Source organism: Triticum urartu, chromosome 3, assembly GCF_003073215.2.
Source record: "Triticum urartu cultivar G1812 chromosome 3, Tu2.1, whole genome shotgun sequence".
Lineage (NCBI taxonomy): Eukaryota > Viridiplantae > Streptophyta > Magnoliopsida > Poales > Poaceae > Triticum > Triticum urartu.
Genome location: NC_053024.1, coordinates 643,676,976 through 643,740,577, shown reverse-complemented (window position 1 = coordinate 643,740,577; position 63,602 = coordinate 643,676,976). Strand labels below are relative to the sequence as shown.

The window sequence follows — 63,602 nt, the reverse complement described above, 5'->3', positions numbered from 1 at the left end:
ATTCGCCAACGTTGTAATTTTTGGCCCGTACTTCTCTGCTTTGGTATCTTCGAGCCTGCTGTTGATAGAATGCGGAACGGGCTTTTGCCACGTCTCGCTCTTCCTCCAAGGCGTCCAAACTGTCCTGTCGATCGAGCTCGGCTTCTCTTTCTTCGTACATGCGCACTCGAGGTGAGTCATGAATTATGTCGCAGGGCAAAACTGCCTCTGCGCCGTACACCATGAAGAATGGTGTGTATCCGGTGGTGCGATTCGGCGTGGTCCGCAGCCCCCAGAGTACGGAGTCGAGCTCCTCTACCCAGTGCGTATTAGATTCCTTGAGGGACCGCACTAATCTGGGTTTGATGCCGCTCATGATAAGACCATTTGCACGTTCGACCTGGCCGTTGGTTTGTGGGTGATAGACGGAAGCATAATCGAGCTTGATGCCCAAGTTTTTGCACCAAATTTTTACCTCATCGGCCGTAAAGTTCATGCAGTTATCAGTGATGATGCTGTGGGGGACGCCGTAACGGTGTACAACCCCGGATATAAAGTCTATCACCGGTCCGGATTCGGCCGTCTTAACAGGCTTGGCTTCTATCCATTTGGTGAACTTATCCACCATGACCAGTAATTATTTTTTCTTGTGGGTTCTGCCTTTAAGGGGTCCGACCATGTCAAGCCCCTAGACCGCGAAGGGCCAGGTGATGGGGATAGTTTGGAGGGCGGTGGGTGGCATATGGCTTTGGTTTGCAAAAAGCTGGCAACCGACGCATCATTGGACTAAGTCCTGGGCGTCTGCCTGGGCCGTCGGCCAATAAAAGCATGTACGGAAGGCCTTGCTTACAAGAGTCCGGCATGAATTTCAGCCAGGAGGTTCCGCCCTTCCTCTTGGGAGATGCACCTTTGAAGGACTTCGGTAGTGCTTTTCTTATAAAGCTCTCCCTCGTGGACTTTATAGGCTTTAGATCGCCACACTATGCAGCGTGCCTCATTTTGGTCCTCAGGGAGTTCCTGCCTGGTAAGGTAGGCGAGGAATGGTTCTGTCCACAGGGCGATGACGGTCATTATAACATGGGCTGAAGGTGTTATTTCATTGGCAGAGCCTCCAATTATGTCAGAGTGTTCGGTGTCGGGCAGTGCGGTTGGGTCTGGGCTGTTATTGCCAGGTTCCCCTTCCCATACTACGGACGGTTTGAACAGCCTTTCCAAGAAGATGTTGGGGGGACTACATCACGTTTTGCGCCGATGCGTGCCAGGACATCTGCCGCCTGATTATTTTCCCGGGCTATATGGTGAAATTCGAGGCCTTCGAACCGAGCTGACATTTTTAGGACGGCGTTGCGATAAGCTGCCATTTTTGGATCCTTGGCATCAAAGTCTCCATTTATTTGGGATATTGCGAGGTTTGAGTCCCCGCGCACCTCTAGGCGTTGAATGCCCATGGATACTGCCATCCGGAGACCATGTAAAAGGGCCTCATATTCGGCTGCGTTGTTGGAGTCTGTGTACATTATCTGGAGTACATATTGAACTGTGTCTCCTGTGGGGGATGTCAAAACGACGCCAGCCCCTAGACCGGCCAACATTTTGGAGCCGTCGAAGTGCATGACCCAGTTTGAATATGTGCCGTACTCTTTAGGGAGTTCGGCCTCCGTCCATTCTGCGACGAAGTCGGCCAAAACTTGCGACTTGATAGCTCACCGTGGCTTGTAAGTTATGTCGAACGGGAGGAGCTCAATGGCCCATTTTGCAATCCGGCCCGTCGCGTCGCGGTTGTTTATAATATCGTTAAGTGGCACTTCCGAGACTACTGTTATTGAACACTCTTGAAAGTAGTGTCGCAGCTTCCGGGATGCCATAAATACCGCGTACGCAATCTTTTGATAATGCGGGTACCGTGATTTGCATGGAGTAAGGACAGTGGACACATAATAGACCGGCTTTTGAAGGGGGAATTTGTGTCCGTCCGTTTCTCGTTCGACGACGAGCACTGCGCTTACGACCTGATGGGTTGCTGCAATGTATAATAGCATTGGTTCACCAATGTTTGGCGCGGCCAGGACTGGGTTTGTTGCCAAGATGGCTTTTATTTCGTCGAGTCCAGTCGTGGCTGCATCCGTCCACTCGAAGTGTTCGGTGCGCCGAAGGAGGCGGTAAAGGGGTAGGGCCTTTTCTCCTAAGCGGGAGATAAAGCGGCTTAGAGCCGCCACGCATCCGGTTAATTTTTGTATTTGTTTGAGGTCCTTCGGGATATCGAATTGTGATAGAGCTCGGATCTTGGCTGGATTTGCTTCAATTCCTCTACCGGATACAATGAAGCCCAAGAGCTTTCCGGCTGGAACGCCGAAAATGCATTTTTCTGGGTTGAGCTTGATGTCATATGTTCGGAGGTTATCGAATGTTAGCCTCAAGTCGTCTACTAGAGATTCGACATGTCTTATTTTGACGACCAAATCATCTATGTATGCCTCCACTGTTTTGCCGATCTGGTTGGCCAAACATGTCGGAATCATGTGCTGATATGTTGCGCCGGCGTTTTTGAGCCCGAAGGGCATTGTGTTGAAGCAGAATGGGCCGTATGGTGTGATGAATGCTGTTGCGGCTTGGTCTGATTCTGCCATCTTTATTTGATGGTAGCCGGAGTATGCGTCGAGGAAACACAATGAATTGTGTCCTGCGGTAGCGTCGATAATTTGATCGATGCGGGGGAGAGGGAAGGGATCCTTTGGGCAAGCCTTGTTAAGTTCTTTGAAATCAACGCACAGGCGCCAGGATTTGTCCTTCTTTAGTACCATCACTAGGTTTGCTAGCCAGTCCGGATGTTTTATATCTTTGATGAATCCGGCCTCCAATAGCTTGGCTAGTTCCTCTCCCATGGCATGTCTCTTAGGTTCGGAAAAACGTCGAAGAGCCTGTTTGACTGGCTTGAATCCTTTTAGGATATTTAAGCTGTGTTCGGCCAGCCTGCGTGGGATTCCTGGCTCAAATCCGAAACCTCACCCAATCTGAGACCCAGGGGCCAAGGAGTTTCCGAACTCGGAAGTTTGGATTCTTGGATGTTGTCCAATGAATCTAGCCCGTTACTTGACTTTAAGTTCAGGTCTTGAGTGATGTCCTCCCCTCCACGGGTATCCGACTTGGAGGGATTGGTAATCCAGACATATCTAGTCCTTAAGATAGATGAAGGGTCGCCGCACTGTCCCTCTACCATGGCAACGTGATGGGTGACCTGGGGGGAGTTAATCTCTCTCAGATCGGGTTTAGACCCAATCTGGTCGTAATCCGTAGCGACTCCTGGGACGGCGAAGCGATCCAAGAGCTCGTTTAGGGAAGAGAGCTCCATTGGATCTAGCTGCTCGGCGAATTCCGAGCTGACGTGAAGATTGCTTTCGATGACCCGAGAGGTCATCGTCGGCGCAGCAGCCGAACGGGTGGTCATAAGGAAACCACCTGGCCTGAGAGTCTGGCCGACAGCCAAAGCTCCCTTAGCAACGGTGCCGTCTTTAAAGACGGGATGAGGCATCCTTCCTGATGGTGACGGTATAGAGGAACTCTCAATGAAAGCACCAATGTCGGTGTCAAAACCGGCGGATCTCGGGTAGGGGGTCCCGAACTGTGCGTCTAGGCCGGATGGTAACATGAGGCAGGGGACACGATGTTTTATCCAGGTTCGGGCCCTCTCGATGGAGGTAAAACCCTACGTCCTGCTTGATTAATATTGATGATATGGGTAGTACAAGAGTAGATCTACCACGAGATCAGAGAGGCTAAACCCTAGAAGCTAGCCTATGGTATGATTGTTGTTCATCCTATGGACTAAAACCCTCCGGTTTATATAGACACCGGAGAGGGCTAGGGTTACACAGAGTCGGTTACAATGGTAGGAGATCTACATATCCGTATCGCCAAGCTTGCCTTCCACGCCAAGGAAAGTCTCTTCCGGACATGGGACGAAGTCTTCAATCTTGTATCTTCATAGTCCAGGAGTCCGACCGAAGATATAGTCCGGCTACCCGGACACCCCCTAATCCAGGACTCCCTCACCCACTATTTTAGAAGAGTGTCAACTTTGCATGCATGTGGATCATGAAGAGAAAATTTCATGTGATAGCTATATTGTTGAATTTGATTATGATCCTACATGTAATTATTATGAGAGAGGAAAATATGGTTGTAGAAATTTTCATGTTACTAAATTACCTCTCGTCATGTTGAGATTGCTATTGTTTCTTTTTTCTTCCATGCATATGCTAGTTTTTGCTTGTCTTGATAATTTGTTTGCTTATAAAGTGCCTATGCATAGGAAGTATGTTAGACTTAGATGTGTTTGTCATGTGTTTTGTGATGCTCTCTTTGTGCTTCAATTCTTGTCTTTCATGTGAGCACCATTGAAATTATCAATGCCTAGCTAGGGGCGTTAAACGATAGCGCTTGTTAGGAGGTAACCCAATTTTATTTTTGTTCCTTGCTTTTTGTTACTGTTTAGTGATAAATAAATCATCTATCCTATGTTATGATTGTGTTTTTATGCTTTAATTAGTGTTTGTGCCAAGTAAAGCCTTTAGGATCTTCTTGGATGATTGTTGTTTGATCTTGCTAGAAAAAAAACAAAAAGTATGCGGTCACGAGAATAATTTTCATTTTATACCAGAGAGCGATAAATACCAATTCCAACTGCAGTAGATTAATACAAATTACCCTGGTCGTCCTAATTTGGTAGAATTTTTGGAGTTACAGAAGTATTTGAAACCTACAGATTGCTACAGACTGTTCTGTTTTTGACAGATTCTGTTTTTCGTGTGTTGTTTGCTTATTTTGATGAATCTATGGCTAGTATCGGGGGGTATGAACCATAGAGAAGTTGGAATACAGTAGGTTTAACACCAATATAAATAAAGAATGAGTTCATTACAATACCTTAAGGTGGTGGTTTGTTTTCTTATACTAACGGAGCTCATGAGATTTTCTGTTGAGTTTTGTATTGTGAAGTTTTCAAGTTTTTGGGTAAAGATTTGATGGATTATGGAATAAGGAGTGGCAAGAGCCTATGATTGGGGATGCCCAAGGCACCCCAAGGTAAAATTCAAGGAAAACCAAAATCCTAAGCATGGGGATGCCCCGGAAGGCATCCCCTCTTTCGTCTTCCTCTATTGGTAACTTTACTTGAGGCTATATTTTTATTCACCACATGATATGTGTTTTGCTTGGAGCGTCTTGTATGATTTGAGTCTTTGCTCTTTAGTTTACCACAATCATCCTTGCTGTACACACCTTTTGGGAGAGACACACATGAATCGGAATTTATTAGAATACTCTATGTGCTTCACTTATATCTTTTGAGCTAGATAAATTTTTCTCTAGTGCTTCACTTATATTTTTTAGAGCACGGTGGTGGTTTATTGATCTCTCATGCTTCACTTGTATTATTTTGAGAGTATTTTAAAATAGCATGGTAATTTGCTTTGGCTATAAAATTAGTCTTAATATGATAGGAATTCAAGATGGGTATGATAAAAACCTTCATATAGAGTGCATTGAATACTATGATACTTGATATATGTTTTGAGATATAAAGGTGGTAATGTTAGAGTCATGCTAGTTGGGCAATTGTGAAATTGATAAATACTTGTGTTAAAGTAGGCAAGTCCCGTAGCATGCACGTATGGTAAATGTTGTGTGACAAATTTGAAGCATGGGGTGTTCTTTGAGTGCTTTCCTTATGAGTGGCGGTCGGGGACGAGCGATGGTCTTTTCCTACCAATCTATCCCTCTAGGGGCATGCGTAGTAGTACTTTGCTTCGAGGGCTAATAAACTTTTGCAATAAGTACATGAGTTCTTTATGACTAATGTGAGTACATGGATCATATGCACTCTTACCTTTCCGCAATTTGCTAGCCTCTACGGTACCGTGCATTGCCCTTTCTCACCTCGAGAGTTGGTGCAAACTTCGCTGGTGCATCCAAACCCCATGATATGATACGCTCTATCACACATAAGCCTCCTTATATCTTCCTCAAAACAGCCACCATACCTACCTATTATGGCATTTCCATAGCCATTCCGAGATATATTGCCATGCAACTTGCCACCGTTCCGTTTATTATGACATGCTCCATCATTGTCATATTGCTTTGCATGATCATGTAGTTGACATCGTATTTGTGGCAAAGCCACTTTCATAATTCTTTCATACATGTCGCTCTTGATTCATCGCATATCCCGGTACACCACCGGAGGCATTCACATAGAGTCATATTTTTGTTCTATTATCGAGTTGTAACATTGAGTTATGAGTAAATAAAAGTGTGATGATCATCATTATTAGAGCATTGTCCCATATGAGGTGAAATAAATAATAAAAAAGAGAGGCCAAAGAAGCCCAAACAAAAAAATGAGAGAAAAAGAGAGAAGGGACAATGTTACTATCCTTTTCCACACTTGTGCTTCAGAATAGCACCATGGTCTTCATGATAGAGAGTTTCTTATTTTTTTCACTTTCATATACTAGTGGGAATTTTTCATTATAGAACTTGGCTTGTATATTCCAATAATGGGCTTCCTCAAAATGCCCTAGGTCTTAATGAGCAAGCAAGTTGGATGCACACCCACTTAGTTTCTTTAGATGAGCTTTCATACACTTATAACTCTAGTACATCCGTTGCATGGCAATCCCTACTCCTCATATTGACATCAATTGATGGGCATCTCCATAGCCCGTTGATTAGCCGCGTCAATGTGAGACTTTCTCCTTTTTTGTCTTCTCACATAACCCCCATCATCATATACTATTCCACCTATAGTGTTATATCCATGGCTTGCGCTCATGTATTGCGTAAGGGTTGAAAAGGCTGAAGCGCGTTAAAAAGTATGAACCAATTGCTCGGCCTATCATCGGGGTTATGCATGAGGGGAGCATCTTGTGTGACGAAAATGAAGCATGGCCAAACTATATGATTTTGTAGGGATAACCTTTCTTTGGCTATGTTATTTTGATAAGACATAATTGCTTGGTTAGCATGCTTGAAGTATTACTATTTTTATGTCAATATTAAACTTTTATCTTGAATCTCTTGGATCTGAACATTCATGCCACAATAAAGAGAATTACATTGAAAAATTATGTTACGGAGCATTCCACATCAAAAATTCTATTTTTATCATTTACCTACTCGAGGGCGAGTAGGAATTAAGCTTTGGGATGCTTGATACGTCTCCAACGTATCTATAATTTTTGATTACTATTATATTATCTGTTTTGGATGTTTAATGGGCTTTAATATACCTTTTTATATTATTTTTGGGACTAACCTATTAACCGAAAGCCCAGTGCAAATTGTTGTTTTTTGCCTATTTCAGTGTTTCGCAGAAAAGGAATATCAACTGGAATCCAAACGGAATGGAACCTTCGCGAGGATCATTTTTGGAACAAACGCAATCCAGGAGACTTGGAGTGGACGTCAAGGAAGCAGCGAGGAAGCCATGAGGCAGGAGGGCACGCCCTAGGGGGGTGGGCGCACCCCCACCCTCGTGGGCCCCTCGCAGCTCCACCGACCTACTTCTTTTGCCTATATATACTCTTATACCCTGAAACCTTCGGGGCGAGCCACAAACACCTTTTCCACCGCCGCAACCTTCTGTACCCGTGAGATCCCATCTTGGGGCCTTTTCCAGTGATCTGCCGCAGGGGGATTCGATCACGGAGGGCTTCTACATCAGCACCATAGCCTCTCTGATGATGTGTGAGTAGTTTACCACAGACCTTCGGGTCCATAGTTAGTAGCTAGATGGCTTCTTCTATCTCCTTGGATCTCAATACAAAGTTCTCCTCGATCTTCTTGGAGATCTATTCGATGTAACTCTTTTTGCGGTGTGTTTGCCGAGATCTGATGACTTGTGGGTTTATGAACTTGATTATCTATAAATATTATTTGATTCTTCTCTGAATTATTATATGCATGATTTGATATCTTTGCAAGTCTCTTTGAATTATCGGTTTATAGCTTGGCCTACTAGATTGATCTTTCTTGCAATGGGAGAAGTGCTTAGCTTTGGGTTCAATCTTGCGGTGCTCGATCCCAGTGACAGCAAGGGAAACGACACGTATTGTATTGTTGCCATCGAGGATAAAAAGATGGGGTTTATATCATATTACTTGAGTTTATCCCTCTATATCATGTCATCTTGCCTAATGGTTACTCCATTCTTATGAACTTAATACTCTAGATGCATGATGGATAACGATCGATGTGTGGAGTAATAGTAGTAGATGCAGAATCGTTTCGGTCTACTTGTCACGGACGTGATGCCTATATTCATGATCATTGCCTTAGATATCATCATAACTATGCGCTTTTCTATCAATTGTTCGGCAGTAAATTGTTCACCCACCGTAATACATGCTATCTTGAGAGAAGCCACTAGTGAAACCTATGGCAGGTACTAGGAGACTTGCGTGTAGTCTCCTACTGGATTGATACCTTGGTTCTCAAAGACTGAGGGAAATACTTACGCTACTTTGCTACATCACCCTTTCCTCTTCAAGGGAAAACCAACGCATGCTCAAGAGGTAGCAAGCCCAGATTCCGCAAAATGGCTTGAGGCCATGAAATCTGAGATGGGATCCATGTATGAGAACAAAGTGTGGACTTTGGTTGACTTTGCCCGATGATCGGAAAGCCATAGAGAATAAATGGATCTTCAAGAAGAAGGCTGACGCTGATGGTAATGTTACTGTCTATAAAGCTCAACTTGTTGCAAAAGGTTTTCGACAAGTTCAGGGAGTTGACTGCGATAAGACCTTCTCACCCGTAGCGATGCTTAAGTCCACCCGGATCATGTTAGCAATTGCCGCATTTTATGATTATGAAATTTGGCAAATGGATGTCAAAACTGCATTCCTTAATGGATATCTTAAAGAAGAGTTGTATATGATGCAACCGGAAGGTTTTGTCGACCCAAAAGGTGCTAAAAAGTGTGCAAGCTCCAGCGATCCATTTATGGACTGGTGCAAGCCTCTCGGAGTTGGAACATACACTTTGATAGTATGATCAAAGCATATGGTTTTATACAGACTTTTGGAGAAGCCTGTATTTACAAGAAAGTGAATGGGAGCTCTGTAGCATTTCTGATATTATATGTAGATGACATATTCTTGATCGGAAATTATACTGAATTTCTGAATAACATAAGGGTACTTGAATAAGAATATTTCAATGAAAGACCTCGGTGAAGCTGCTTAATATCAATACACTTAATTGGACTTTCACAAAGCACATACCTTGATATAGTTTTGAAGAAGTTCAAAATAGATCAAGCAAAGAAAGGGTTCTTGCCTGTGTTACAACGTGTGAAGTTGAGTAAGACTCAATGCCTGACCACTACAGAAGATAGAGAGAAAATGAAAGTCATTCCCTATGCTTCAGTCATAGGTTCTATCATGTATGCAATGTTGTGTACCAGACCTAATGTGTGCCTTGCTATTAGTTTAGCAGGGAGGTACCAAAGTAATCCAGGACTGGATCACTGGATAGCAGCCAAGAACATCCTGAAATACCTGAAAATGACTAAGGATATGTTTCTCATTTATGGAGGTGACAAAGAGCTCGTCGTAAACGGTTACGTTGATGCAAGCTTTGACATTGATCCGGATGACTCTAAGTCACAAACCGGATACGTATTTTTATTAAATGGTGGAGCTGTCAGTTGGTGCAGGTCCAAGCAGAGCGTCATGGCGGGATCTACGTGTGAAGCGGAGTACATAGCTTCTTCGGAAGCAACAAATGAAGGAGTTTGGATGAAGGAGTTCATATCCGATCTAGGTGTCATACCTAGTGCATCAGGTCCAATGAAAATCTTTTGTGACAACACTGGTGCAATTGCCTTGGCAAAGGAATCCAGACTTCACAAGAGAACCAAGCACATCAAAAGACGCTTCAATTCCATCCGCGATCAAGTCAAGGAGGGAGACATAGAGATTTGCAAGATACATACGGATCTGAATGTTGCAGACCCGTTGACTAAGCCTCTCTCATGAGAAAAAAATGATCAGCACCAAGACTCCATGGGTGTTAGAAACATTACAATGTAATCTAGATTATTGGCTCTAGTGCAAGTGGGAGACTGAAGGAAATATGCCCTAGAGGCAATAATAAAGTTGTTATTTATATCTCCTTATATCATGATAAATTTGTATTATTCATGCTAGAATTGTATTAACCGAAAACTTAATACATGTGTGAATACATAGACAAACAGGGTGTCACTAGTATGCCTCTACTTGACTAGCTCGTTAATCAAAGATGGTTAAGTTTCCTAGCCATGGACAAAGAGTTGTCATTTGATAAATGGGATCACATCATTAGAGAATGATGTGATTGACTTGACCCATCCGTTAACTTAGCACAATGATCATTTAGTTTACTGCTATTGCTTTCTCCATAACTTATACATGTTCCTATGACTATGAGATTATGCATCTCCCGAATACCGGAGGAACACTTAGTGTTCTATCAAACGTCACAACGTAACTGGGTGACTATAAAGATGCTCTACAAGTGTCTCTGATGGTGCTTGTTGAGTTGGCATAGATCGAGATTAGGATTTATCACTTCATGTATCAGATAGGTATCTTTAGGCCCTCTCGGTAATGCACATCACTATAAGCCTTGCAAGCAATGTGACTAATGAGTTAGTTACGGGATGTTGCATTACGAAACGGGTAAAGAGACTTGCCGGTAACGAGATTGAACTAGGTATTGAGATACCGATGATCGAATCTCGAGCAAGTAACATACCAATGACAAAGGGAACAATGTATGTTGTTATGCGGTTTAACCGATAAAGATCTTCGTAGAATATGTAGGAACCAATATGAGCATCCAGGTTCCGCTAATGGTTATTGACCGGAGATGAGTCTCGGTCATGTCTACATAGTTCTCAAACCCATAGGGTCCGCACGCTTAACATTCGGTGACAATCGGTATTATGAGTTTATGTGTTTTGATGTACCTAAGGTTGTCCAGAGTCCCGGATGAGATCACGGACATGACGAGCAGTCCCGAAATGGTCGAGACATAAAGATCGATATATTGGAAGGATATGTTTGGGCATCAGAATGGTTCCGGGTGAGTTCGGGCATTTACCGGAGTACCGGGGGGTTGCCGGAACCCCCCTAGGGAGTCAATGGGCCTTATTGGGCCCTAGTGGGAGAGAAGAGGAGGCAACCAGGTGGAGGGTGCCCCCCAGCCCAATCCGAATTGGGTGGGGGGCCTTTCCTTTCTCCTTCTCCCTCTTCCTTCTTTTCCTAGTGGGACTAGGAAACGGGGAAGTCCTACTCCTACTAGGAGGAGGACTCCTCCCCCCTTGGCATGCCTAGAGGGCCGGCCGGCCTCCTCCTCCCTCCTTTATATATGTGGGGAGGGGGGCACCCTAGAACACACCAAATTTGATTGTTTAGCCGTGTGCGGTTCCCCCCTCCATAGATTTCCACCTCGGTCATATCGTTGTAGAGCTTAGGTGAAGCCCTGCGTCGGTAACTTCATCATCACCGTCATCATGCCGTCGTGCTAACAAAACTCTCCCTCGACCTCAGCTGGATCTAGAGTTCGTGGGACGTCACCGGGCTGAACGTGTGCAGATCGCGGAGGTGCCGTACCTTCGGTGCTAGGATCGGTCGGATCGTGAAGACGTACGACTACATCAACCACGTTGTCATAACGCTTTCGCTTACGGTCTATGAGGGTACGTGGACAGCACTCTCCCCTCTCGTTGTTATGCATCACCTAGATGGATCTTGTGTGTGCGTAGGAATTTTTTTGAAATTACTACGTTCCCCAACAAGTTCATTCTGGAAAGAGTTGTTCAGAATATGGGGAATTGAGTCACAAATGAGCACGGCATATGACCCACGGACAGATGGGCAAGCAGAACGGGTCAATCAATGTTTGGAAATATATCTGAGGTGTGCAGTACATGATTTTCCTACCAAGTGGGCAACCTAGCTGCCTCAAGCTGAATTCTGGTACAATTCTACATATCACTCATCACTGGACTATACTCCATACAAAGCTCTTTATGGTTATGATCCAAACACGGGCCGGCTCTTGGGACACATGCCCTCTCTCAACCCCGATGTCAATGAATGGTTGGCCACGCATACTCAACATACAACTGCTCTTAAGGATCACTTGGCATGTGCCCAGTGCAAATACAAACACTTTGCCAACAAGAAGCGCTCTGACAGAGTATTTGCACAAGGGGAAATTGACTATTTGAGACTGCAGCCTTATGCTCAATCAACAGTGGTGAATCGCCCTTGTCGGAAGTTGGCGCTGAAGTTCTTTGGACCATACAAGATACTGGACAGGATCGGCAGTGCTGCATACAAGTTGGAGTTGCCAAGAGGAAGTCAAGTCCATCCGGTTTTCCATATGTCACAGCTCAAGAATCATGTGCCAGATCATACGCCGGTGTTCACCACTCTGCCAGTACCGATCGATCTCTCTGCTCCGGGGGTTTGTCTTGAAGAAATACTGGACCAACGATTGGTCAAGAAAGGGAACGCGTCCCATCTTCAGATACTGGTCAAGTGGGCGAAAATTCCTGCTGCTTCAGCCACCTGGGAGGACTACGAGGTGCTCAAGGAACGCTTTCCAATAGCACCAGCATGGGGACACGCTGGTTCTTCAGGGACGGGTACTGTAAGAGCATCTCCAGCCGTTGGCCCCCCCAGGACGCATAAAAATCACCCCCTAGGGGCGAGCCGGCGATACAATCGGCGCTGGGGGCGGTTTTGCGCCCAGTCGTCGCCCCCAGCTCCCCCCAGGCGTCGAAATTGGCCCACTTTGCAGCCCCATTTCGGCGAATAAAGGGCCCATATGGGCGAGAATAGGCCCATATTCGGCGTGGTTCACCGTGTCTCGGCGTTCAATTATCAACACAATTTTTTCTTACCACATATTTCATCACAGAAAAATCAAATACTTCAACAAAATAGTACAACAACAAATAGTTCAATACAAATTATATAGTTCAACAAATAAAAACTCGTATTTCATCACACGGCGTCCCCCTTGAGCCTCCATAGGTGCTCAATCAGATCTTTCTACAGTTGATGATGCACTTGTGGGTCTCGGATCTCCTGACGCATACTGAGATAGGCAGTCCAAGTTGCCGGTAGCTGGTGATCAACTTCGGCTAGAGGACCCTGCCTGTAGTATGGTTCAGTGTCAAACACTGGGTCTTCTTGCTCGCTCTCGATGATCATGTTGTGCAAGATGACACAGCAAGTCATAATCTCCCACATTTGATCTTTGGACCATGTCTGAGCGGGGTACCGGACAACAGCAAATCGAGATTGGAGCACACCAAATGCCCGCTCGACATCCTTCCTGCACGCCTCCTGAATCTTCGCAAACCAGGCGTTCTTGCCTCCTGGCACAGGGTTTGAGATGGTCTTCACAAATGTCGACCATCTCGGATAGATGCCATCAGCTAGATAGTACCCCTCGTTGTTGTGCCGCCCATTGATCTCGAAGTTCACCGGAGGAGAATGACCTTCAACAAGCTTGGCAAAGACAGGAGAGCACTGCAGCACGTTGATGTCATTGTGAGTTCCTGGCATACCAAAGAAGGAGTGCCAAATCCAGAGGTCCTGTGTGGCCACCGCCTCAAGCACCACACTGCAACCGCCTTTGGCGCCTTTGTACATCAACTGCCAATCAAATGTGCAATTCTTCCATTTCCAATGCATGCAGTCGATGCTTCCAAGCATCCCAGGAAATCCTCTTGCTGCATTTTGTGCTAGGATCCAAGCAGTGTCTTCCGCATTGGGTGTTCTCAAGTATTGTGGTCCAAACACTGCCACCACTGCCCGACAGAACTTGTAGAAACACTCTATGCTGGTGGACTCGGCCATGCGCCTATAGTCGTCGAGTGAATCACCGGGAGCTCCATATGCAAGCATCCTCATCGCTGCCGCGCACTTCTGGATGGAGGTGAATCTAAGAGCGCCGGTGCAATCCATCTTGCACTTGAAGTAGTTGTCGAATTCCCGGATGGAATTCACAATCCTGAGGAAGAGCTTTCGGCTCATCCGATAACGGCGCCGAAATGTTTTCTCGCCGTGAAGTGGAGCATTGGCGAAGTAGTCGGAGTAGAGCATGCAGTAGCCTTCGAGACGATGCCGGTTCTTTGCTTTCACCCGCCCAGGCGCCGAGCCACCTCGCCGCGGCTTTTCATTGCTCGCCAGCAGCTGGGCGAGGGCGGCAAGCACCATGAGATGCTCTTCTTTCTGGACGTCGGCCTCGGCTTCCTCCTCCAGCAGCGCGGCGAGCGCTTCCTCGTCATCCGAGTCCATCGCCGAGGCAGGCAAATCGCCGAACACCTTGCGCCCGGTAGGCGTGTACCCGCCGTTAAACTGCTCCTCCGCGGCCGGAAACGCCCAGCTGCTGTTGGAGGGGCTGCCGCGGCGAAGCGCTGCTATTTTTCCGGCGGGGAATGACTATCTAGCGGTGAAGGGTGGCGGGCGGCGCCGGGATATAGCTAGTGGTGGCCGAGGGCGCGGGGGGTGGGAGGCGAGTCTGGGAAGAAAATCTTGACTTTTCCCCTGACGACGTGGGCCAGCCACGCTTTTCCCTTGCGCCGGAGCCCCCAACTGCTCCCTAGTGCGCCGGGTTCGGCCTGTGACCGCCGGGCGGAAAAAATGACCGAGCCGGCGATTTTCGGCGTCCTGGAGACGCGACTGGGCCATTTTTTTCGCGCCGGCGACGAAAAAGTGGTCTGAGGGGGTCTATTGGGGGCGCGGCTAGAAATGCTCTAAGTGACAAGGAGTCAAGTACAGAGGCGATCGCAGCGGCAAAGGCGCGAAGAGTTTAAAAGATGACCAAGGGGCTTTTGGGTCGTGTGATCTACGGGCCGCTGGGCCGAGTGTTGGGTTGTAAGCCGCGCTATATAAGCGAGCGAGTAGCGTGCTGTACGGTATGAAGTTTGAAATTGAAATCATTCTAGCCTCTCACTTTCTATTATTTTCTCCTGTGCTCTCTCTCTCTCTCTTTCTTCCTCAGCTTTGTATCTATCCTCCCCTCAAAGTCCTCAAGCAACCATGGAAGCAAAAACAAAGCAAAAGCAAAGCAGCCACAGGTTGCACGGCCGTAGCCTGCCCTCCCGTTATAAAACCGAGGGGGCCGAGGCCGCAGGACAAAAGCTCCTCACCCCTCTCCCTCTCCCCCTCACAGCTTCCCCAAACCTTACCTTTCCCCACACCCAGACCTCAACAGCTTGCTCCGCGGTCTTCTTCTTGCTTGGTACCCCGGTCGCCTCTTGCTTCCTCGAGCCCCTCTCCTCCTCGCCCAAGTTTCTCTCTCTGAACCATACCAGTCCCCGGCCACAGGGGGTTCTTGGATTGCCGGAGAAGAGCCATGCTTCACGGCGGCAGGCCGCTGTCCCTCAGGGGGTCCCTCAAGGCCCTCGAAGCCGATATCTTCCCCTACTTGCTACTCCGGCTAGCCGCCGTCGATTCCGTCCGTCCCTAGGGCGTGACAGGCACATGCATGCACGCGTGCCTAGCCAGCTACAAACGTACGTGCATGCACTCCCTCCGCTCCATGCTACTCCCTCCGAGTCCCATAATATAAGAGCATCTACGGCTGAACGTATCAAACTCATCTCATATGTCCAGGAGGACAGCCCAATCATTGCCCGATCATATTTTTTCACCCAGACAGATGTCTCAAATGGGTCTCAAATGCCTGGGCTTACTGGCACCCCTCATATCCAGCCCAAATATGGGCCGGATATGAGGGCGCCCGGGCGCGCCCGCCACGTCGGACCTGGCTCACGCTGGCCCACCTGACCCTATATATATCCGTTCCCAACCCGACCAGTCCTACGAGGTCACCGTCTGCTACAAATTAGTTTAGGTTTTAGTTGAACCGATGAAATATCATTCAATTTATATAAAATATATCCAATTTATGTCTGTTTGCATGAATTATACCATCTTTGCATGAATTATTAGGGGTTGGGGCGCCCCTGGCGGCGCCTCCTGAAAGGAAGTTAGGGCGGTGCCAGGTGGGAGACGCCCCTTCCACTCTTCTATTTATAATGAAACAATTATAGTTGGTATAAAGATCCAGACAAGTTATTCAATGAAATTCCACAAAATATTCAAAGCTAATTCAACACTGATCGGTCACTGGTTCAGTAATGAAATTATACTTTCTAATTAAAATACAACATTTTTAACTAATATGCGGAACAGCTTTAGCACTGATTAATCACTGGCTCAGGAAAAGAACTTCTGATTGCTATTTAAACTACTATGGTAAAGGGATTCAAAACTCTACATTTAGTCAACTCTTACTATAGTGCCTTTTTTTCCATTCAGTGAGAACATGCACAATCCTTTGAATCACAACATCATGTAGCACACAAGCAAGCTTATAGCATCACCTCTTAATGTTCTCTTCAACTATTTCAATTCTTCACTGCATTGCAACGAACCTACAGAAACCCAAAAGAGCAAGCTACGATGGGAGTGGATGTGGGTCATCTGGTTTGAATGAATGTGCGGTCACCTGAAGATCCGATTCCTTGCTCGAACTCTTCCTCTCCCAAGGATCTGTGTTCGAGAAACAACTCAATGTCACAAAAGTCCATTACCCTACAGTTTTACTCCAAACCAAATCAACCATCCTTCAGTTTCAATAAACCGATCTAATTTGAGTCTTCTGAGATACACGAGATATGATTTTAGATGGATAAACAGATATGAACACAAACACGTTGTAGACACTTTTCCAGTTGGGATTCAGGACAAACATGCTTATATGATACATGATGCAGTAATATTTCAAACATGATGAACAGCGCACGTGCTTACCGCGGATGATGTACTCTGGATGTTCGTCGTCGCGCTATCGAGCATGTGTTGACAGAATTGTTAGTGTGAGAAATAAGAAAGATATTTGTTTGCAATGGAAACGACGTATATGAGATTGAATAGAATAGAACATGGATTCTGAGACATGTCTGCAAAGCACCCATACCATTCAATAAACCAGAAATTGTGTAGACATCAACTGGAGTCAAAAAAATGCTTTCATTGATAACCGGCGGAGGAAGTCAAAAAATGCTTTCATTGATGCTTTCATTGATAACCGGCGGAGGAAGTCAAAAAATTCTTCAACATGTCTCCTAGCATGTCTCCTAAGAACAGACAAACCACCATGGGTACTCGTATTCGAAGTTCTCAGAGTCTTGCAAAAGGAATATATGATGCCTTTCTCGGGTTCTTGTGACTCATGACCCAAGCTTTTGAGCCCACCTTACTAATTAAGGGGATTCAAACAGGGAAATGTATGATTGTACATGTAAACAAGAACATGAGACATAACTAACAAAGTACACTGCTACATGTAAACAGGAAAATGAAACAGAACTAACAGGACCATTGGACCATCTTGTGGAACATATAACACAACTTGGGACAATAGTCAGGTTAACTCAAATGCCCCCAGCAGAAAATATAAGGGCGCCATGCATCAAAATGTAATGAAAAACAAAAAAATTAACCAAATGAAGTGGCATATGAAACAGGCTTGAATGTTTGAAAAATCAGAAGATGTTATGAATCATCTGACTAAACTCTTCCTCGTGAGATGACAGGTGAATAATTTCATGGCTCAGGTTAGGGAGCAATGGTGCAGTAACAACAGATGATGCAATATGTACCTTCGTGTCCCTACAATGGAAATCTGAGTCAAATTCCTAGAATAGATTGCATGGTTCATCTGTGCTGGTGCAGAGTTCATAAATGAACATGTATGCGTTTTAAATTTAAGTGACCGGAGAGGAGGGGGGAAAGATAAAATTTGCATGGTTTCAATAACCATAAAAACTAACTCTGCACCAACCATTCCCTCAAAAATCTGAACTAACCAACTATGCAGAACTTATGAATCAAAGATAGCAACGATTGTCCAGTCGACGAACATATGACCAAAGATAGCAATGAGCGTCAAGCCGGCGACCATATGAACCAAAGATAGCAGCGAGTGTTCAGCAGAGGACCATATGAATTGAAGATATTCACTATATAAGCAGTACACTTCTAAGTATATCCCGGATTGTAGTAGTGAAGGATGTACCTAGAATCTGGATCATAGAATCATCTGTACCTGCAGAAAATAGGATAGGTGACATACAATTATACTGATAGAAATATAAATTGCAGTGTTTGATTATAAATTCAAATCTAAAATAAATTCATGAGGATGGCAGGGAACAACCAATAGCTTAATGATGCTCCCAGGGACAATCTCTATGAGGACAAAGCTAATATCCACCAAATTAGACAGCGAGAACCCTTGATATGGCCACAGGCTAGAATAGATGGGAGCCAACATATAGATGGGCTCTAAGCTACTGTCTCTAATTCTGGGAAAATAGCAAATAAAAGAGCAATACATACTGAGATAACAGGCCGAGGAGATACTTCGTATTCATTTGATTTGGTTAGTTGCAACTATTAAATATCAGGTTGACGTCATGCTGTTCGCCATTAGTAATCGCACCTTTTAGTCTGGCCTATTTACCCCAAGTGCAAAGCGAGTTAATTAGCATAATTCTAATCAGGCCACCAAGAAGAAGATGATTATGTACTACAGTAAAGACGTTCTTGTCTTGCAAGCAGGTGTGTACAGGTTTCTGAAACACAAAGCAAAAAACTTACAGTCTGAATAATTATGTCTTTAGAGCTTAATATTCCTACCAAAAAAATACAGAGCATGTCTGAATTTGCACGAAACAGGGTTCAGTCAGAGGGATATCATGTGTCGAGTACTGCCTATCCGCGGCAGCCGGAGCTATGTGTGCCTAACAAACAAATATGTAAGCAAATTTGTTAACACCCCAAATTCCAGAACCTATCATCATGTCAACAAAAATGATAGGAGAAAAACATTTATATGCTTACAAAGTGCATACAGTCCTCTTAATTTCCAAAAAGAGATGAACAAGGTAGCAACATTCGGAATGAAATAAACAGTGCGATCTTTGCATATATGGGCAGAAAGAGAGAGAGTGACAAAGATCAGGAGTTAAAGGGGGAGAAGGATTGACAAAAGCTCACCTTGACATCAGCCATCCCTCGGTGACGCTTCCCTGCAGATCCATGACGCTACTGCTCCTTGTCAGTATCATGCCTGGGTCTCCGGCCTCGCTGCTCCATCCCACCGCAGACTGGATGCATGGTACATATGCATCAAAATGAAAAGAGTAGCTCCGCCCTCAATTCCTCAATGGCAATCTTAGATTGGCATCGACGAACGATTTTTATCCATATGAAGGTTGGTCGGGGGTGGATATGCAGTTCGATTAGTTCGGTGATGGAACAGTTTAGCTACTGCTCCTCTTTCACACTCTGTTTTAACAATAAAATGAAAAGAACCATATTAAGATTCTATGTGAACCATTGTAAGCATTGATACGATGAAAAGAAATGTTAACATAGATAACACAAGTTCGGCATTTTTTTTCCTTTTTGCATAGGCGTGGACTATCGAAGGTAATTATTTATTAAGATTTAACTAAGATAAAATACAACATATCAGGAGGAGCTCAGCCAGCAGAAGGAAGGCTCTATCAGAAAATTTATTACCTTAAAACATATTTAGAAAATATCTTCCAGCGTTCATTCTCCTGAGCTTCAAGTAAGTGTATGTAAAACTCAATTGATCATGTGAGGTGAAACGGTTGGCCTCATTGAACCAAAGGCATGAAAATAAATTAGACATTGGTGTATGGGCACGCACGATGAAAGAACCTTCGGGCACATCTGCACAATTATTATACACTTGATCAATTCATTTACTCATAGGAGAATTTATCAAAAATAAGTAAATGCTACCTACAACTCGGTAGAACAGGATCTTGGCCAGAGGCATTAAACTTCACAGGACGTCAGACTGATAAAAGTAAAATTGCTCGTCGATAGCAGTGTGATTGTACTTGCTTAAGCGCTTGTTCTGAAGAACTTCCTCCCAGACACAGGTGTGATCATAGTGCGCTGAAATGGCATACTCTGCTGTCTTTCTCCGTAAGAAATACTCAATGATAAGCATTGAATCAGCATTAAAACACGATTTGCTATCCAACCAGATGGAGTACCTAACAGGTAAAATGTGTTATGTTAGCAATGGAGAAAGAATGTGTGCAGTGAAAATACATATATGTGCCAGTTAAAAGAAAACTATGAAAAACTACAAGATCCTAAGGCAATTCAGTTATGCAGTCTGAGAAGAGAGTAACTGGGCAAGCAGCAGTGATATAAAACTTTAATAGAGTATGTTGTTTCACAGATTGCGCACACAGATAATCAGGCATACGTCTTGTACTAAGTGGAATTAGCTAGTACTGGACTCCCTTTACAGAATGGCACATACAGATAATGAGCCATGCATCTCGCAGTGAAAAGAATAGGTAACAGTACACTGAATGAGTCCAATTGTAGGATCAAACAGGAAGAAAGAGTGCAGGAAATGAAAATGAAATGGTATCAGTTTATATGATGGTGACTCAGCAATGATGTATGTAAAATTGTGACTAAGCACACGCTGTGTGTCGATGTGGTAAGCACTTCCTTAGATAGATTTAACATTTTTTAGGATTCAACGAATTCCTAAAATGAAAGAAGCTTCGTTTGATTCAGTTCTGCATAAGCTTTCTATGGAGCATGTTGATACATGAGTACAATGTAGTGGCTGAAAATGAAATGATATGATTTACAAGTTTCATGTCATTGTCAAAACTGATTCTTAGAGATTGAAAAATTAAGATTTAGGTAGAAACAGAGCTTCTATTAGTGGCTGAGTTGATCGAAGGCTTTTTGTTCCTTCAAAATCTGTTGACGTATCTACTGGACGAACATGATATGTCACAATTTTCTCGCCTGGCTGAGATGGTACAAGTGCACTGCACTGACCAGAGAGACATTTTAGGCATAGAGATGGGAACATCCTTCCAGAATCCATGGGCAAGCGGTACGTACCTCGTTCCCTCGCAGAAGATCTGGATGGGGAGGTGCCGATCTTGGTTCCGCCGGCCACCATGCCCTCGTCGCCCAGCTCCTCCTCATTTTGCCTGCTGCCGACCCGTCTCCTCGACATCTTCCGATGCATCTTGCCCGTTCTCCTTCCTCCGCCTCCGCCTCCGCCCACCGCTTCCTCTGCCTCGCCATCCCTTCTTCTTCCTCCGCCTCCTAGCCTCCACCTTCTCTGCATCGCTGCGGCCGCTGCTAGTCCACGCACTTCTGCCAGTTGCCAGACGCCAACCGGCACCTCTACGGAGGCGCCTTTGCCGCTGCTCACCTCGCTGCTGCTGCCATGGATCTGGAGCTCGGGGGAGAGGGGCGCCGCTGCTTCCTATCAACCTTGCCTGATCCCGGCCGCCGAGGTACGACACCATCGACCCAGCGCGGCAGCGCCGGTGGCGTGCTTGCAGCCGCTTCCTCTCCTCCACATGCAGCGTGTTTGGTTCGGTGGAATTGGAGAGAGGGAATGGAAGTTTGAGGCTTAGAGAGTTTTATTCCTTTGTTTGTTTAGGTGGAATGGGAATTTGACAGGGAAGTGAAAGGGAAATTCAGGTGTAAAAGTCCCACTTATCTATTACCTGGGGGAGGGCTGGTAAAACTCCTATTCCTCTTCCCTTCGTTTGCCAAACAGGCTGTGGGAGAGGAAACGAGAGAGAGGGGAAGATCGCGTGCTGGGCCGCCTTTGTGATGACTGGGGAAGAGAAGGAAAGAATTCACCGTGGGGAGGTGTTATCTAGGGTAGTGTAGATATATGCGACAGTAAAAATCCACGACATGGCATTGGCGAGGAGGCGGCCTTACCGCGACTGTTAATGGGTTGTATGTCTGAATCTATTTTTATTACAGACGAAGGTTTACAGTTAACTTTGAACGGCCGGCTCTTCGTATCACTTTTCGCAGACACGTTTATAAACAAATATTATATCCGGCGTTGAAGATGCCCTAAGAAAATACACACATAATAAAATACAATGCTTGTATTTGCTTAGAAGGTACACGGGTTGACGGTTGTTTATATATACTACTCAAGTAAGTATTGCGAATTATTACTACAAATACATCACGCATCACTAAAACCTTGACTGGAAGTTTTGAATACTACTTAAAGGAAAATCATATGTTTTTTTTACGATGAGAAAAACAAACTCTCGACCTATAAGTATACAATAAGACTGTAGTAGTAACAACAATCTTCTGAACTACAAATGATCTAAAAGGAAAAACAACATTTCTATCAGTTTTCTATCAATTTTTCCTTGGTTTTCTTTGGGTTTTTTCTTCTTCTTTTCTTCCATTTTATGTTTTATAATACATGTCTATTTTATGCAACACAAGTTGTACATTTTTGTGTATATAAGAAATATTATTTAAATACACATTGAACAATTTTCAATTATGTGATTAATATTTTAGGAAATACATCATTTTCAATATTTTTTTGAATATGTGTTGACCATTTTCCAAATACAAGGTGATGCTTTTTTGTTGAATGACAGGGAACATTTTTCAAACTACGCGGTCATTTTTTTACATCATATAGTAACATTTTTTTAAATGTCAAAGACATCTTTTGAAATGCGTGAGCATTTTTAAATGCAGCGCACCTTTTTTTGAATGGTATGAATTATTTTTTTAATTACAGAAACATATTTTTCACACTATAAAAATATTTCACGTACATCTTTTTGAAATGAATACTTTTTAAATATCACATACATTTTTTGAGTGATATCAACATATTTTATAACTATGCTAACAATATTTTTACATTGCATAAACAATTTTCAAATTCATGGTTTTACATTATTTAAGTAATTTATCATTTTGAAATGTATGTATTAGAATATTTATCCTTTTGCACGACGGGGAACTCGTCAAGATTGGAACACATCCGTCGCCGTCGGCTACAAATTAGTTTAGGTTTTAGTTGAACGGATGAAATACCATTCGATTTATATAAAATATATCAAATTTATGTCCGTTCGCATGAATTATGTCTGAATCTATTTGTATTACGGATGAAGGTTTACGGTAAGCGTTGGATGGCCGGCTCTTTATATCACTATTTATGAACATGACCACACACAATATTCGGCGTTGGAGATGCCCTAAGAAAATACACACATAATAGAATACAATGCTTGTATTTGCGTAGAAGGTTTATATACATATAATACTCAAGTAAGTATTGTAAATTATTACGACAAATACATCACGCATCACTAAAAGAACCCTTGACTGGAAGTTTTGAATACTACGAAAAGGAAAATCAAGTGTTCTTATTTTTGCGATGAGAAAAACAAACGCTTGACCTATAATAAGTATATAAAACTGCAGTAGTAATAACAATCTTCTGAACTACCAATGATCGACGCAAGTGCGCAATATATTTAACCGGCGGCAGGCGGCATGAGTCCGTTGCACATTCGAATTCTTGACCAAGGACGTTGCTCGTGTGCGATTCTGATCGACCGTGGAAGAAGAACTAATGCTGCAGGCCCTGAAGCAGGCCTCGGAACCTCTCCGCGTTGCCACCGAACCGCCCGTCCTTCAAAATCCTGAAGGCCAGAAGTGCGCGCACGCCGGCGGCGCCTGCGAGGCGAGGGCTCCCCCACGGCGGGTGGATGCGCAGGTTAGTGGCGATGTGGTCCAGCCCCACCGGCATGCCCGTGCAGTTGGCCGCCATCGTGGCGACGTCGTAGACATGCTGGCCGAGGTAGTACTGGATGGCGCCGAGGAACCCGGCCACGTCGTGCGGCAGCGGGGCGCCGCCCGTGACAATCTTGAGAAGGTACGCCACGTCGTAGGCGCCGGCGTGGGTGATCCACGACAGCGGCCGCCCGTGTCCGGCGCCGATGAGGCCGGAACCCATGAGCAGCGCGCCAAGCATGTAGGCGTCGACGCCGTGGTTGCGGAGCGTGTCGAGGTCGAGGCCGCGGCGGGCGAGGTAGTCGAGGGCCTTGTCGTCGTGCGGGTCGGCGAGGCCGCAGAAGTCGCGGAGGTTGAACTCCCAGGCGACCTGCTGGCCTTGGTGGTCGCAGACGGCGATGCCGACCTGGAGCGGCTTGAGGCCGTCCACGTTGGCCTTCATGAGCGCGTAGCGGTGCTCCACCGGCAGGCTGTTGAGGTCCTGGTCGGCGGCGTGGACGAGTCCAGGGTAGTGCACGTCGACAGCGATGTAGCGGGCGCACGCGGCGAAGCTCTGGAGGTAGCCCCACTCTTCGTTGAAGTTCCCCGCCCACACAGGGCGCACCTGGACCGGCAGCTCCGGCTGTACCGGCGGCAGGGGAGCAGCGTGGAAGGCAAACGGCGGGGGCTGCACCACCTGCACGGGAAACATGTGGTTGAAGTTGAAGCGCGGCGGCGGCGGCGGAAACATGGCGAACGTGACGGCGGCCGGGTTCACGGCGATGCGCCCACGGTGCATATCTCGATCTCGATCTCTTGTTGACTTGTTGTTAGATTAGAGATCTCTTGTTGTAATTGTGTTGCTATAAGCGGCGCAGAGGCGTATATAAAAGGAGGGTGCGGAGCTGCGGTCGGACAAGAAAAGGAGCTGCGGTCGGAGTCGGACACAGGATTGGGTTTCGAGTTAGATACGGTACGACGCTCATATAGAAATTGTGGGACTCGGACACACGTCGGTGGGGTGGCGACGCGCGCTCCCTCGTCGCCGCCGTCTTCGGTGGGTTCTTCGTCTCAGTTTCTTTGCGCCATAATCGATTAATCGAGGGGGACTGTGTGCAGCCGGTACGGTGATCGGCAGCGTGCCCGGCCTCCTGTGAGGCTGAGTCGACGATGATGTGAGTGCCATGATCCATCAATGGAAGATTTTGTGCTCGGGCGATCAATCGGTGCTACTTCGGAGACACTTGCGACTACTAGATCGTCGAAGAAGAGAACTTCTGCAGATCGCCTGGTGAAGATGAGTGCGAGCAAGGAGGATATGCAGCTGGGCTTCCTAGGTCTCACTCTCGCTGTTGCGATAGTTTTTTTCCTGTAATATGTAAGCTCGCCGTGCTGTATCCCCTCCATGGCACTAAGGCCACCCGGAGACTAGGCGGAGCCGCGGCGGCGCCAGCGCGAGGAGGAGAAAACTTAAGCTTGGAAGAGGAGGCAGCACTAAAAATTGTGCCTCGTTTTTAATAAAATACGTTAGGAGGCAACCCCTTTCTTTTCAAAAGAAAATCCGTGCAAAAAATAAAGAGATCATGAAGCATCAATGCTTCCCTGATGTTCTAAAAAGAGACCATGAAGTCAATAGATATATGAGCCACGGACGAAAATGAAAAAAAAAATTGCGACGCCTGAGAGATTCGAACTCTCGCGGGGAAACCCCATGTACTTAGCAGGCACACGCCTTAACCACTCGGCCAAAGCGTCGCTTGTTGTTCTAGCACCTACTTCTCCCTCAAAAATGGTTGTGATATCTAAACCCAACTCGCTCCCTGAAATCCCACCACCAGCCAAGGCCCCAAGAAACAGCAGTCAGACCATGGACGGCGGCGGAGGCGTGAGGCCATCGCTCCCGTCCGCGGCGGCGGGAGGAGCCTCCGGCGCGGACGAGCCTCGCGACGCGCGCGTGGTGCGGGAGCTCCTCCGCTCGATGGGGCTCGGCGAGGGCGAGTACGAGCCGCGCGTCGTGCACCAGTTCCTGGACCTGGCCTACCGCTACGTCGGGGACGTGCTCGGCGATGCCCAGGTCTACGCCGACCACGCGGCCAAGCCCCAGATGGACGCCGACGACGTCCGCCTCGCCATCCAGGCCAAGGTCAACTTCTCCTTCTCCCAGCCGCCGCCGCGCGAGGTACGTTTTCTTTTTTTTCCTTTTATTGTAGGAATTTTGGAGTACCATCAATCTCACCAAAAACCCTAGAGTATATCTTCGTTAGATTCGGACAAATTACCAGGTCCCGTAGCTTCATTCATTTGGTGAATGACGAGGATAAGGGGCCACTTTAAATTCTAGATCGAGGAGCGGCTTTCCTGTGAACCTATCAGATTCGGAGGGAGTAATGTTGTGGACTCCGATTGGGAAAAGAATAAGCACAGTAGAGGATGCGCCGATGTGTCGCGGATTCAGTTCAGTGAGTTCATATATGGTTCTTGGCTGAGAGATATTTTGGGGAAAATATAAATTTCAAATAAGGGTCAGCTTATCGATTAAATGAATGCATTCCACAATAAGAACACATCAATCAAAGTTTCAGACATGGTGGTTAGAAGCAGCCATCTGCAACCAAGGAATTGCGGTTTTGAGTCCTTCAGCTCACGAAATGTCATTTTGTCTACACTCGTAGCCATCCAGGGTACCAGCATATCAGTCAGTGTTATACTGAAATTTCAGGAAAACATATGAGGGAATGTGGGATTCGAACCCAGAACGTCTCGAGTAGAACTCTCAAGTCTCAACCCTACCGCTAGGGCCAAGATGAGTGCTGTATCCTTTAGGAAGTTGGACCAAACTTTTGCCAATCTGGTGGGCAACCAGGGAGTGCTGAGATTTAAATCCATGGGTGAAGCTCGTAGCAAATGATGCAAGGATAGTTAAGTTGGGGCAGAAGATCGACCTCCAATTTAGTCCATGTCTTGTTAGGAATGTTCAGCTGAGCCCATATCTTGTTTGGAAAGTTGGATGCTTATCTGCTTAAGGGTCCAAAATCTTAGAATCATGTGCAACTATTTCCATACACACAATGCAACCTTAGTGCAGAGATGCTGCTGGTAATGTAGCAGCCTCCTGACTGTTGGAACTGGAAACAAGACTACTCAGTTTCTTGATGAGGCTTTACTTATATTATGTGCATTATCCATAACTTTCATTATATTTGGACGCTCTTCATGGCATGGGTTATGTCGAATAACCACATAGAAAGGGATCATCTGTTAGGGCCTCTTGACCGGAGGGTATGCCTGAGGCCAGGAGGCGCTAGAGGGCTGATGAGGTATCGACGAGGAGGCACTGTCGCCAGCGCAGATCAGAAAGGTAACTTGGTAGTTGGGAATAGAAATTAGGGGAAGACTTCTCGATTAAATGAATGCATTCCCACATCAACCAAAGCTTCAGACATGGTGGTTAGAAGCTACTATTCGCAACAGCAGAGATTGTGTTTTTGAGTAATTGAGCTTACAAAATGTTGTTTCATGTACACTTGTAGTCATTCGAGGGACCAGCATATCAGTCAGTGTTATACTGAAATTATAAGGAAAACATATGAGGGGAATGTGGGATTTGAACCCAGATTCATCTCAAGTAGTACTCTACCACTCTACCACCAGGACCAAGATGACTCCTTTATCCTTTAGGAAGTTCGAACCGACCGAACTTTTGCCAGTTTGGTGGGTAACCAGGGAGTGGCGACATTTAAAGGTGCAGATAGTAGCAGATGATGCAAGGAGAGTCCAGTTGCGGCAGAAGATTGACATTCAGTTTAGTCCATGTCTTTTTAGAAATTTGCAGCTGAGCCTATGTCTTGTTAGGAATGTTAGCTGAGCCCATGTCTTGTTAGGAATGTTCAGCTGAGCCCATGTCTTGTTTGGAAAGTTGAATGCTTATCTGCTTAAGGGTCCAAAATCTTAGGAATCATGTGCAACTAGTTCCATATACACAATGTAACCTTTGAGAACCAAGCAAGATGTAAATAACCTCTTCTGTTAGCGCAGAGATCCTGCTGGTACTGTAAGCAGCCGCCTTTACTGTTGGACATGGAAACAAGAATACTCGTTGTCTTCATTAGTTGGCTTTACTCTTTAGATATATTATGTGTACGAACATCATATGATTCTTAATGTGTATGAGGCTGGCACATGAAGATACACCTAAAATGTTATGAATCATATTAGGTAGATATTAGGGTCGTGCACAAGTCTACTCACTTGCGTGTTAGTAGCTGCTAGGTGCAACTAAAGAAGATATTGCATAGATAAAGGCTATGAACAACTTTGTGGTTATGCTTTGAAGTTAAGTGCTTGTTTTACGCGTTATCAGATCCCATGAAATTTAAATCTGACACAAAATAGTCTATAATTATATGCCTAGGTGGATGACAAGTCATTCCCCACATAACATTCCGTAATGACGGTTAGCTGCCAATTCACTGATGCACTGGTGCCTCCACTCCCACCCCTCCAATTCTTTGGGAACAGGCTACATATAGTGTGTTTTTTTTTGCGGGTACAGGCTACATATAGTAGAAACCAATGTTTTGGAATGCATGGCCAGATTTTTATAGAAACACGAAACGAACAGGGTATGATTCTTATTTGTGTACGAGGCTGGTATCTGAAGATTATGTAAAATGTTGATGAATCATATTAGTAGTACAAAAATATTAGAGATTGAGGGTCATGCACAAGTATACTCCCTTGCATGTTAGCTGCCAGTGCCTTCAACTAAATAAGATCTTGCGTAGATAAAGGGCTATGAGCAACTCATGTGGTTATGCTTTGAAGTCAAGTGCTTGTTTTATGTTTAATCAGATCCCTGGAAATTCAAGTTGACACGAAGTACTCTATATGCATAGGTTGATGACAAGTCATTTTCTGATGTTACACAGGTTCTACTCGAGTTGGCACGCAGCCGGAACAAGATCCCTTTGCCCAAGTCTATAGCTCCACCCGGCTCGATTCCCTTGCCACCCGAACAGGACACATTGTTGAGTGAAAACTACCAACTCCTACCTGCATTGAAGCCGCCAACTCAGACCGAGGAAGCAGAAGATGACAATGAGGGAGCCGGCGCAAGCCCTACCAATCCTAATCCAAACTATCTGCAGGATCAGAGGGGCAGCGAGCAACACCAGCCTCAGAGCCAGAGGGGGGTTTCTTTCCAGCTGAATGCGGTGGCCGCCGCAGCTGCAAAACGTTCTCTAGTGACAGTTGATCAGTTGAACATGGGCTAACTAGCTGTAGATCGTTGGCTGGTTCCTAGTGCTTGCTCCCGCAAGCCTGCTTGCTGATGCTTGTGTAGCTGCTGGGATGACCCTCCTATTTCACCATGAAAACTGCCGATTGTTGAGGAAAGGGAGCAGCCTTGCATGTAGTGTAAGTTGTAGCCGTGCACCTCTCTGGTTAATTAATTCCTGTCCATTATTTGTCAACTTATGGATTTTGTTGAACTTGGTCTGTTCCGTCGTTGTTTCGGACTGTGAAATCAGTGTTCCTACTGCGACTGTTCCTATCATGTTTTTGATGGCATGTACTCCCTCTATAAACTAATATAAGAACGTTTAGATTACTAAAATAGTGATCTAAACGTTCTTATATTAGTTTACGGAGGGAGTAGCACATTTGGTTGGTTAAAATGAGGACCTAAACATGTAGAGATAAATATGTACTGTCAGATGCACCCATTTTTTTATCAGGAATTTGCTGATATCTTTTGTGCGTGTAGCATGGAACACTTATTGATAAATAAAAGTGAAAACAACAAAGCCCGTCTAGCTCAGTTGGTAGAGCGCAAGGCTCTTAACCTTGTGGTCGTGGGTTCGAGCCCCACGGTGGGCGCTTTGTGTATTTTTTTACTCTCCAGGAATCCAGTTTTCATATGCAGTGCATAAATGAATGATGATGGATGGCCATTGCACTACAAATAGCCCATGGTTACTTTGAGATTCATTTTACTTTTCTGGTTGTTGTCCAAATTTATCTCGTTCCAAAATGTTTTGCTCGGTTTTTGTCTTGTTTCAACGTGTAGCACCATGTGAAACTTGTTTTGGATCAGGTTTGCTAATATGCGATGATACACAATGAAACATTAAAGGACACTTTGGAACAAGAAGAAAACCTAATGTAACACTTTGAAACAAGACAAAATCTAAAAACAATCACACAATTAGCACTAATCTCAAAAGCAAACATGGATGATGGATCATTCCCGGAATATCCCGTGCACGCTTGAATTGTATTTCTCCGCGTCAAATGTTGTAAACATACTGCTTTTAAATGAAATGATTCAGATGGTGGAACTTCTTCCCCTTGAATGTCAGAAAAAAAGTTTTTTTAGTGAAATGATCCAGGTGGTGACCCCCCCCCCTCCCATTGAAAATTGAAAAATAAAATAAAAGGGTAAGATCGTCCAACAACTTTGATGATACCTTCCTCTTCCTCTTGTTAGAGCATCCCTAGACTCTAATCGATCCTCCCAAAATTATATTTGGGACATGAATTTTCTAATATCCCGTGCACGCTTGAATTGTATTTCTCCGCGTCAAATGTTGTAAACATACTGCTTTTAAATGAAATGATTCAGATGGTGGAACTTCTTCCCCTTGAATGTCAGAAAAAAAGTTTTTTTAGTGAAATGATCCAGGTGGTGACCCCCCCCCCCCCCCTCCCATTGAAAATTGAAAAATAAAATAAAAGGGTAAGATCGTCCAACAACTTTGATGATACCTTCCTCTTCCTCTTGTTAGAGCATCCCTAGACTCTAATCGATCCTCCCAAAATTATATTTGGGACATGAATTTTCTGTTTAAAGAATTAAGACCCATCTTTTATATCTCTTATTTTCTTTAATCCCTCAAAAATTAACTTTTCACCCCCACAAAACTTTCCCCTATGTCTCATTTTTCTCTAAGAAGAGCACTACTCAATAGAAAAAATAGGGAGACTGCTCCGTCCCACATTCATGGCCTGGTGACCGGTGCGCTGACCAATTGGCCCGCCTCTGACTATAACCCACCCCTCCAAACCATAGCCTACCCCGCCGCTCAACCATTTTCACTATCGGCGCTCGGCCACTCTGGCCTCTCGAGGCTTGCACCACCTTTGTGGCACCGCCACCGCCTTCTTGTGCGGCTCACCACCTTCCCCTCTAGCTCATGCCGTTGTCCGGAGCTGTTGCCTCCTTCACTGAGCGCCTGTGCAGCCGATCATGTCACAGCCGCCGCCGCTGTCGAAGTACCACGACGTGAGGCTCTAGTCGTGGGGCAAGTGGGTGACGATCTGTAACCCGGACGCGGGGGCGCAAGTGTGTCTTGGCATGTTTGCGCGCGGAGGAGGTTGTCTGCATGCGTCGACACTGTATTTTTTTTACTCTCCAGGAATCCAGTTTTCATATGCAGTGCATGAATGAATGATGATGGATGGCCATTGCACTACAAATAGCCCATGGTTACTTTGAGATTCATTTTACTTTTCTGGTTGTTGTCCAAATTTATCTCGTTCCAAAATGTTTTGCTCGGGTTTTGTCTTGTTTCAACGTGTAGCACCATGTGACACTTGTTTTGGACCAGGTTTGCTGATATGCAATGATACACAATGAAACATTAAAGGACACTTTGGAACAAGAAGAAAACCTAATGTAACACTTTGAAACAAGACAAAATCTAAAAACAATCACACAATTAGCACTAATCTCAAAAGCAAACATGGATGATGGATCATTCCCGGAATATCCCGTGCACGCTTGAATTGTATTTCTCCGCGTCAAATGTTGTAAACACACTGCTTTTAAATGAAATGATTCAGATGGTGGAACTTCTTCCCCTTAAATGTCAGAAAAAATGTTTTTTTAGTGAAATGATCCAGGTGATGACCCCCCCCTCCCATTGAAAATTGAAAAATAAAATAAAAGGGTAAGATCGTCCAACAACTTTGATGATACCTTCCTCTTCCTGTTGTTAGAGCATCCCTAGACTCTAATCGATCCTCCCAAAATTATATTTGGGACATGAATTTTTTGTTTAAAGAATTAAAACCCATCTTTTATATCTCTTACTTTCTTTAATCCCTCAAAAAGTAACTTTTCACCCCCACAAAACTTTCCCCTATGTCTCATTTTCTCTAAGAAGAGCACTACTCAATAGAAAAAATAGGGAGACTGCTCCGTCCCACATTCATGGCCTGGTGACCGGTGCGCTGACCAATTGGCCCGCCTCTGACTATAACCCACCCCTCCAAACCATAGCCTACCCCGCCGCTCATCCATTTTCACTGTCGGCGCTCAGCCACTCTGGCCTCTCGAGGCTTGCACCACCTTTGTGGCACCGCCACCTGAAGGAAATATGCCCTAGAGGCAATAATAAAGTTATTATTTTATTTCCTGATATCATGATAAATGTTTATTATTCATGCTAGAATTGTATTAACCGGAAACATAATACTTGTGTGAATACATAGACAAACTAAAACGTCACTAGTATGCCTCTACTTGACTAGCTCGTTAATCGAAGATGGTTATGTTTCCTAACCATAGACATGTGTTGTCATTTGATTAACGGGATCACATCATTAGGAGAATGATGTGATTGACATGACTCATTCCATTAGCTTAGCACCCGATTGTTTAGTATGTTGCTATTGCTTTCTTCATGACTTATACATGTTCCTATGACTATGAGATTATGCAACTCCCGTTTGCCGGAGGAACACTTTGTGTGCTACCAAACGTCACAACGTAACTGGGTGATTATAAAGGAGCTCTACAGGTGTCTCCAAAGGTACATGTTGGGTTGGCGTATTTCAAGATTAGGATTTGTCACTCCGATTGTCGGAGAGGTATCTCTGGACCCTCTTGGTAATGCACATCACATAAGCCTTGCAAGCATTGCAACTAATGAGTTAGTTGCGAGATGATGTATTACGAAACGAATAAAGAGACTTGCCGGTAACGAGATTGAACTAGGTATTGAGATACCGACGACCGAATCTCGGGCAAGTAACATACCGATGACAAAGGGAACAACGTATGTTGTTATGCGGTCTGACCGATAAAGATCTTCGTAGAATATGTAGGAGCCAATATGAGCATCCAGGTTCCGCTATTAGTTATTGACTGGAGACGTGTCTCGGTCATGTCTACATTGTTCTCGAACCCGTAGGGTCCGCACGCTTAACGTTACGATGACAGTTTCATTATGAGTTTATATATTTTGATGTACCGAAGATTGTTTGGAGTCCCGGATGTGATCACGGACATGACGAGGAGTCTCGAAATGGTCGAGACATAAAGATTGATATATTGGACGGCTATATTCGGACACCGGAAGTGTTCCGAAGAAGTTTCGGATAAAACCGGAGTACCGGGGGGTTACCGGAACCCCCCGGGGGTTAATGGGCCTCATGGGCCCAAAGTGGAGAAGAGGAGGGGCGGCCAGGGCAGGCCGCGCGCCCCTTCCCCCTCTAGTCCGAATTGGACAAGGAGGGGGGCGGCGCCCCCCCTTTCCTTCCTCTTCTCTCTCCCTTCCTTCCCCCTCTCCTAGTTGGACAAGGAAAAGGAGGGAGTCCTACTCCCGGTAGGAGTAGGACTCCTCCCTGGCGCGCCTCCTCCTGACCGGCCGCCCCTCCCCCTTGCTCCTTTATATACGGGGGCAGGGGGCACCTCTAGACACAAGTTGATCTTGGTGATCGTTCTCTTAGCCGTGTGCGGTGCCCCCTCCACCATAATCCTCGATAATATTGTAGTGGTGCTTAGGCGAAGCCCTGCGACAGTAGAACATCAAGATCGTCACCACGCCGTCGTGCTGACGGAACTCTTCCCCAACACTTTGCTGGATCGGAGTCCGGGGATCGTCATCGAGCTGAACGTGTGCTAGAACTCGGAGGTGCCGTAGTTTCGGTGCTTGATCGGTCGGGCCGTGAAGATGTACGACTACATCAACCGCGTTGTCATAACGCTTCCGATGTTGGTCTACGAGGGTACGTAGACAACACTCTCCCCTCTCGTTGTTATGCATCACCATGATCTTGCGTGTGCGTAGGAAATTTTTTGAAATTACTACGTTCCCCAACACCACCACCTTCTTGTGCGGCTCACCACCTTCCCCTCTAGCTCATGCCGTTGTCCGGAGCTGTTGCCTCCTTCACTAAGTGCCTGTGCAGCCGATCATGTCACAGCTGTCGCCGTTGTCGAAGTACCACGACGTGAGGCTCTAGTCGTGGGGCAAGTGGGTGATGATCTGTAACCCGGACGCGGGGGCGCAAGTGTGTCTTGGCATGTTTGTGCGCGGAGGAGGTTGTCTGCATGCGTCGACACTGTGCTTTGCTTTTTGAGAGACAAACGAAGCTAAATGATACGTCTTCGATGTATCTATCATTTTTTATTATTTCATGCTATTATATTACCAATCTTAGATATTTTTATACTATTTTATATCTTTTGGGGAACTAACCTATTAACCCAGTGTCTAGTGCCAGTTGTTGTTTTCTGCTTGTTTTTGGTTTTTCAGAAAAATCTATACCAAACAGAGTCCAAACGCTACGAAACTTTTTGACAAGTTTTTTTTGGACAAAAGAGACCCTAGAAGCTTGGGGAGGAGACCACACGCGAAGCGAGGAGACGACAAGGCAACAGGGCGCGTCCTAATGCCTTGTGGACTCCATGTGGCTCCGTTTGATCTAATTCCACTTCCATAAATTCTCAAATATTGGGAAAACCCCAGAGAGCCATCCGAAACAATTTTGCGGTGTGTTTGTTGGGTTCTGATGAATTGTGGGTTTATGATCAAATTATTTATTTAAAGTAATTGAGTCTTTTCTGAACTTTGTTATGCATGATTATTATATCTTTGTATTTCTCTTCGATCTATCCATTTGGTTTGGTCAACTAGATCGATTTATCTTCAGAGGGAGAGGTGCTTTGTAGTGGGTTCAATCTTGCAGTGTCCTCACCTAGTGACAAAAAGGGTAGCGAGACATGTATTTGTATTGCTGCCATTAAGGGGCAAAACGACAAGTTTTAATCATATTGCTTGGTTTTATTCTGTCTACATCATGTCATCTTGCTTAAAGCGTTACTCTATTTGTCATGAACTTAATACAATAGATGCATGCTGGATAGCAATCGATTGGTGGAGTAATAGTAATACATGCATTCAGGAGTCGGTCTACATGTCACGGACGTGATGCCTATATATGTGATCATTGCCATGAATAACATCATAACTATGCGCTTTTCTATCAATTGTCCAACAATAATTTGTCTACCCACTGTATGCTATTCTTTCGAGAGAGAAGTCTCTAGTGAAAGTTATGGCTCCTGGGTCTAGCTTAATCATATTACTAAAATAAAAAATACCTTGCTGCAATTTTTCTCCTTTTATTTTTCTTTTCAATTTATATACCCACCACTACCCGATTTAACCCTTGCAAGTAACGAGTTCAAGGGGATTAACGATCTTCTTGCCCGTGTTGGGTGCAAGTATTTGCTCTTGTGTGTGCAGGTACCGTTTACTAGGATTTGCGTGGTCCTATTGATTCGATAACCTTGGTTCTCACCGAGGGAAATACTTATCAGCTACTATATTGCTTCACCCTTGCACTTCGGGGGAAATCCCAACGCGGCTCACAAGTAGCACTAAACATCCTCGCCGACGCCGTAACCGCGATCACCATCACCATTGTGCCTTCCGAGCCAAGGAGAAGGGTTATCGCTCGACCGAGCGCGCTGATGTTGCCTTTGTGGTCACACTCCTCGAGGAGGACCTATTGATCTTCTCCGAGAGTCACACGTTCTTCAAGTTCATGGAGAACGTACCCACCTCGAGGCCAAACATGAGGAAATGTTCAAGGAGCTCGGCGACGACGAGGAAAAGGATGACTTGATGTTGTAGCGTCGACCCACCACCAACAACCAGGACGACAGCCACTCCGAGGGAGGGTGGTAGCCATCTCCTCCTCCGACGAGGAATACAACCAATTTTTCAGTCTAGTTCTATTTTTAGTTTACCATCGCGATGCTTTAGCTAGCTCGATGTCGGTGTATTGTTAGTAGATAATGGACTGTTTAATTAAGTTATGTATGATGTTTAAACTTGTGTTTGAAATGAACTCGTGTGCAAAAAAATTGTGTGTTTTTTCGGGGGATTAAGTTTTGACGGATCTGCTAACAAAAGTTTAATCAAAACATACAAGCAATTAAAGGATGAATGATAGAACGATGGATTCAAGTTTTGAGCACCCGAAAAAAAAAGTTTTGAGGGATTCGGCTCTTAGAAGTCTTCGACTCCATGGCGTACACGCAGTAAAAAACAGATTAGGATTCTTAAACTCCGCATAATTAGTGTGTATAATTGTGCACTAACAGATACGGATGTTTCCTTCTCCGTACCCGTTTCCAAATTGGAGTAGAAACGAGCCTTGTGTGCATGTATTTTGGAAAATGTACTGACAAATGAAAAATGAAAACTAAAACAGCAAAGCCCGTCTAGCTCAGTTGGTAGAGCGCAAGGCTCTTAACCTTGTGGTCGTGGGTTCGAGCCCCACGGTGGGCGACCTCCTATTTTTTTCTTCCTCCACGTCATTGCTGGTGCATGCCATGATACGGCGTGCATGAGGATCAGTTGTACGTGAGCCAGTGTGCAAGTCAGCATGTGTGACCTCTCATCGCACATCCAATGTCCATCTCCGTCGACTGCACGGCGACCCAGTTTGCTGCTTGCTCGTAGTTTCCAAATCTTAGGTTTCCTCAGTTTTGCCCTCTTGCTTTGGTGTTTTTTTTAAGAAAAGGCCATCATGCTTTACTGACTTAAAAAGGGAATTACATCGTTCACAAGTTTAGAAACTAGACAGCTCGGAGGCTTGTCCATCCAGCGAAGAGAAATCTTATTACAATAAGTGTGATTCAATAACACATGCACTGCTTGGTTACAAGAAGTGAGCCAGTGTGCAAGTCAGCATGTGCGACCTCTCATCGCACATCCAATGTCCATCTCCGTCGACTGCACGGCGACCCAGTTTGCTGCTTGCTCGTAGTTTCCAAATCTTAGGTTTCCTCAGTTTTGCCCTCTTGCTTTGGTGTTTTTTTAAGAAAAGGCCATCATGCTTTACTGACTTAAAAAGGGAATTACATCGTTCACAAGTTTAGAAACTAGACAGCTCGGAGGCTTGTCCATCCAGCGAAGAGAAATCTTATTACAATAAGTGTGATTCAATAACACATGCACTGCTTGGTTACAAGAAGTGAGCCAGTGTGCAAGTCAGCATGTGCGACCTCTCATCGCACATCCAATGTCCATCTCCGTCGACTGCACGGCGACCCAGTTTGCTGCTTGCTCGTAGTTTCCAAATCTTAGGTTTCCTCAGTTTTGCCCTCTTGCTTTGGTGTTTTTTTAAGAAAAGGCCATCATGCTTTACTGACTTAAAAAGGGAATTACATCGTTCACAAGTTTAGAAACTAGACAGCTCGGAGGCTTGTCCATCCAGCGAAGAGAAATCTTATTACAATAAGTGTGATTCAATAACACATGCACTGCTTGGTTACAAGAACGTGAGTAGTATTGAAATTTAACCTTCCCGATCAACAAAGAAATATCCACACATTAGGCGAAAATTGCTGCTGCTTCATGCCACCATCTTGCTTGGCCATCACATGATTCTACCACAATCGGGGAATCACACTCCGCTTCAATCCTAGGGAAGCCAAGTGAGTTTGCAAATGCCAGCCCATCTCTCATCGCAAGGGCCTCGGTGGTGACCACACTAGCGGCATAGTGTATAAATTTACACTGCGCCGCTAGGAACGAGCCCTTTTCATCCCTAATTGGCTAATTGCAGTTGTCGTAGCACCCACACCTTCATCAATATAAAGAGTGGCATCAACATTTAACTTGACAAACCTGAGGTCCCGCGTCCTCCATCGGCCATTTAAAAGTAAGAGGTGGTGATCCATCATGTCTGAAACTGCCAACGAATCCACCACAGATACCAGCTTCCTACCACTATATATGATTTGCTTGACATCTAAATTAGGTTTCAGAGGGCCCTGGGCTGAGACAATTTTAAGACCAAATTGCCCCTCCTTACAAGTGGGACCACTGACTAAAAGCCACCGACATCTTTTCTTGTGTAAGGCCTATGCCATATATTTAGTATCACAAGACCTTACAAACATATCCTTATAGTCCTCGCAAAAAAATTACGCTTATATTTTATTTATGTTTACATTTAAATCGTTAGTGGTGTGGAAATCTTATTCCTCTTGCATCCATCAGTAATGCTCGGTAAGCAAAGACCAATGACACCTTTAAGCATCAGTCTCAATGGATTGAACTTATTTTAATTCAAGAGTTAGAAGCAGGGCTTCGATGTAGACCAGAAGACACCAACTACCGCTATTTGCATAACAAATCATCATCCCAAAAAAGAAGACCCAAAAAAATCATGTAGGTGTTCCAAAGGCCACGAACGACGATCAAGTCTAGACAACACCGGAGACCAAAGTTGATCGAATCGAGGAAGATTTATCGGACACACACTTACACACGCCCTCCAGCGGCACTGAGTGCACCTACTTAATGGGGATAAGACATGGAGGCCATTATTCCTAAACTGGGGACGCCGCCACCTCGCCAACCCAACCAAAACACGAGACTCCCTAAAATCAGCCTAAACCAAGCTATCAACGTCATTATACATTTTGAGATACCGAGCATCTCAGAGATACCGAGTCGGCACACCATTTTGAGAGTGATGAAGTCATCACAGTCGCCTCGTGGTCGGTGGGCAGAAATGCGCAAGCAATAGCGTCAAATCTATGACTTGAACCTGGTGGACTGGTTCCCACAATGAACATAACCATCTCAGCTGCATTCAGCTCGCAAAAAATGGCATGAAATTGCATAAGTTGCCAATCAAGGTGTGAAACATTTCCACCCATGCATCAATCCGGTTTACGGCCAACTGAAAACCAGGAGCAGCTCACTACTCGGCAACTCCTCCTATTATCTTATATACCGCAAACAAAATCGTTAGTCCCGATTCTGTAGACGCTGCTTGATTGACGATGGCGTGCACGGGAGAACTCTTCGTCGGCGCGATCTGTGAGAAGGTCAATGCATCTCATGGAAGCAACTTCCCCACAGGCCACAGGGATGGACAGATAGGTAGAACATGGGTTTCTCCCCATCAGATCGATCACGCCCATGCATGCCTTCCCCAGTACGCCGCAGCACGATCCGACACTGCCGCAGGCCAAAACGATTTAACTACTCCTCACCGTCGGCGGGAACCCGCCATTATTTCCGGTGCCGAGAGATCTCACCTCCAGTCTCCACTAGTATATAAACAATTCCACACTCCACTCAGCAAGTCGCAAGTTACAGTTCGACACCAAACATCCCCTGCGAACCCAGAAAGAAAGATGGCAGCACGGCTCCTCCCCCTCCTCGCCCTGGCCGTCTCGCTGGCGTGGCCGGCGTCGTGCAAGCCTCTCCCGGTGCTCGTTCCGGTCACCAAGGACCCCGCCACCCTCCTCTACACCATCCCCTTCCACTACGGGGCCGATCTCGTCGTCGACACCGCCGGCCCGCTCGTCTGGTCCACCTGCCAGCGCGGCCACCTGCCGGCCGACTTCCCGTGCAACAGCCCCACCTGCCGCCTCGCCAACGCCTTCCACATCCCGGGCTGCCGCGCGCGCGGCTGCGGCCACGACACGCGCAAGGACAGGACCTGCACCGCGTATCCGTACAACCCCGTCACCGGCGCGTGCGCGCCCGGGGACCTGGTGCACACGAGGTTCGTCGCCAACACCACCGACGGCGTCCACCCGGTGAGCCAGGTGAACGTGCGGGCCCTGGCGGCGTGCGCGCCCAGCAGGCTCCTCAAGTCGCTGCCGCGGGGCGCCTCGGGCGTGGCCGGGCTCGCGGGCTCCGGCCTCGCGCTGCCGGCGCAGGTGGCGTCCGCGCAGAGCGTCCCCAACAAGTTCCTCCTCTGCCTCCCCCGCGGCGGGTCCTCCGGCAACACCGGTGTGGCCATCTTCGGCGGCGGCCCGTTCCAGGTCTCCGCGCAGCCGGGGAGGGACTTCACGCAGGAGCTCGTCTACACGCCGCTCGTCGCCGCCAAGAAGGGCATGCCGCCCGCGCACTACGTCTCGCTCCAGTCCATCGCCGTGGAGAGCACCCGCGTGCCCGGCGCCGGCGCCGCGGTGGTGTGCACGAAGGTGCCCTTCACCCTGCTCCGCCCCGACGTGTACCGCCCGTTCGTGGACGCGTTCGCCAGGGCCCTGAAGGCGCAGGGCGCGCAGGGCGGGCCCGTGGCGCGGCCGGTGAAGCCCGTGCCGCCATTCGAGCTGTGCTACGACACGCAGTCGCTGGCCAACACCCGGATCGGGTACCTGGTGCCGGGCGTGACGCTGACGCTCGGCGGCGGCACGAACTGGACCATGAACGGGCTGAGCTCGATGGTGGACCTGAGGCCGGGGACGGCGTGCCTGGCGTTCTCGCGGATGGAGGGGGTGAAGGCCGGGGACCGCAGCGCGCCGGCGGTGCTCGTCGGAGGGTTCCAGATGGAGAACACCGTGCTGGAGTTCGACGTGGCCAGGAAGCGCCTCGGGTTCGTCAGGCTGCCCTTCTTCACGCAGTGCGGCCACTTCAATTTCACCAAGACCACCGGCTACTAGGCCTTTTGCTGCCTCTTCTTTGGATAATAAATAAATAAATATGTACCTCCTCTACTCTACTGAACTAAGCACTAGCTAGCTGCTACTGGATGCTAAGAATTAATGTTGTTGATCATGGCGGTAGCCAGCGGCGGCATTTGTCACGCCGTTCCATCTCATCTTGCAAAAGTTGCTCTTCGATCTTTTGTGTGTGATATGGATTCAGAGTTTCAGATTCAGAGCAAAACCATTCACTCTGCGAGACAAGAAGTACACGGGTTGGCACGTTAGAGCAACTTCAATGGGGCGACTCATTTTATCCGCGGCCGTCCATTTAGGTCGTAAAATGAATATATAGATAGTTTTAGCGTACACAGATAAAACAAAAGACCACTACTCGTCGCTTTTTGACTCCGACTCGGTAATGTCGTCCTCCGACGTCTGAATGTAGGCGTCAGCATACTGCTCGTCTTCAAAGTCCCAACCTGACGTTTCTCGTAGCTTCTGTTTCAATTGAGCGGCCTGCTTCTGCGAACGCTTGTCCCCCCCGATAGGCGGCTCGCTCCGTCCTCCTCGCGTCCCTCTCCAGCCTACTTTGTTTGTAGAACTGGCGCTCGTCGATGATGTCCAGCGGGAAGCGTTCGCGCTACACCACCATAGCTTCCACCTCCATCTCGGCGATAGCGAGGTAACGCTGCCGCCTTCAGTGGACACGACGATCCTCGTCGGTGAAAAGCCGCGGGAGAGGCGCCAGATCCTGCGTCTGCTGACTCAACACGTCGGGAAAATTCATATCCCGACGAGGCCTCAGGAGGCGCCACGCCGCCTCCTCTGCGGTGTCGAAGGTGCCGAGGATGAGACGTTTCTCACGAAACCAGATCTCGGAGGAGAAGGTGCCGGAACGGCGCTCGCGGACTCCGCGAAAATCCGAAGCGCCCAGGGCGGCGGATCGACATGGTGGCGCAGAGGCGAGACGAGTGGGCGGCGGACAACAAGCGGGGCAAAGTGTGGAGGGAGCGCCTTCTTATAACGAGCGCCGGCCGCGGCGCTCGCGCGAACCATTCCCGCGCGCTAGGCCGCTTTTTTCCCGCGCGCTGGAGCGCCAGCTGGCATGATCTAAAGCGCGCACGCTGTCATGAAATGGGTCGGCCCGTTGGGCGCACTGCCGATCAAAAACTAAAAGAGGACGGACGGCGGGCCGGCGGCCGATCCAAACAGACAAAAAACGAATAAAAACATCGTCCGTTTGGGTAGGCCCGTTAAAGTTGCTCTTATTGCTCGTACTTATACCAAGTTCCAATCTGTTTAAGCATATTCTCAAACATCTCCGGCCAGCGCAAATCGTCGCCGTTGTCTCCATAACGATGTTTCCCTTAGACCGAAGCAAGTCCTCCATTCCACTTGCCACCTTCTCTTAGGCATTTAGAGTAGAGGGTGCGTCGACAAGCGATGATCTACGGAAGATGGTGGTCTTCAGAGGCGTCCGACGTTGGTCAAGATGGGGTGTGTGTGTCAGCTTAGAATAGACTTTTTGTGTTGTAGCTTGCTTTGCGGTGTTGTTTGTATGCAGACTTGATCATGAGTGGTGCAGTGTGTGCCACGCTCATTGTTCGCAGCGAGTGGCAGTTTCTTATAATTTCAATTCTACCATTTATAAAGTTATGGTACGTCTAGATGTACTTAAAAAAAGATTGGACCCTAAAAAAACAGGGTTTTAGGTTGGCACATGGTCATTAGAAGTAAATTTGACCAATCAACCTATGCCTGCTACATACACAGGTTCCACACAAAAAAATCTAAATCAAAATTTGAATTATAGAGATAGTAAATCTATATAAAGCATAAAAGAAAAATGAATTGCTAAACACAGGCGATTGGAAATTTTAGAAGTTCCAGTGGATTTTTTCTTCAATATTTGCTTAAGACACACTATGGAAAGTTTCAGTCACTTTTAGGTGTGCAAATGCACTCCATTAATTTTGGTGCAATTTAACTTTTGTGTTATTTGATTCTTATATTCATTCTATTTTGTATCTTTTACAATTACTATTTTTTACTGTTACAGTTGTTTTGCAATCACGCATTTATTTGCTTAAGTCACACTATGGAATGTTTTGTAATCAGTCACTTCCTCTCTAGATGCTCCCAAGAGAAATGAAATGTACATGATTAATGACATCGACAAATTTAATATACATGCAAGCCTTCGATCTACTAACAGTTTCGAAGGACCTCATGCTGCCGAAAAATCCTAAAATAAATCCAAAAAAACGTGTGAAGTCTAAGTGTCTAACCAATTTAGTCTAAACATAATTAAGATCTACCCTAGGTTTAAAAATCTCAACTCCTCGGTATCCGAAAACAAGAACAATTAGCCGTGCAAATTTGACAGTCAGATCAAGTAGCTTTTCAGAGTACATTCAGATCAAGTAGTTTTAGGGCTCCTTTGATTCAAAGGAATTGCATTGAATTTTTGGAGGATTTGATCCCTTAGGAATTTTTCCTGTAATGCTCGTTTGATTTGTAGGATTGGCATCCTTAGGAATTTATCCATAGGATCCATTTATACTACATTTTGGAGGATAATTTCCATCCACTCAAACCTTTTTTTTAGAATTCTTTTGTTTTTCCCGCGCTATCAAACATTCTTTTAAATCCTGTAGGATACTATGAGACATGCCATCCTATTCCTGCATTTTTCCTATTTCTTCATTTCGACAATCCTGCGAATCAAAAAGGCCCTTAGAGATTACCAGCTTCAGAAGTAGTATAAATACACTCAGATCCCAAGCCATCATAGATCGAGCACAGAAAATGTCGACCCAAGCCAAACTTTTCCACACTACTCCCAAGAACCATGTGTTCCATCGTGTCATCGTGTCGTCGCTCGTCCTGCTGCTGTCATGCACGCCGGCGAGCGGCGAGCAAACCCCGCACAGACCACTGGTCACCAAGCTCGCCAAGGACCCCAGCACCTCTCTCTACACCATCACCATCAAGGCCGAAAAGTCGCCGCTCTACGTGCCCGTCGTCGTCATCATCGCACAGCACTGTGGCATGCCAGTCCGGTCCGTGCGGCGGCGCGGCCAGCCAGCAGTGCCCACGCCGCTGCCCGCACGTGGAGCCGGGGTCGGGATGCGCCTGCGCCGGCAACCCTGTCACCCGCGACCGCTCCAACGGCGGCCTCACGAGCTTCGCGATGTCGGCCAACACCAGCGATGGCACCATGGAGCTTCTCCCGGAAGAGTCGTTCGCCGTCGTCGGCGCGTGCGCGCTGGACAGCCTGCTGAGGTCGCTCCCCGCGGGCGCCACCAGCGTTGCGGGGTTCTCCCGGCGCCCTCTCTCGCTGCCGTCGCAGCTCGCCGCCCAGCGCGGTTTCGGAGGTAAGGTCGCCTTGTTTTTTTTTAGCAACAAACTAGGCTTTATTCATAAGTTGGTATTGCTACCGGTATTACAGAAGTATCATGTGGTTGCCCCAACTAAATATGGCAGCCATGATCTAATTTTACAGCATGCCTAGCTAGTTTATGAGGCTTGAAATTCGAGACTTTAGATTCAAACTTAAAACAGCAAGAAGTAAAAGAAGAATGCCATGAAATAATCTCTTTTACAACTGCACCATAGTTTCCACCTGACTTGTTTTTGATATGCTTCACCACCTCTTGACAGTCGGCTACGCCGCCGTCCCTCCGGACCCGTAGTCTCGTACCAAGGCCGGGCCAGCGAAATGTGGGCCCTGTCGGAACTGAAAAATGAGGTCCTACCTCACTAAAACTGAACTAATGAGAAATTATAATGCATGTGATATAATGTCTTACTACATAACAATTGGGTATATAAATATGTTGCATATTATTTTTGTTCTTTTTCTTTTTCTTTTCTCTTGCACTTCTGGGAATCAGATCAATGTTTCCCCACGATGACTCAAATCTATATTATTGAAACACAAGATACTCCCTCCGTCCCAAAATTCTTATCTTAGATTTGTCTAAAAACGGATGAATCAAGTCATGTTTTAGTATTAGATACATCCGTATCTATACTAATTTAAGACAAAAATATTGGGACGGAGGGAGTACAAAAGATGAACAAATATTAATTGAAGATTATGTGTCAATGTTTGGCAATTAGATGAACTGTCTAACTCACCTAGTCCCAGGTCCTGTTTGGTTCATAAGTCCTAGGACTTTTTTGAGTCCCAACTTATAAGTCTCAAGTCCCTAAAAAGTCCTTACCTGTTTGGTTCCTGGGACTTAACATAGACTAAAAGATCATATTACAACTATAAGTCCCTCCTTAAGAGTCTTATTTCATAAGTCCCAAATGCCCACTTTAAGTCCCTATAAGTCCCATCTAAACCAAACAGAAGGGACTTATAGGAACTTAAAATGGGCATTTGGGACTTATGAAATAAGACCCTCAAGAAGAGTCTTATAGGGACTTATAGTTGTAATATGGTCTCACAGGGACTTATAAGTCCCATGAACCAAACACATAGATACTTTTTAAGGACTTGTGACTTATAAGTTGGGACTAAAAAAAGTCCTAGGACTTATGAACCAAACAGGGCCTAAGTTCCTGGAAACAAACACCCTCTAAACTGCTAGACTGTGATCTTTAATCGAGGCGACAAGAACAGATCTTTGATGAATCCTGCCAAAAGTTAGTTAGGAATCAGGAGTAGGAGTTGAAGCCAAAGCTAATCAGAAAAGAGGACTCTACGAACTGTAACTATGTACTATTGCCTCTAACCTGCCTACTGAAGTCATAATCTTCAAGATCATTTACGTTCTGAAACCTATACAAAGACTTGGACCATCACAACTTAGGAAACTCATCTTGGTAGATTTATTCACGTCATGATCTAACTAACAGACATGGTAAACTCAAAAGGCTGATGATATAAAAAAAAAACTCAGACGGAATGACAGATCATCCATCTGTACCCTAACTCATGGAAGGGTTCTAGCACTAACACACAGCCAGCGGCAGGCTACCTGGCCAGAGGAACTGTCGCCGGCTCGCCGTGTCGCCGTCGCCGGTCGATCTGACGATCCCGTTTACGATCCAATGACCCCGTTTCCGATCGTACGATCGTGTTTCCTGTAGGCTGTAGCCACGTGAGTGCCGATTTGCTTTTGCGATCGATCCGAGGATCCAATTTCCGATCGAGCAGCGGCCGGAGGACGTCGACGCCTCGACTCAGGTGGACGCGATAGCGGCCCAACGCCCAGAAGTCATGGGCCTGTATAAAAGTTTTGGGGCCCCTAAGATTTGTGGGCCCTGTGCGGGCCGCACAATCTGTATACGTATGAGCCCGGCCTTGTCCCGTACCACACCCCGCTCCTCACGAGGGCATCTCCTACTACATCCCAGTCAACGGCATCTCCTTCGCATCATGGCACAAGGCCGATGCTCCAGCGGCCCTGCCCCGCGGCGCCCTCGACCTCCATGCCGCCACCGGTCGCGGCGGTGTCGTGCTGAGCACCGCCACGCCGTACATAATCATGCGTCCCGACGTGTTCCGCGCGTTCGCCAGGGCGTTCCATGCCGACATTACCAGGTACCCATCCTTTCATCGTGAACCACGTCGCCATCTGTGAACAGTCGACAGCGCGGCGGCCGGCTCCGCTATAAAACTCCATGACAAAATGCGGAGCATCCTACGATCATCCTCATGTACACTATGACGGGACCTCGACCTCGAGCATACTGTCGTGGAGTGAGTCTGACAGTAAGAGTAGGGGGTACGTAGGGGGAGATAAGGCCCTAGCTACGATGAGGTTGTACACGCAAGTTTACGAGTTCAGGCCCCTCTCGGAGGAGGTAATAGCCCTACGTCTCGGTGCCTTGGAGGCTTGTCGACTGGATTATGCATGAGAGTTATAAGGAGTGCGAACCCTTGTGCCAGAGGGGGGGGGGCTTATATAGAGTGCGCTAGGCCCCTCCAGCCCTCGGTTACACAGGGTTCAATATGAGTTAAGACAGGGACGTTACTGGTAACGCCAGTTATTAATGGTTTTTATGACTATAGAGTGAACGCTTGACCGTTGCCATCCTGAGGTGACTACGGAGTGATTGTTTGTATGGTCGAGTGATACTACTGCAGTCGAGTGAAATTAAGGTATGCGAGTGGAATCTCTTGTCAAGTGGATTGCACTTCGAGGTGATATCCATACTGACTAATAAAGGGATTGGTTCTTATGCCCGTCCATCACAAATTGTCCCCCAAAGTTGCAGAATATTACCCACCGATGCCACCTATAAGTGACAAAAGAAAAACGTTTCGCATAGGGGAATCCTCCTGCTTCGTGCGGCTCACGTAGTAGGGACCTCCTATACGGCGTTCTGCGTGCTGAGAGAAGATGCATTCCCGTTTGGGTCGGCCCATGTGGAGACAGCCTATTTTTTTAGTTTGGTTTTTGTTTCTCTTTTTCCTTTTTCTTTTTCCAATTTTTTCCTACTTTAAATAAATTGAGACTTGAAAATTTTAAAAAATTGAGAATTTTGAAATTAAATGTTCAATAAACCATAAAATATATGTGGATTCAAAAAAATTCGTGATTTTTTAATTTTTTTTTATTTTTTCTCAAATGTACATGATTTTGAAAAAAATATTCAAGAAATAAAAAAGTCAAGATTTTGAAAAAAAATTCGTGTATTGAAAAATGTGAATAAAATTGAATAAAATGTTTGCCAATTCATAAAATATAATGAATTTTTGAAATTGTCCTAAATATTATTAAAATGTTCATCGATTCTAAAAATAATCACCGTTTCAAAAAATAAAAAAATGTTCACAGTTTTATAAAAATATTTGCAAATATTTATGGATTCAAAAAATAATCATGATTTAAAAATGTTCACGAATTTGTAAAGATGTTCATGCGCGTTCACTACGCCCGGATGTTGCCTTCTATGTGCGTATATTGCACCTAAGCAGAGGATACCGTATCCAGCTCGAAAATCAATCCTGTGTCCGAGTCCGACTGCGGCTCCCTTTCTTGTCCGAGCGCAGCTCGGCACCCTCCTTTTATATACTCCCTTGCACCGCTTATAGCGACACAATTACAACAAGAGATCTCTAACAACAACAACAAGCGATCGAGATCGAGATATGCACCAGGGACGCATCGGCGTGAACCCGGCCGCCGGCATGTTTCCACCGCCGCCGCCGCGTTTCAAGTTCAATCACATGTTTCCCGTGCAGGTGCAGCGCCCGCCGTTTGTCTACCACGCCGTTCCCCTGCCGCCGGTACAGCCGCAGCTGGCGGTCCAGGTGCGCCCTGTGTGGGCGTGGAACTTCAACGAAGAGTGGGGCTACCTCCTGAGCTTCGCCGCGTGCGCCCGCTACGTCGCTGTCGACGTGCACTACCCTGGACTCGTCCACGACGCCGGCCAGGACCTCAACAGCCTGCCGGTGGAGCACCGCTACGCGCTCATGAAGGCCAACGTGGACGGCCTCAAGCCGCTCCAGGTCGGCATCGCCGTCTGCGACCACCTAGGCCAGCAGGTCGCCTGGGAGTTCAACCTCCGCGACTTCTGCGGTTCTGCCGCCCCGCCGACCCGCACGACGACAAGGCCCTCGACTACCTCGCCCGCCGCGGCCTCTGTTGGCCCGAACTAGCGAGTAGCTAGTTGTCCGAGGATCAACCAAGTCTAAACTACAGCTAGTGTAAACTAGCAGAGCACACGGTGCTGCTCACACACACACACTAGTAGTGAAGCTGGTACACTTATGAGTAGAGGAGGAAACTGAAGTGGCTTGTTTTCTTGATTTGATCGGAATGAAATGCTACAACCGGGTGGGGTGCAGCCTCTTATATAGTGCTTACAAACCGACTATAGGCTAAAATATCTGCTAGCTCTTAGCTAAGCACTTACGTCACAGACTTACCTTAACTAGTAAGCTACGGCTTCTTACCGACTTGCTGACCTGTAGCTGTGTACGGCTATGCTGCTGCTGTTTTCACTTCGTAGCTAAGTTACTACTGCTGACATGCAACTGTACCATTTTACTTCTAGGCTAAGTAATTTCTACTGCTGCCGCTGCATGGAAGTTACCCGAGACAAGCTTTAACTCAATAATCTCTCCCTCAACCTTGTCGAAGGAGCTTCGTGTCGATGATCCCGACCTTGTCGCGCAGATCCTGGAACCGGACGCGGCCAAGTGCCTTCGTCAGGATGTCTGCCTTCTGCTCACCAGTCCGGATGAACTCCACGATCACTGTGCCTTTCTCGACGCAGTCACGTATGAAGTGATAGCGGAGATTGATGTGCTTGCTGCGGTCGTGAAGCATTGGATTCTTGCAGAGGGAAATCGCCGACTTGTTGTCGACGAAGATGAGCGCAAGGACGGTGTCCTGATTCAGCATCTCGCCGAGAAGGCGAGCAAGCCAAATGCCTTGACAGGCCGCTGTAGCTGCCGCGATGTACTTCGCCTCGCATGAAGATACGGCGACAACTTTCTGCCTCACCGATTGCCAGCTGACGGGATTGTTGCCGAGAAGGAACAGTATGCCCGAGGTGCTCTTTCGGGAGTCCACGTCACCAGCATGGTCGGAGTCGCTGTACCCAACCAAGCTCTCGTTGTCGCCACGACGATACACGCATCCATGCGTGAGCGTACCCGCGATGTACCGGAGCAGGTGCTTGACGGCAGCGAGATGATCGCTTGCCGGGGCTTCCATGAACCTACTCAGGTACCCGACAACGAACGTGATGTCCGGTTGGGTGTGCACGAGATACCTGAGGCTCCCGATGATGCTACGGTAGAGTGTAGCATCCACCGCCTTCTCCGGGCTCTCCTTGCTGAGCTTCAGCCGTGCCTCCATTGGAGCGTGCACGGCATGGCAGTCCTTCATGCCTGCTCGCTCGAGCATCTTGGTGGCGTAGGCCGTTTGTGTGATCGTGATGCGACCACCCTCCTGGTTCACCTCAAGCCTGAGGTAGTACCGGAGCAGCCCAAGGTCGCTCATGCTGAAGAGACGATGCATCTCTCCCTTGAAGAGTTGAACCTCTTTAGGCTCTGCCCCGGCGATGACCAGGTCGTCGACGTAGATGCCGACGATGAGCAGCGTGTTCGCGATGCCACGCGAGTACACATCGTGCTCAGAAGCGCTGCGTGAGAACCCAAGGGATGCGAGGCTTGCATCGAGCTTGGCGTTCCATGCCCTTGGGGCTTGCCGGAGACCATACAGGGCCTTGTGTAGTCGATACACGCCCTGCTCGTGGCCCTTGGCAACGAACCCGGGTGGTTGGGAGACGTACACCTCCTCATTAAGGTCGCCGTTGAGAAACGCCGACTTGACGTCCATGTGGTGTACCTCCCACCCACGGTGAGCGGCCACGGCAAGGATGAGCCGCACAGACTCCAGCCTTGCCACCGGAGCGAAGACTTCCTCGAAGTCCACTCCCTCACGCTGCACATAGCCCTTTGCAACGAGGCGCGCCTTGTGCTTGACAATGGCGCCGTCCTCGTCCTTCTTCACCTTGAACACCCACTTGAGCCCGATGGCTCGGTGCCCAGCAGGCAGTGTGGTGAGTGTCCAAGTGGCGTTGTCATTGATCGACGCCAGCTCGTCTAGCATCGCGTGGCGCCAGCAATCCTCTTGCTCGGCCTCCGCGAACGTGGTCGGCTCCTCGCCGGGTATCAGATGCAAGACCTCATCGTCATCAGCGTCCTCATCCTCGGGTTGTTGCGGTATTGCCGCAACCTTGCCGAGGAGATCCCCCATGCGCCGAAACCTGTGGGGGGCGTCAACGCTGTCGTCGGCGTCGAACAGCTCCGACCTCGCCGTTGGCGGGGTTGCGAACTGCCTCCCGGGACCCACCTTGCTTGACGTCGGGGTGTCCGGGGACACCGTAACCGGGGACGGTGTTCTCGGGGTTGCGGTTCCCGGATCCACACCTCCCGGGCTTCCCGGGGTGGAACTTCCCGGGGTCTTGTTTCCCGGGGTCCTAGAGTACATCGGGTACTCCACGGTGAAGGAGCTGCTTGCCGGGGCCTCCCCCGACGCCTCCCAAGTCCATCGCGCGTCTTCGTCGAAGATGACATCGCGCGAGACATGCACATGCTTTGAGACGGGGTCGTACATCTTGTACGCCTTAGAGCCCGTCTCGTAGCCCATGAACACCATTGGGGTGCTCCTGTCGTCGAGTTTCTTCAGCTGTGGGCGCGTCATCTTGACGTGCCCGACGCAGCCAAAGGTGCGGAGGAAGCGTACATCGGGTTTCCTCCCATACCACGCCTCGTAAGGCGTTTTTCCATCGACGCTCCTTGTGAAGGAGCGGTTGAGGATGAAGACGTCCGTGAGCACGGCCTCCCCCCAATACATGCTCGGCACCTGCTTTGCCTTGAGCATGCAGCGTGCCATCCCGAGCACCGTCTGGTTCCTCCGCTCGACGACGCCATTCTGCTGCGGCAAGTAAGGGGCTGTGTGGTGACGTTGCACCCCTTTCTCGTCGCAGTGCTTGTAGAACGTGGCCGACGTGAACTCGCCGCCACGGTCCGTGCGCAGCACGCGCAGCTTTTGGCCACACTCGACCTCTGCCGCCGCTTGCTGCTTGACAATGGCTTGCTCCGCCTCATCCTTGGAGGCGAGGAGTAGCACCCACATGATCCTGTTATAGTCGTCGACGAGCAGTAGGATGTAGCGACGCCCTCCTGGCGTTGCCGGGGTGATTGGGCCGCAGAGGTCCCCGTGAACCAGCTCCAGGGGTTTCTGCGCTCGATAGCGTGCCTTCTCGGGAAATGGCAGACGCCGCTGCTTCCCCGCAAGACACGCATCACACAGCTCATCGGCGTGCTCGATGTGAGGTAGCCCACGAACGACATTGCCTCGCGCCATCTTCCGCAACCCGTCGAAGTGCTGGTGTCCTAGCCGGGCATGCCAACGCCATGCGTCGGAGACATGACCCACGGCAAGGCATACAGGATGCACGGGTCGAAAGAAGAACTTGTAGAGGCGGTTCGGCGAGCGGGTTACCTCGATGAGCAGCCTCTTCTGCTGGTCGCGCACGGCGAGAACACCGCGCCGGATGCCGATGTCGAACCAGCCCGCGTCGAGCTGTCCGACACTCACGACGCTGCTCTTGAGCGCCGGGATGAAGTAGACGTCCGTGAACGCCCTGTGATCACCCCCTTTGTCGGCGAAGACGACGGTTCCGCGCCCGTGGATCTCCACCACGGATCCGTCCGCGAACCGCACCTTCCTAGTGATTGAGCGGTCCAGCTCCGCGAACGCGTCGACCGAACCAGTCATGTGGTTCGTGGCGCCGGTGTCGAGGAACCAACCCTCACTTTGCTTGCCGCCTGCAAGCGTGGGTGTGGTCACAGCTCTCTCCTCGTTGAGGAAGACGTAGCCGCACGCACATGCCGTTGTCAGGGAGCCATCTCCCGTCAGCACGGTGGACCCCGAACACTTTGTTGTCGGGGTGTGGCTGACCTGAGTCTCCGTGCGCTCCTACACGGAGTCGATGGTCGCCAGCATCATGATCGGAGCATGGTCCGCCATATGCGTCATTGCCGCGCCAACTTGCGCGACCTCATCGGGTCCGGAGTTCGGGGACGCCGTCGCTGGGGTGTGGCTCCCCCACACCCGAGCCTTCACCGCCTCCCAGTCGACAGGCCCCGAGAATGTCGTTGTCGAGGTGTGGTCTATCACTGGAGTGATGGTTCCCGTGGACGGGTTCCGTGCCTCCTGCACGGAATGGGTGGTTGTCGGAGCCGTGGTCGCGAGAGATGTTGTGCTCTCCTGCACGGGCTCGACTCTTGCCAGCATCATTGCCGGCCCACCGTCCACGTCAGCTTGGACGAGGTTTATCGTTGCCGCGGCTGCCTCATCGGCTTTCCTCCTGCGACAATCCCGGATCCAGTGACCCGGCATGTTGCAGTAGCGGCACTTGCCACCGTTGCCAGCGCCTCGCCCTGCCTGGCTTGTCTTGCGACCGCGGTTGCCGCCGCCGCTCTGGGCGCGGCCTCCGCCTCTGCCGCGACCTCTGCTTCCCGTGGGGGCGCCTTCCCCACTGCCGGAAGAGCCATCGCGGCCGCGCTACTGAAGCTACGCGTCCCACTGCTCCCTGGTGAGCAGTAGTTCGCCGCCAACACGATTGTCAGCTTCGTCGCCGCACTCCTCGACGACCTTCAGCCGCCCTACCAGCTCCTCGATCGTCATGGTGGAGAGATCCACCAAGCTCTCGATGGACCAGGCCAGTTGCTTGTACTGCCTGGGGACGACGCGGAGAAACTTGAGAATCACCATCTTGTTGTCGATGGGATCTCCGAGCGTTGCGAGCTCGTTGACGAGACCTTGCAGCCGCAAGGCGAAGTCGTCGACTTGTTCACCGGCCTTAAACCGGATCTCCTCGTACTGGAGGCGCAAGGTCTGGGCCTTCGACTCCCGTACGCGCTTCACGCCGATGCGCAGAGTCTTGATGGTGTCCCATGCTTCCTTGGCCGTCTCCTTGGCGCCAAGGGTGAGCACCATCTCCTCTGGGACGGAGCGCAAGATCGCCTCCATCGCCAGCCGGTCCTCCTCATACTCGACATCGCCGGTTTCCACAGCTTTCCACATATGCCGCGCCTCCATGATGACTTTCATCATGATCGACCAACTGGGGTAGTTGGTCCGCGTGAGGAGAGGGAAGGAGGTGCTGGACATGCCCACGTCACGCACGGAGCGTGGCGCATCCAGCTCACCTCCCGGCCTGCCTCGCAGCGCGAGCGCGTCCGCCGCACGGGTGTCCTCAGCCGAGTTATGCTCGGCGGTCTTGGAGCCGTCGCTGGCGAAGCCTTCCTTCGGCATATGCTTCGGCATAACCTAAGGCTCTGATGCCAATTGTTGGCCCGAACTAGCGAGTAGCTAGTTGTCCGACGATCAACCAAGTCTAAACTACAGCTAGTGTAAACTAGCAGAGCACACGGTGCTGCTCACACACACACTAGTAGTGAAGCTGGTACACTTATGAGTAGAGGAGGAAACTGAAGTGACTTGTTTCCTTGATTTGATCGGAATGGAATGCTACAACCGGGTGGGGTGCAGTCTCTTATATAGTGCTTACAAACCGACTATGGGCTAAAATATCTGCTAGCTCTTAGCTAAGCACTTACGTCACAGACTTACCTTAACTAGTAAGCTACGGCTTCTTACCGACTTGCTGACCTGCAGCTGTGTACGGCTATGCTGCTGCTGTTTTCACTTCGTAGCTAAGTTACTACTGCCGACATGCAACTGTACCATTTTACTTCTAGGCTAAGTAATTTCTACTGCTGCCGCTGCATGGAAGTTACCCGAGACAAGGTTTAACTCAACAGCCTCGACCTTGACACGCTCCGCAACCACGGCGTCGACGCCTACATGCTCGGCGCGCTGCTCATGGGTTCCGGCCTCATCGGCGTCGGACACGGGCGGCCGCTGTCGTGGATCACCCACGCCGGCGCCTACGACGTGGCGTACCTTCTCAAGATTGTCACGGGCGGCGCCCCGCTGCCGCACGACGTGGCCGGGTTCCTCGGCGCCATGCGGTACTACCTCGGCCAGCAGGTCTACGACGTCGCCACGATGGCGGCCGATTGCACGGGCATGCCGGTGGGGCTGGACTGCATCGCCACTAACCCGCGCATCCATCCGCCGTGGGGGAGCCCTCGCCTCGCAGGCGCCGCCGGCGTGGGCGCGCTTCTGGCCTTCAGGATTTTGAAGGACGGGCGGTTCCGCGGCAACGTGGAGAGGTTCCGAGGCCTGCTTCAGGGCCTGCAGCATTAGTTCTTCTTCCACGGTCGATCAGAATCGCACACGAGCAACGTCCTTGGTCAAGAATTCGAATGTGCAACGGACTCATGCTACTACAGTTTTTTTTTTTTGCTACGCCGGTCAAGTATTAATTGGGCACTTGCGTCGGTCTATGGTAGTAGTTCAGAAGATTGTTTTTTTTCGATGTGTTCAGAAGATTGTTACTACTACTACAGTTTTATATACATATTATTATGGGTCAAGCGTTTGTTTTTCTCGTCGCAAAAAAACAAAAGAAAACATTTGATTTCCCTTTTAGTAGTATTCAAAACTTCCAGTCAAGGGTTCTTTTAGTGATGCGTGATGTATTTGTTGTAATAATTCGCAATACTTTCTTCAGTATTTTTTTGTGAATATACTTACTTGAGTATTATATGTATAAACAACCATCAACCATGTATACAATCACTATATTCTATTGTGTGTGTATTTTCTTAGTAGTGCATCTGCAACACCGGATATAGTATTTGTCCGTGGACGTGTCTGCGAAAAGTGATACGAAGAGCCAGCCATCCAATGCTTATCGTAAACCTTCGCCCGTTCAACCAAAAATTAAAATAATTTGTAGCGGACGGTGACCTCGTACGCCTGCCCGGGTTGGGCGGCGGCACCTCCACTGGCGAAAGGGCACGGGGAAATGATCAAGTAGTTTAAAAATGGTACCTATCATTCAAAAAAAAAGTATCACTGTGTAGCTGAAAAATGCTCAACACATATTAAAAATATATTGAAAAAGGTGCATGTCAAAAATATTAATCATATAATTGAAAATTGTTCAATGTGTTTTAAAATAATATTTCTGATGTACACAAAAATGTACAACTTGTGTTGCATAAAGTAGACATGTACTGAAAAACAGAAAAAGGAAAGAAAAAAAAGAAAAAAAGAAAAAAAATCTGATAGAAACAAAAAAAAGAAGAAGAAACATGGAAGGTTCTAGAACCGCCCCAAACCGGTGCATAGAACCTTTCTCAACCTGCTATGGGATCTACTATGTCGGGCCGGCACATTTAGTGGAGCGCCAATGGCGAGACCGAAAGATTTCTGGCAATAGGCGAGAAATAGCACTGGTGAGATTTGCGCCCACAGTTCCTGGGTATAGACCTAGGTGATAGATTGCTTTGGATCGGATAGGTTAGATCATTCCGGTGAACCTACCTTCTGCCTGTCCAGACGAGCTCGATCCAGCGCCGGCCATGGTGATGTGGTGATGGCGGCGATGTGGACAGAGAGTAGATGGCGGCGGTGGTGGAGCTTCCCGTGAGCACCGCGCTAACCCTAGATCGGTAGGGATTGTAGGTGGGGATTGTGGCAGCGATTAACCTCGTAAGTCATGTCCCGGCCCCCACCTCTGTTTATATAGCACGGGTCACAGGGGCCCACCAACCATGATTTGGTTGGGCGCCCCCGATCAGGGCGTGAGTCAGGGGCCCGTTCGTCCCGTTGGGTTCGAATGGGAGAGAGATCAACCTAACATTCTCCCCCTTGATCTCAACTTTACTTTTAACTTTATACTTTCTAGTTTATTTGTTTCATCACATATTGGTACATAGAGTATGTTTCATCGTCATAGCTTAATTGCCGTTAGAATCATACAGCTACAACATACGTTATGTTCAGAAGCAAATTCTGTTCCTTTTGGGCATATCCAGAAATCATAAGGCTTTCCCTTAAACCCATGCCGGCTAAGTATTCCTTGAACACATTGGGTGGTAAGCCTTTCGTTAGCGGATCCGCAAGCGTATCCTTTGTCCTTATATGCTCGAGACTTATAGTTTGATCCTGGATTTTATCTTTCACAACATAATACCTTATCTTTATTGTTTTGGCAGCATTACTTGACTTGTTGTGAGCGTAAAATACTGCGGGCTGGTTGTCACAGTACATCTTTAGTGGTTTGTGAATACAATCCACCACTTTCAAGTCGGGTACAAATTTCTTTAGCCATATCGCCTGTCCCGTGGCTTCAAAGCATACTATAAATTCTGCATACATCGTGGATGATGCAACTATCGACTGCTTGGAGCTTTTTCATGAAATAGCTCCCCCAGCGAGAGTGAATACGTATCCTGACGTGGATTTTCTATCATCTCTGTCCCCCGCAAAATCTGCGTCTGAATACCCTTTTATCTCTATGGAATCACTTCTCATGTATATTAGCATGTAGTCATTCGTGCCTTGCGCATAACGCAATGCTTTCTTTACCATATTCCAGTGCTCCATGCCTGGATTCTCTTGATATCTACCGAGTACCCCAGTGATAAAAGCTAAGTCAGGGCGAGTGCACACTTGTGCATACTGTAAGCTGCCAACTGCCGAAGCATATGGTATTGCTTTCATTTGATCGATCTCGTACTGGTTCTTGGGACTTGGAATTTCCCAAAACTATCGCCCTTGACTATAGGAGCAGGTGTGGCTTTACTCGCATGCATATTATACTTTTTAAGAACCTTTTCTAAATATGCTTTCTGCGATAGTCCTAAGACTCCATTGTTCCTATCTCGGTGAATTTCTATGCCCAAAACATATGATGCTTCACCAAGATCTGTTATGTCAAAATTTGAGGATAAGCATTTCTTTGTTTCTTGTAGTAGACTAACATCACTACTAGCAAGCAGGATATCATCCACATACAAGATTAGGAAAATATATTTCCCATTTTTAAACTTTGCATAAATGCAATTATCCTCAATATTTTCTTTGAATCCAAAACTTTTAATCATTTGATTAAACTTTAGATACCACTGCCGAGAGGCTTGTCTTAATCCATAAATGGATTTCTTCAGGCGGCATCCCATATTTTCCTTGCCTTCCATGATAAAACCCTTGGGTTGTTTCATGTAGACCTTTTCTTTTAAATCACCATTCAGAAATGTTGTCTTAACATCCATTTGATGTAACTCTAAATCAAAATGAGCAACCAATGCCATTATGATTCTGAAGGAATCCTTACATGAGACTGGATAAAATGTCTCATTGTAATCTATCCCTTCTCTTTGTGTAAATCCTTTTGCCATGAGTCGTGCTTTATACTTTTCTATATTCCCTTTAGTCATACTTAATTTTGTAGACCCATTACAACCTACTGTTTTGGCTTCTTTAGGAATTTCCTCTAAGTCCCAAACATCTTTGGAACTCATCGATTTCATCTCGTCATCCATTGCCTTCATCCACTTCGATGAATGAGGGCTTCTCATGGATTCTTCATATGAGGTGGGATCTTTTTCCATATGAATCATTTTTGTGTTATAAACTTTAAAGTCAGTAGAAATAGCTGACTTTCTTAGTCTTGTAGACCTTCTAAGGGCCTCAGTTTCTGGCACATTCTGTGCCTCAACTTCTGGCACTTTTTCTAAAATTTTCGGTTGCACCTCCCTTTCATGCTCAACAACGGGTTCAGCGGCTCTTGATGGACAGGTTCCTGGTCTACCCCCATAGTTGTCATGGGTGGAGTTGCAACTGGTAGTGAGAAAAATGGCTCCTGAATCATCGGCTTAGGTGCATGCACCCTCTTCTCCTAAAGATCAATTTTCTGAGCTACCAAGCTCCCCCTCATCATTTCGTCCTCTAAGAAGACTGCATGTCTCGTTTCTACAAACTTTGTGTATCTGTCTGGGCAGTAGAAACGAAAACCCTTTAATCTGTCTGGATAGCCAATGAAGTGGCAACTTACTTTTTTGGGATCTAACTGTGCAATGTTTGGATTAAACATTTTGGCCTCAGCAGGGCACCCCCACACCCTGAAGTGTTGTAGGGAGGGCATCCTTCCTGTCCATAGCTCGTAGGTGTTTTGGGCACCGACTTGCTTCGTACTCTATTGAGAATGTGAATGGCGGTTTTAAGCGCCTCCATCCATAATCCCAATGGCAAGTTGGAATAACTCATCATGCTGCGCACCATATCCATAAGTGTACGGTTGCGCCTTTCAGCTACTCCATTTTGCCGAGGCTCGGGCTACTATGCCAGTCTCCTGCAAGAACTTTGCAAAAGGTCCAGGGACTTGGCCATATGGAGTGTGCCGACCGTAGTACTCTCCCCCATGGTAGGACCTAACTATCTTTATTCTTTTATCATGCTGATTTTCAACTTCAGCTTTGAATATTTTAAATTTATCCAACGTTTCAGATCTTTCTTTAATTGGATAAATATATCCATAGCGAGAGTAATCATCTATGAGTGTTAGGAACGAGTCATATCCATCCACACTTTTCACCGAAAATGGTCCACAAATGTCAGTATGGATGATTTCTAGTGTGCCTGTGCTATGGATTGCACCTTTTTTATTTGTTTTATATACTTTCCTTTAATGCAATCTATGCATTGTTCCAAGTCTGAGAATTCTAACGGAGGAAGAATTTCACTTTTGATTAATCTTTCTATTCTCCCCTTGGAAATATGGCCCAAGCGACAATGCCATAATTTTGATGAGTCAAATGTTCTCTTTCTTTTCTTTTGTTCTTTATTCGATGCGGAAACATGTTCATTCACATTGCATACAGAATGCACTTTTTCACGAAGTGATAACAAATAAAGCTCATCGTGTAGTAAAGCATCACCCACATAAGCATTATTATACCATATGGCACACTTGCCATGTCCAAAATAACACTCATAATTTTCTTTGTCCAAACACGGAATGCTAATTAAGTTTCTATTACATGATGGAACATAAAAAACATCTCTAAGTAGAAGCTTGAATCCATCAGCTAACTCCAAGGAGATGTCGCCGACAGCTTCAACTTCCGCTTGAATTCCATTTGCTACCTCAATGCCTCTTTCTCTTCTCAGCGTAGTCCGGGTCGAATGGAATCCCTTGCTTTGCCATTAAGGACTTCAGCCAAATAGGACAGTCTTTCTTGTAATGCCTGGTCTGCTTACAATGGAGACAAGTGTCTTTGTCCACTGGGAAAGGCTGTTGCTGACGCTGATGCTGATAGGGAGCTTTTCCTTGTGGCTTTGAAGGAGAACTTTTGTTGTTTTTATTGTAATTCTTTTTCTTGTGACCCTTCACATAGTTGAGTATACCACCATGTGAGGCTTTGAGTCTGTCCTCTTCTTGGACACACATTGCTATTGTTTTTTCAATGTCCCATGTTCCAGGTGACATATTGTAGTCACAACAAAAGTTTCAAACTCCTTGGCAGTGAAGCCATGACCAGGTGGACCAGGAGCTTTGGTTTGATCTTCATATCCTCATCCATGGGCTTTAACTTTGCTGCCATATTGCTCATCCTAGTACTGTACGTGAATGTTAGGCCGGTTGTAATGGGGAGTATCATATACTAGTATCATGCATATGATATTAGTGTATGATACTACCTCCCTAATGCATAGTATTATATATTAGTATCATGTAGTACTCCATTTATTGCCATGCATGAAACAAAGTAGTATAGCATTTATTATGATACGATATCATGATATGATACTACACCCTCTCTTTCTTTATTTAATGATATGCCATCTCATCAAAATTGCCTAGTTGGTATGCATGATACTAGCTACGATACTACCATTACGACCAGCCTTATGATAAAACGGATGTGTGTGTCATTCCTTTCCATTTGGGTCTATCTAGGTCTCAGTCGACTTAGACTTCGCGAAGTCTAAGTCGGCTGATGTCATCTAAGACAGATTAGGCCCGTTTGTTTAATCGACAGCTGCTGGGTTTTATTCTTAGCTGGGCCATTTTTGTTTCTCCATTGTTTTTTTGTTTATTTATTATTTGGGCTGGGTTGTTTGTTTCATTGTCTTTTGTCTTTGTTTGTTCTTGACACCACAAAAAAGTGTTCAACAAGAGAAGTAAATAAAAATACATTTTTATGTCACTAGTCCAGCACATCGCCCAATCCTTCTCTTTGTGTGTCATCTTGCTTCTCCTTTTATTTTTATTTTTTTTATAATTTGTTTAAAAAACATTTTGTATATTAGAACAAAAATCAATTTTTAATGTAACAAAGAAACAAAATGGAAACAAGACAAACTAGATAGTGTGGCACCGTTTTTCACAAATCAATCTTTATAAGTTGCTATCCGCAAAAAAAATCTTTATGTTGCATACAAATGGAGGTCATGCAAGTGTGCTTCCAAAGTGGGTTGCGTTGTTTTTCTCAAAAAATTATAATAACAAAAAGAATAAAAATTCAAAACACAAGGGTAAAAAAAGAAAAATAGTAGAAAAAGAAAAAGAAAAGGTCAATAATAACCTGCTTAGCAGGCCGCCCAAGCCGGGTGTGTAGTTGCAAAAAAGTCAGTTGAAGCCGGGGGCGAGACTTGAAGTTGCAAGCCTACTATCGGACATGCAATTGCAGTCAAGGGCGACACTTGCAGTTGCGAGCCTAGTGTCAGACATGCAACTCCCCCCACCCCCCGTCCCTGTCCCCAACATGATTTTTTCAGTTGCAACCATGTTGGAAGACATGCAATTGCAGTCGGGGGGTGACTGTTGCAGTTGCGTGTCTAGTACTGGACATGCAAGTTCCCCCACCCCCTCTCCTGCCGTCCTTTAACAAAAACATAAGACCAGTTGCAGTTGGGAGGGAGACACACAGTTGCATTCGGGGCGACACTTGCAGTTGCATGGCTAGTATTCGACATGCAACTCCACCCCACCCACCTCTCCCGCCACTCTTATAAGACAAAGGTTAATTGTAGTAGCGGTGTGTGGACATGTACTTGCATTAGGTGGCGACACTTGCATTTGCAAAGCCTAGTGTCAGACATGCAACGACCACCTCTCCCGACGCCCACTTACAAAACAAAAAATGTCAGTTGCATTGGGTGTGTAGGCATATGGTTGCAGTCGAGGGCGATAATTGCAGTTGCAAGCCTAGTATTGGATATATATGCAACTCCCCCTCCATGTTGCTCCCTTACAAAACCAAAAAAGGCCAGTAGCAGTCGAGTGTGTAGGCATGCAGTTGCAGACAGGGGCAACACTTGTAGTTGCAAGCCTATCGTCGGACACACAACTTCCCCATCTCATGCCGATCACTTACCAAAAAAGTTCACTTGCAACCGGGTGTGTAGGCATGCAATTGCAAAGAAAAAAATTCAGTTGCAGTCGGGTGTATAGGCATGCAATTGCAGTGGAAGACGACACTTGCGGTTGCAATACTACTGTCGTACATGCAATTGTAGTTGCAAGCGTATTGTGGGACATGCAATTCATCCCCTCTCCGTCAAAAACACAAGGCCAGTTGCAGTTGATAGGGGACATGCAGTTCTAGTTGAGGCCGAGACTTGGAGTTGCAAGCCTAGTATCGGACATGCAACTTCCCACTCTCTCGCCGCCCACTAACAAATCAAAAAATGTCGGTTGCCATGGAGTTTGTGGGCATGCAATTGCAGTCGGGTGTGCAGGCATGCAGTTCCAGCCGAGGGTGACACTTGTAATTGCAAGACTACTTTTGGATATGCAATCCCCCCCCTCTCTCTGACAAAAAACACAAGGCCAGTTGCAATCGGAAGGGGGATATGCAGTTGCATTCGAAGGCGACGGTTGAAGTTGCAAGCCTGGTATCGCACATGCAACTCCCCCTGCCTCTCCCACCGCACTTAGAAAATAAAATGTTAGTTGCAGTAGGGTGTGTGGGCGTGCAATTGCAGTAGGGGACGACACTTGCAGTTGGATGCCTAGGGACAGACATGCAATTGCCCTTCTCTCGACAAAAGACTAATAAATTACATTCAATGACGACACTTACAATTGCGCCTAATAGTGAGCATACAAGAAAAGGATTTTAAATGCACTAAGAAGACAAAATATAAATAAATAAATAAGAAACATGGATTTTTTATAAAGTAAATAAATGAATAAAATAAAATAAAAATGAAACAAGAAAAATGGTGACAATACAAATGCAAAATAAAATCAATGTCACGAGAACGCCGATATTTTTTTGTTAAAAATCACTTATGAAAAGATAAATAAGAGGCAAGAAAATAAAATAAAAAACACATAAATAAATCCAGAAAAGGCCAGGCTATCACACATCCCTGCCCACGCATAAAATAAAGAAGAACGAAGGAGCAGGCCAGACACACCCTAAAACAGCCCATCACCAAAAAAATTGGAAGCAAACTTATTGGATATGAGAGAAAAAAATAAAACAAACAAAAAAATTACCAATTCTTGGTCTCTTTGAAGACATGGAGTTGCATTCTGGGGCAACACTTACAATAGAGGTCCATTGCTACCAAATCGACTAAGACTTGGCTAATTCTTTGTCGACTAAGAATAACAAATTCACATAAAATAGATTTTTTGGATTAGATATTTCCATCTATACTTCTTTTAGACTGGCATACTTAACACAAAGCCAAAGCTAAAAAACCTAGAAAAGAAGAAATGGATGCTTGTTCTATACAAAAATGCGTGCGTGTACACACATCTGAAAAAAGGAAATTCTGGTTCTAAAAAATGGATGCTGCACTAGAAAAACTACATAAAAAACTATACATTTAGGGGTATTTTCTATCAACAACAACCACCCATACGCACACGGTTTCTAGGAAAAAGAAAAAGGAGAAAAACTCACAAAAGATGCTACTGCAGTACGAATTCTTTTCCTTTTCACTCTTAGACTTTGTAAACTTTGCAGGCAAAAAAAAAAGACACACCGTTCAAGGCCCGCCACTCTCCTGCCTAGCCCACTCAAAGCTGACAAGAAAAACAAGACACGAAAGCAGCCCACTAGTCCGTCCATCTACACAGGCCAATTTACAATTAAAAGCAGTTTGCACGTATCTAAAAGTAGTAGTAGATCTAATGGTCTATGAGTCGACTGAGACTTCGCAAAGGCTCAGTCGACTGATTTTCAGCAGTACCGTTTTCATTTACTGTTCGCGCCCCCACATGTGAAATTATTTGGTTCTCCACTGTACCCATTAATAAGTGTTACGTGATCATGGAACATATTTAGAGCAAGGTTGGAAGCACAACCAACAATTGTCTACTCCCTTATTGCATGAGTGGGTCCATACCGAAGGCAATCAGAACTGATGCCATCCAGCAGCCGCCGACTGGGCAAAAATGGGTGCACGAACTATTGGCATCCATCACAGCCACATACAGATCAATATTTCACAGCGACTTTTAACCAAACTGCAGAGGTAAAGGGCTCCCAACCCTGTGCTCTTCGGTCTTGCCCACGCACGCACGCGCGACGGGTCCTCGTTTCGCGCTGCGCCTGAGCTAGCTAGCGGTGGATCCTGAAGTAGTGGAGCACGTCCTCCCTGCTGGCGGCGGCGGCGCTGTAGGCCTTGATGAACTCGCTGAACTCGAACTCCTTGAACTTCGCCGGTCCCGTCGCCTCGTTCACCATCTCCGGGGCCGGCCCGATGCGGCACTCCATCTTGGGCATGATGAGGGTCACCACCGACAGCCTCACCGCGGCGGTGTTCGTCACGGCGCGGTGCTCC

General features: G+C 46.8%; 5 protein-coding genes, 3 non-coding genes and 2 pseudogenes across 8 annotated transcripts in view; 6 read left to right on the top strand and 4 right to left on the bottom strand.

Moving 5' to 3' along the window:
* Positions 1-16,162: 16,162 nt before the first annotated feature.
* Positions 16,163-21,150, bottom strand: LOC125547093 (annotated as a pseudogene).
* Positions 21,151-23,411: 2,261 nt separating this feature from the next.
* Positions 23,412-24,501, bottom strand: LOC125547092 (probable CCR4-associated factor 1 homolog 11). The gene has a single exon (XM_048711109.1). The coding sequence runs from the start codon at positions 24,499-24,501 to the stop codon at positions 23,560-23,562; it is 942 nt and encodes a 313-aa protein (XP_048567066.1). The 3' UTR covers positions 23,412-23,559.
* Positions 24,502-25,375: 874 nt separating this feature from the next.
* Positions 25,376-25,457, bottom strand: TRNAS-GCU. Its single transcript has one exon. It is a non-coding gene; the product is annotated as a tRNA-Ser (tRNA).
* Positions 25,458-25,528: 71 nt separating this feature from the next.
* LOC125545628 (transcription initiation factor TFIID subunit 9-like) lies at positions 25,529-29,251 on the top strand. The gene is made up of 2 exons (XM_048709639.1): positions 25,529-25,881; positions 28,631-29,251. The coding sequence occupies exons 1-2, from the start codon at positions 25,570-25,572 to the stop codon at positions 28,973-28,975; spliced, it is 657 nt and encodes a 218-aa protein (XP_048565596.1). The 5' UTR covers positions 25,529-25,569; the 3' UTR covers positions 28,976-29,251.
* A 255-nt stretch (positions 29,252-29,506) lies between these two features.
* TRNAK-CUU lies at positions 29,507-29,579 on the top strand. Its single transcript has one exon. It is a non-coding gene; the product is annotated as a tRNA-Lys (tRNA).
* Positions 29,580-36,213: 6,634 nt separating this feature from the next.
* TRNAK-CUU lies at positions 36,214-36,286 on the top strand. The gene has a single exon. It is a non-coding gene; the product is annotated as a tRNA-Lys (tRNA).
* A 2,750-nt stretch (positions 36,287-39,036) lies between these two features.
* Positions 39,037-40,622, top strand: LOC125548951 (chitinase CLP-like). The gene has a single exon (XM_048712462.1). It carries the CDS (start codon positions 39,154-39,156, stop codon positions 40,408-40,410), a length of 1,257 nt encoding a protein of 418 aa, XP_048568419.1. The 5' UTR covers positions 39,037-39,153; the 3' UTR covers positions 40,411-40,622.
* Positions 40,623-47,183: 6,561 nt separating this feature from the next.
* Positions 47,184-48,097, top strand: LOC125545627 (annotated as a pseudogene).
* Positions 48,098-53,558: 5,461 nt separating this feature from the next.
* LOC125547091 (probable CCR4-associated factor 1 homolog 11) lies at positions 53,559-54,152 on the top strand. The gene has a single exon (XM_048711108.1). The coding sequence runs from the start codon at positions 53,748-53,750 to the stop codon at positions 54,150-54,152; it is 405 nt and encodes a 134-aa protein (XP_048567065.1). The 5' UTR covers positions 53,559-53,747.
* Positions 54,153-63,262: 9,110 nt separating this feature from the next.
* Positions 63,263-63,602, bottom strand: part of LOC125548950 (2'-deoxymugineic-acid 2'-dioxygenase-like) — a 1,272-nt gene continuing 932 nt past the window's right edge. The window contains exon 2 of the mRNA XM_048712461.1: positions 63,263-63,602. This exon is cut by the window's right edge and continues 602 nt beyond it. Within this exon, the coding sequence (XP_048568418.1) occupies positions 63,380-63,602 (223 nt within the window). The 3' untranslated portion in view covers positions 63,263-63,379.

Excerpts from the sequence above, each read along its gene's own strand:
- LOC125547092 (XM_048711109.1), bottom strand. The coding sequence starts at position 24,501 with ATGCACCGTGGGCGCATCGCCGTGAACCCGGCCGCCGTCACGTTCGCC.
- LOC125548951 (XM_048712462.1), top strand. The coding sequence starts at position 39,154 with ATGGCAGCACGGCTCCTCCCCCTCCTCGCCCTGGCCGTCTCGCTGGCG.
- LOC125547091 (XM_048711108.1), top strand. The coding sequence starts at position 53,748 with ATGCTCGGCGCGCTGCTCATGGGTTCCGGCCTCATCGGCGTCGGACAC.
- LOC125545628 (XM_048709639.1), top strand. The coding sequence starts at position 25,570 with ATGGACGGCGGCGGAGGCGTGAGGCCATCGCTCCCGTCCGCGGCGGCG. Across the intron at positions 25,882-28,630 it reads CCCAGCCGCCGCCGCGCGAG|GTTCTACTCGAGTTGGCACG; the intron begins GTACGTTTTCTT and ends GATGTTACACAG.